This window comes from Meriones unguiculatus, chromosome 2, assembly GCF_030254825.1.
Source record: "Meriones unguiculatus strain TT.TT164.6M chromosome 2, Bangor_MerUng_6.1, whole genome shotgun sequence".
In the NCBI taxonomy this organism is placed as follows: Eukaryota; Metazoa; Chordata; class Mammalia; order Rodentia; family Muridae; genus Meriones; species Meriones unguiculatus.
The window spans coordinates 8,406,369-8,470,000 of NC_083350.1; the positions used below are offsets into that span (position 1 = coordinate 8,406,369).

A 63,632-nucleotide genomic window follows, 5' to 3' on the forward strand; every position below is an offset into this window, starting at 1 on the left:
ACCAAGATAATGTGGGAAAGACCTTTAAGTTGGCAGCCTGCTTGTTATGAAGTGGCAGGAAAGGCCATACTTTGATGTTATCCAATATTCAGCATGCATAGTGAAAGTGATAACCGGAAAAAAAAGTTTCTCCCTTCTTGTGTGTCTGCAAAAGCCCACAGCACATGTGAGTGTGCACTCATGTAGATGCCTGATTATTTATGTGCTTACATGGGAGTGTGCTCTTCTGGAACCTTCAGCCAATGGGTTCCTTCCTTCCCTCTATGTCTCCCTCACCCATGGCAAGTGATCATGTCCTTCTAGCTTCTTTCCTCTATATTACGAGGACTGCCAGAGGGGTCCCCTACACTCTGCCACACTCAGAGAGTTGGCGTTTAGGAAGAGTCTATAGCTAAACCCCTAAGGAAGTAGGCTTCATCATACAGGTGAGCTCCTCCCCTGGAAGGAGCTAAGACACGCAGGCCAATGCTCACCCTGACCTTACACAGATCCAACCAGTACCTCAGCTCCTCTCCCAGGAAGGGCTGTGTGCACCTATCAGGTAAACACATCCCCAGGAACCACCTGTGGACCAGCCCCGCCAGCCAAATCTGCCTTCACAGAACATAATCTCTGAGAATGCCCTAATTTCTCTCATTCCCTAAGCCTGTCATAAAGGCTGAGACGGGCTTATCCCTCTGAACAGATGAGATTAGTCGATCATGTCAGAGTCAAGTGGGGGATTATGATGCTTGTGATACACTGAGTCAAATTAAATGCTTTTTGTTTGTACATCAGAAGATCCCGCTGCCAAGCTCCCCTGTCTTCCGCCGGGTATAATAAATTGCCAATAAAACACAAGAGTGCAGAGGGAAACCCTGCAGCAGACAGTAAGAACAAAGTCAGGACGGCTTAATTTTTTTTCATGTCTGTTCAGCCTTGTGAATGAGAGTCTTAGCTGCACTGGAGCCTTGCAGTTTTTTAATATCAAGTAGGAACTGAACATCAGAGAGTTCTGCTCCAAATGGTTGGTTCTGGCTTCTGTTTAGTGGAATCCTGGACTCAGCATCTGCACTCATTTTAGTGTGAACAGCGTTTGGGGAGTCATCCACCTCCACAACATTGTGTGTGTGTGTGTGTGTGTGTGTGTGTGTGTGTGTACACATACACACGTGCACACGTATGGAGACAGGTAGGGTGGAAACGCTTTTGGTCCCCCCAGAACAGAGTTGACCCCACAGTATTGTAACTCCCCGTCTGCTTTCCCGTGCCCCCACTCCCACACTCTTCTTCCCTCGGGGCTGCCTGAGTGATGTGGGTTAGAGAACATACATGCCTTTCTTTAAAATTTCATTAATAATTGCCCTAGGAAATAGTAAAGCCAAGAGAGACAGCCCTGGAAAGTCTTGACTGTCACTCTAGATACCTATTGATACCAGTAAGGATAGGCAGAGTCTCTCCTAGAGGATTTTATAGCAAATTCCACATCCATGACCCTTCAAATGCAACAGATAGGCTTCTACACAGACATAGGGGCCCTGCTCAGGTGCCTCTTGGCACCATTTATTCCTACATCCTACAAAGCTTGCTATCCCTGTTCTGTCCCTGGCCAGGCTCAGGCAAGCCTTAGTATCAGAGAACTCCTATGTCATTCCTATCCAGAGATGAAATCACACACTGTCTCCTGGGTGGGACACCCATGAGCAAACTCCACAATTGTCTGCTGTAGCGAAGGTGGCTGCTCCAGGGGAAGTTGGGAACCGAAGCTTGAGTTTCCTTTCGGTTGAATCTCTAGGAGTGAATGGTGATGGCTGGGACTCCCAGCTTCTAGACACAATGTGGACATCAGAAAGACCATCACCCCCAGCCCAGCAGAAACAGACATGGAAGACGTGAGCTTTGGCTAAGGCAATGAAACAGCCAAAGCCTGAGAAATAATAAACCCCTTCAGGAAAGAGGGAAAGAGATGTAAGAACACCTGAGATCGCATAGCATTTCACACAGCTATATCTTTTAGAGGGCTGCAGAAGGCCATGGATAGCTGTGAGAGACATGGGGGCCAAAGTGCTGCCCCATGGAGTTTCAACACCTGCGCACAGACTCTTCTCTCTGCCTCTCCCAGGCTCTCATCAGGTAGAGACAGCCTGAGGAGAGAAGTCTCTCAAGTCACGAGTCTGGTGTAGGTTTGGCATAGGAACCAGGATACACGTAAGGAAAGCTTTAACCAGCCTAAACAAAGCACCCAAAGGCCGGGGAGAGTGGCAGGCAATGCCTTTATCTCTTAGAACTGTCAGAAGCCTTGGAGATGTCTACACGGGTGATGCAAAGACAGGAGCACCGCACCAAAGATGGGAAAGTACTGCACCAGTATTTTCCTGTCACTAAGACAAAATGCATGACAAAGGGAGCTTCAGGAAAGGAGGGCTTATTTTGGCTCACAGATCAAGAGTACAGTTCATCCTGTCAGGGAAACAATGGCAGCAGGGACAAGCAGCAGCTCTGCGGTCACAAAGCAGAGAGAGACAAATGCTGGCACTCAGCTTGGTTTCACCTTTGTATTCAATTCAGCCTGTTGCCCAGGGAATGTGACCACTCATGTTCAGGGTGGGTCGGCTCTACTCAGTACCTTTCTGAATGTGCGCGCGCGCACACACACACACACACACACACACACACACACACACACACAGTGTTTCCATGGTAATTCTAAATTCAGTCAATTCAACAGTGAGGATATTCCAGCACCAGTATGCATTTGGAGTATTTACCAAGATAAATCACAGAAAGGCACAGCCTGAGAGCTTTGGGAGGGACCAAATCCAAATATGTGAGTGGGACAGGCCGTGTCCCACCCGTAATGTAGTGATATGCTGATTAACCACAAGCTGTATTGTAACACTAGAGATGGGAAGTGTCACAAAACAAGAAGCTAACAGAATGACAGACTTTACCCAGCCACATGGATAATTAAATGAATGTAGTCTATGATTAATAGACAGAGCTTATCATACAGAATTAAAAACAAGAGCCAAATCCAAGTCACTTTAAATAAAAGACAGGAGCAGGAAGAACCTCACAGTGGCTGGGCTTGTGACCATCGAGCTGTATACTGTCTGCATGGCAGGTATACTGGTTACCTCTCTCGGGGCTGTGACCGAAGCAACCTGTGAGAGGAAGGGTGTGTGTGTGTGTGTGTGTGTGTGTGTGTGTGTGTGTGTGTGTGTATGTGTGTTTATGAAAGAGAGGGGTATCTGTTTGTGCACAGACACATGTGTGTGAGCCCCAGTGTACACAAGTGAAGGCCATTGCACTCTTTTTTTCTGTCTCTCGTCCCTCTCTCTCTCCTTCTGCAATACAGTCTCCCACTGAACCAGGGGCTCATTAATTGACTAGACTGAGTGAACAGGAAGCCACAGGACCCTCCCACCTCTGACTCTGAACACTGGGATTACACGTGCATGGCTCCAAACTAATGGGTTTTGAGGGAAACTCAGGTCCTTATCCTAGCACAGTAATTATGCTACCCACTGAGCCATCTCTCCACCCAAGACAAAACAGTTCTGTTGGTTCCCAATTGAAAGGTGCAGTTCATCATGATGAGAAGAGCAGTGATGCAAACAGTCCCCAGGTCCGGCAGCAGGTGGGTCAGGTTGCTTGCTAAAATCTCAGAAGATTAGGAAATGGAGAAAGGAAAGCTTCCATCTCCCTTTCTCCTTTTGCCCTTTTTATTTCATCCATGACCCCATCGAATAAGCCAGTGCTGCCCACATGAAGAAGAGACTGAACCCCTGAGCCAAACCTGTCTGGAAACAGCCCACAGACATATCCAAAGGCGTGCCTCCTCAACACCCCATTTGTTTATTAATTCAAATAGGTTTGCAATCAAAATTAGCTATCACAGCAAGATACAGCAACCCACCAGTTTTGCTGGTAATTAATTACCTCATCAGTATACTGCACCCAGGATACCAGATCTTATGTTTTGTTTTTTTGTTTTGTTTTGTTTTTTTATAAAAACATCTATTAAGACCATTTGTATACCAAAACTATGCTTTAAAAAAGCAATCTGTCTTCAGAGTAGCAGGGTAAACATAAGCCTTATATATCACTGCCAAGTTGAATAAACACCATCTTGATGTGCTAAGGGTTCATAATGAGCAGAGAGACCATTGGCTAAGCAAGCAGTTGTAAGACATCTTGAAGTCATGGGCAGAGGAAGGCTTTATGTGAGAACAGCAATTTAAGTCATTTTCTCATTCTTAAACAAAATCCAAAGGTACCCAATAAGGTTCGTCGGGTCATCAGCAGCATTCACAGCAGGTGAGACTAGTCTCCACTCTTGAAATCATGTGATATCATGGGTGTGTACCTGGCAGTGTCACATATAATTCGCTGTAGGAAAAAAATCAAATACAGAAGCCTTAGTAGGAAAGGTAAGTAAAGTGGAAATAATCATCAAGTCACTATTTGATTCATACATGCAGAAAACCCCATTGATGGCTGGGCTACACTAAGGAGGTCCACGTGTGTTACAGGATTTCACACCTGCTCAGCCATTGGCAATCTGCCTTACTGGAAAATGTAAGAGAAAATGCTTACTGGAAGGCTGTCCTCAGCTCAAATCAGCCAGAAGCTAACACTACCCAGGGTGTTCAAGGGTGGTCTCTCTCTCTCTCTCTCTCTCTCTCTCTCTCTCTCTCTCTCTCCTCTCTCTCTCATTCTCCTCTCTCTCTCTCTCAGAGAAGGTAGTATGTAGAGAGAGATCATGGTTTTTCACTTGACTCTCAGGATCGGCTCCGTGTCCTGTGTACCAGGAACAAGAAGCAGGTGACATGTAGAGTACTCCCGACTGGGAAACAGTCAATACTTTTTGACAATGTTTGATGGGGTGGTAGATGATGCACTTTTTAAGTCATGTTGATACATTTAGATGATATGGGAAAAATAGAATTGCTTTCAATGGAAATGAACAATTTTGGGCACACAGCTTCCTAAACTGTGTGTCACATCTCATAAGGGCCATGGAAAAGAGGCAACAGAAAAATGTTTCTGAACATACAATGACCACCATTCAGCTAAAATCAAATACCTAATGGATCTGGGCTACATTGGTGGCTGGTGACTCGTGGTCCACCTCACAGTTTCACTGCAGCCTTGATTCTGAACTCCAAGTGCATACCATACAACACCAACAAGCATTGCCTGAAACACCCTGGCTTAGATTTAGGGACTGTTACAAGTTTGATGCACTGTGCACATACAACTTTTCTGGTCATATAGAAGTATAACACTTTGATTACAGTTAACAAAGAATTCTAATATTTTCTTAGTTGATGGTTGGCTTTAATTGTCAGCTTCACATAATGTGGAGTCATTTGGGAAGGGTAAATCAATGAGGAATTGTCTAGATTAGCTTGGTCTGTGGGGATGGCTGTGAAGGATTTTTTTTCTTAATTAGCCCATGTGTGGTCTACTCATGGATGGAAGGAAAAGAGAAAGAGAGCTAAGTACAAATGCACATGCATCAATTCACTGCAGCCTGCTCTTGACTGCGGATGTGACAGAACTATCTGCTTCAAGTTCCAACCACCTTGAGTTCCCTTCAGTGATAAACGGTAGCCTGGGACTCTGAGCTAAAAGAAACCCTTTCTCCCTCAGTGGCTGTTGTCAAGGCATTTTTATCACAATGACAGGAAATGAAATTAGCTTACTTACCATGACCCTCCTGGATACAGGTTATTGTGCCTCTGATGACACTGTTACAATATCTGATTTAAAAAAAAATAATTGCAGTGTGGGTTAATGGTTTGAGTTTCACTTTTAAAAGGATTAAATCTTGTTTTGAGATTTAGGGAGAATTTCTAAGGGTTTCTGAAATGGCTCTAAACATACCCCAACTATTTTGCACTGGTATTTTCACAAGGCAGAGTTCTCAACCTTGATGGTCCTCAAATCAAGGTGTCTGTCGAACATGAAGTCCAAGAAGATGTTCTACCTCCTTCAGTAGTAAATAAGCAGTTAAACTTAAGTCTTTATGTAGAAACAAACAAGTACATCTATCTAACTCATGTGTCAATGACCTCTCATTTTTAGTAAATGACAAAATTATATGTATAAAAAAGTTATAATTAATTATTGTATGATTTCTTCTCAGTAGACATCTGTATAGTTGTTTTAAGTGCCTATGTGCCCTGGAATTCAAAAAAATTCTTGGGCAAGATGGAGGTGTGTGTAGAAGGTTAAGAAACCCTGTTTCAGGAAATACCAGTTCCAGGGCATGGCAAGAATGAGACAGGCAGTGCCATGACTTTGTTAATCCATGGCATGGGCCTGCTCAAGATCGTAGCTTCCCTTTACCTTCCAGAACTTTCCATCAGCTGCTTCAGACTCAATTTAAAGCAACTCCAGGGCCAGGAGCCATCGCTCCCGCCTCAGTGCTGACCAGAAGGCAGACATTCTCTTTCTTCTACGTCCTAGAGGGAAGAACTGCACTGTAAGCACATTGACCTGAGGTGAAAATTAAGAGGGAGAAACATACTTAGCAAGTAAAGCCTTCCAAGATCATTTGAAACTCTCTATATGAATTGGGGTTAGTTTAAAAACATGTTCAAAAGCCTTGCATTTTTTTGTAGCAGGGCAAGTTGAAATAAGGAAAGGGAAGATTTTTCAGACAGAATTCAGAGGTCATTGATTCTTCTAGCATTCAAATTAATAAGCTAAGGTAATTCTTTCAGAAATAATATTTGCATTGCTTCAAATTATTTTAATTTCCAGCATCCTTGGAGTGCAGGTGATCATGGATTAGACCCTTCTCTACAGTGTCCTGGTGTGTAGTGACCCTGGCTAATAACTCCCTTTACAGTATAATCATCTAGATAACTTAGGTGATACTGCTTACAACACAGGCACTGCCTGACTGCTCTGGGTAGAACCTCCCAACCAGCCCCTTCTTGTAAAAGCACACTCTCTGTCTCAGAGACATTAAACTCTTCAAGAAATCCAGAGATCTGTTGCATAGCGCATGCTGGGCATTAAGGACTATGCTTGGTACAATGTCAGTGTCAACCACAAGCAAACACTCACCGAGATCTGCTTGCAAAGGGTGTGGTACTGAGGAACTCTAGCCCAATGTCAGGGTTTCACTAACATTCTAGCTCACTCCGGAATGCCCTCCTGCTTGATCTATTTCAACAGTGGATAAAGGAAAGAGCTATAATTTCCTGAAAGCATCTGGTACATAAAAACAGACATCTAATAAGCCACTCTTGCTATATATATACACTCTGCCACTTTCTGTTGTAGAACTGTATGAAAATGCTTTTGGAGGGGGTTCCTGAGGCTGGCCTACACTCAAGCTTACATGCCGGCAACCATCCGGGAGACACAGAGGCTGATGGCAGCCCTCCTCTCCCTGGGGCCGTCATCTGCAGGCTTAGGGTACTGAGCCAGAACACTGCCCACATCAGCTGCTGGATTAAGAACTGATGATGGGTGAAAGCATCAGAATGAAATAATACAAGCATGCAATACAAAAGGTTTCTCCAAGCCAGAAACAGAAAGCAGGCTTTAAGATATATATTTTGTGCTTTAAAATTTCTAACATGCAAATAAATAATTAGATTTTATTCCAGAAATCAGGCTGTTCATTGATCTGCCCCCATTTATTTGAGTATTTCCATAAAGAAGAGAAGCAGCAAATGACTGCCACCTCGCCAGGTCACAGTGTCCAGCAGTCAGCAGAAGTCTAAGAAGCAGACATCTGGAGCTATTGTCTGGCTGAGTGTATCTGGAGCATGGTGGCACCGATAGCCGACTGGCCTCAAAGGGACACAGCGCTGGCATGAGATGAGGACTGGGGGGTGTTGTTGTGTGTACCTCCTGGTGCCTTCATGCAGCATGACCCAGCGCGGGAGTGGACATGGAATATCTGCACATGGACATGACCACCAACCTTGCCACTAATTCTCTTCTCCATGCCTAGACCTAGAGACATCAAGCCCACAGCTGACTCGGAAGGTGGCAATCAGCTGTAGTGTCAGAACATGGCTTGGACACATCTTTTTGTTACTGAGGTCAGGGATATGGCATGAAAGCCCATGAGTTCCTGGTGATGGCTTTGGAAAGGTGAGCCTGTCCCATTTCCTGGCTCTACCTTAGTCCTGTGTGTTATTTTGAAAAGTCCCTCTTTTGTGTGTTCCTCTTCCAGTTCTGATTATTAGATAAAATTTCTGTCCCAACTTCACCAGGTCAGATGAGCACTGGTGTGTGTGTGTGTGAATTGCTTTCTTAGAGAAACAAGAAAATCAGTGAGCAAACAGAAAATGTAGTACTGTCGATTTATTTTCCCTTCGTTGGCTATGTTAACAAGCATTGCTTCAGTCCGACATAATTACTTAAAAGTGAAAAATTACCTATGACCTTGATAAGTTGTATTTTGACCTTGATGAAGGTATATTCCATAGAGGGGACACCCTGCTGTACAACCTCTGTTTTCAGGTGGGAAGTGCATTTTGTTATGAATGAAACACAGAAAAATCCAATGACTATAAAGTTCTGTGTCTGTAGCTCAGGGTCTCTAGACGGAGCTGTGGCTCTGCGGAGTTTGCTACTCAAATGAGGGACACTAGGAGCTCCTTTACACCGTGCAGCCCTTCACAATGGACAGCCCATTCTTAGCCGGTTTTTTCCCCCTCTCTTTTGCAGACCTGGGGACCACAAATAAAAGCATAGAAGTCAAAAGTGCTTTTCTGTTTTGTTGATGAAATGTCACAAGGGTAAACAAAACAATCTAAAGAGCTCACCTGAATTCTTTGCTTCCTTCCCAATATATGAAGAGGGTAGACAGGAACCTGCCAATGTCACTGTGGCATCGTCCCCCATCTGGAGTCAGCCTGCCCCCAAATTCTACCTTCCAGAAAACATTCCCTTTGCCTCCGTCTCTGCTACAATGGATCTCTTGGATATGTGCAGACAGCAGCTAGGATTCTACGCTGATCGCACAGGCATGGCTATACAAACAGTGATGAGGGGAGGATGCCTGTAACTTCATCCCCTCAGCTTCCTGCTCCTTTATTGCTGCTTCATTAAAAAAAAAATGCCATTAACAAAAGACCCTAAGTTCCCCCCTTGTAAAAGGCTAATAACATGTGTGTGAAACCTCCCTGTTTTCTGAATTTCCATCTACTATTTTGGTCCAGCACGATAGTCTAATCGTTTGCTGCTGGCCGAAAGATCTGCTCCCTATCAGTCAGAACGGCAGACTTCCAGGGACTTCTGAGAGCAAATGTTGCAGAACGCAACAGCAGCAGTGGCAGTGTTGCCACGTCACCTTGTTGATGAATGAGCCTGGGAACCCTGTGAGCCTGCAACGGCCCTGAACGGCAGCAACGCTGAAGGGATTCAATCAGGGTTCATTTCAACTCAAATCTTCAAAATTTGTTTCTAATGCATTTTTCTCTCTTCCCCCAAAACTCACCAAAAAGAAAATGTATTTGTAAAGATAAAGTAGTGCCAAAATCTGGTAACATGAAAATAATTTAATTGTGGGAAAAAGTACAGGATTGTAATCCAGTCCGTTTAGTTTCTTTTTTTTTTCCAGTGAAATATTTGGTTGTGCAGTTCTACTCTACAGCCTGTGTGTGTGTGTGTGTGTGTGTGTGTGTGTGTGTGTGTGTGTGTCTAGTTAAGTTTCTTAATGTTTAATTAGTCTCGATCTGATTTTTAATATCTTAAACCCTTTTCTAAGTAATCATCTGTGCTTCCTTCCTCCATGAGACAAAAAGGCAAATGGCTCCTGGTTTGCTTCAGTGGTTGAAAAGCAGGACTTGTTCTGTGGTTTCCAGTCTGAGCTGTGAGTCCAGTCTGAGCAGTTCTAGCTGGCCTCACTCAGTTTGTCTCTGCCTCTTTTCCCCCACATTTGTAGGTTATTAACTTGGAATTCATGCAGCTCAGAGTCATGGAAATGGTGAGAGTTTGTGCCATTTTGAGGTAGAAATAAATATAGGAAAGCAGATGCAGGGCTGCAGTCCTGGGTAGGGTACCCGGAGAGAGCCACACAGACGGGTGAGCTGCATGTGTGGGCGCAGCCGCTACTTAACAACCTGCCACTGTCTTCATTTTAAATTTTGATGCTTAAATTGATTTTAGAAGGCCAAAGAATGTGTTCTTCCTTTCTCATGCAGAGAACTAGGTCAGCCCTAAAAAATAAAGACAGACAAGAGTGGGGTAAGTTGCCTTTTCAAAGGGGAAGAAAGTTGCCTTCTGTCCCCACAGGACACGATGCAGGGGTATCTTTACAAAAAAGCAGAAGAGGGAAGCACAGAGCTGCCTGAGCACAGAGGCTCCAGCCTGCTGGGTTCTGCTCCAGAGCCTGGCACCTGCCCTGTACCCGCTCCTGACAGCTTGACAAGGCCTTGCTCTCCAGGGCTGCAAAAGCACCCCAGATCTCCACACCACACTGTATGTAAACTGAGGTGCATCTCCCTCGCCTGTCAGAACAATCCTGAAATCCCATTTTCCTTTAATAAAGTATAGTTTGGTCCTCCAGATGTATGCTTGAATAAGATGTCATACTCTGTTTCTGTCCCCAGTTGCACCCTGCTGATGGTGTTAGGCAGAGAGAAAATTACCTTATTGAAACATATTGCTGGGAGTGACTACGGTGCCAAATTTTGCATCGGTATTACACACATGACATATTCAGAGACCTTTGAGTAAGACTATGAATATCAAGTGATTGAAAAGATTATACAGGCTCGGGTCTCTTTCTTGGGGTATAAAAGGCTGTGGTTCTGATGAGTGTCTTTCAGATCAATACAATTATGTCATAAAAACATGTCACAAAATAGTTTACTTGCAGCCTTTACTCGCTCGCCCGCCTCCTCCTAGCTCAGTTTTCTGTATGGAATTATTTCTAGTGGCTGCGGCAGTCCTATGGGCTTGTATGTTTGCATTTTCTGATTTCCCATCACACACTTGAGCATTCTCCACGCTCTATGCATCCAGGAGTGTGCAAACCACACATATGGGATCATGGGAATTAGAGAGTTACGATTTCTAGAGCCTGATGCTCAGCTGAGGTGAAACTTGCCAGCCCTCTGCACCCCATAGGCACACAGAAATATGTCCATGTGCAGCTTGTTTAGGTGAGGAGAAGTGTAGAAATGGGAAAGGGTGGCAATTGGGGTACTGGTGTCTGGGGTAGAATCACTGCATTGTCCCAAGGGCCACCGTGCAGTCCCTCCTGCTGCCCTCTCCAGCTACAGTGCGGGCTCAGAGGCTTCCAAACAGAATAAAGTCAAGCTCAGGGAACATGTGGAAACGGAAGAGCAGAGATCGCACAATGGTTTTCTGACGAGCACTGGCTGAAATGCTTTTTCAAATGGTCCATATCAGACTGCAGCTGATTGTGTCCTGTGTCACTCAGTCCTGTGGGACAGTTCTTCATGGAAAGAGACACCTCAGCTAAAAAGTAAATACCTATACAGATCCTAGAGAAATTAGGGGACTGATTTTTTTTTTTAATTAAACAGAAACAAACTGACATTCTCTAACAGTTGCCCAGTTTCTTCCATGGTATTTGCATAGCCCACCCATGCAGTATTCATCCTGCTAACTGCCTGGGTGAGAACGGCCTCAGCAGACTGACCTCACAGCAACACCATTTTTCTAACTCCCCATTCTCTGAAAGTAGAAAGAGAGAAAACCTCTGGGACCAGAGGTCTCCTTGCTTTGAAAGCAGAATAAAGTTTCCTCTGATTGATGCCACTACCTCTTTCCTGAGCCTCTGTCTTCCCCATTGAACTTGGGCTTATTTCCGTCCTTGTTCTTGTATAGTCACAGGGCCCTACAGCTCTCTCAGAACCCCTTGCAGAAAGCAGAAGGAGGAGCCTGGTTCCCAAGACTAGGAACAGATGAGTGGAGCCTGATGCCAGCATCTCAGAACGCACAGCACTTCCTCAACTTCATACAGGCATAGTCTCAGGGGCAAAGCAGAACAGTGGTCCCTTGAGGAAAAGAGTCACAAAACAGCTTTGGACAACAGAGAAGTGTCTTATAAACACCACGTAACCATCCTCTTAGCATCCTTTGGAGGTTACTCCTGTTGCCTTTACAGCTTCTCCGGTCACTAAGCCCACCCCTACAGGGCTGAGTGAGCTGGAGGAGTCCTCCAACACTAGGCTGTTTTACACTTTCTCAAGCTGCCTTGCACCATCCCTAGGAGGCCTGACCCCAGGGGTTCCCTGCATGCAGCAAGTCACAACCTCTCCTTTGTCAATACAAGGTTTTGTGTGTCGTGGAGGAAGTTACAGAGGAGGCCAGCAGAGCACTACAACCCTGTTCACTCACCAGCAGAGTCTTCACACTTCATGGTGTGGAAAGCCACCCCACGGCAAACACAGGCCTTCTTAGTGTCTGCCCCACAGGACACAGCACTGTGTCCTTCCCACAGATTTGCTATTTCACTATGTTTGCTTTATGGGAGGGGCAGGCCTCTCCCTTGCTTCAATATTCAGGAGGAATGAATGCATTCTGTGGAGATTTTATGACATTAGTGCCTGCAAATACAATTCATCCTAGCATGTCCCCTCCCCCAAGCGAGTTTTTCTACCAGCCACACATTATATGGGGTCCAGCCAGAGATGGTATCTTGTTGCTGCTTCCTCCTCAGAGGGTGTTGGACAGGCTCCAGTGCCACATATCCAGGGTGGCAGTGTCTGTTCCCAGTGGAAACGGAGTTGGTCTAGGATGCAGCAGCCCCCATGACTTTCTAGGTACTCAATGTTCTTGTCTTCTTTACTTTTTCCCTGGTTTCAGCCAAATCCTGTGTTTATCACCATGTCATTAAACATTGCAGTGCAGTGTTTATCCAGCCATCTCCAGTATGTGATTCGCAATGGCCCCTCCCAGGGCCCAGCCATCTCTGCTAATGCCCACCTGTGCCTCTGCTTTTAAGTGGTGCCCACACTCATCTGGCCTCTCTACCAGGTCATAAATCATAGCTTTTGATGAGCCCCTCCCCTTAACCCCTCACTCATCCTGTAATGTGATTATAAAGATCCTAAGGCAGGCACCACCCCAACCTGAACAGCTCCAGCAACGCAGAAACACCACAGCATGCAGCAAGCGAGCTCCTGAGTTCTCTCCTTCTGCACTGTACTCTGAGCTAAGAGAGCAGTTCCCAGGCTCAGAAGGCAGGGGAACGGTGACCCGGGTGCCATGGGGGGGTGCACTGACCGTCAGCCTTGCTGGGTTGGGACTCCCATCTCATCAGAACTGCTGGGAAGGAAGCGGGAGGAGAGGAACCCAGGAGGGTGAGGATAGAAAGCTCCCCAGAGAACAACTCTGCCAGCATTCGAGATTGGCGACACAGAAATCCAGCCACCTTCAGGGGTAAATGTAATGTAAAGACAGAAACAGGCACAGTGCGCTGAAGGGTGCAGCAATTCTCCCAGTGAAAACAGTCCTGGAATCTAGTAGTCCTCCTCCCGTCCTCCCGCAAGCAGCTCTCTCCCTGAAAGAGAAAGGAAAGTTCAAGCGCCAGGGCCCTCACAGTGGGAGCCCGTCACATGGGCTCATCATGAAATTTTACTGCAAAATATCCTTTTTTTCTTATTTGAAAAGACAAATTATTAGCATTTTTAAACAATTTCAATATGTTTAATGGCTGAAAGTTAAGCTCCGAGTGTTCCGCTCCCTGAGTAAAGTAGCAGGTCTGTAAACAGGAATCTTAAGTTACCCCAAGAGTACACTCATTTTAAATTTTACTTGAAAGCGGGATGTACGTTTATTACAATTTCAAACAAAATGCTAATGCCATTAAACAAATGAGGTTTAGGCAAATTAACTGCATTTTAATATTCTGAAAGCCTATGATATAGGACATTGTGTTACGAAACATTGGCTAGAAGCATCGGCTGCAAGTGGGATTTTCATTGCAGTGAATCTCAGGAGAATATTTGTAATTAGTATCATTTGCCTAATACTTCAGGTTAATTAGAATATTTAATTGAATAGCTGTAATCTTCAGAGATGACTATATTATGATCAAATTAGCACCATCCCGACTCAGCCTGATCGCGGGGCGGCAGCCTGCCTTACTTCTGCTAGCTATTCAGCCCTCTGGAGCGTTCAGCAACATAAGAAAAAATCTGTTTCTTACACTTTTGAATTTTAATGATCCATTTGAACTCTGCCATCAACATTTAATTATTCCAGGAAAAAAAGAGCCCCAGCCCTGACTCCCATATGGCACGTTGGCAAACGTGCTTGCCCAGGGTGGCGCCTGCACCTCCCCAGCAGCTCAGAGGAGGATTTAGCGCAGCCTTGCCTCTGAATGCAAGGCCTATCCCTCACAGCGTTTGCAAATACAGACCAGACAAGGCTTCGAGGCTTCGGAGAAGGGGTTACTAGGATACTATTGAAGCGCCATTAGGAACAGATGAATTGAGTTTCAGAATGCTACAATGAGCTTAATCCTGTCCTTTCGACACTGGACACTGTATTGTGTTCAGAAGGCTCTGTGGAATCAGGTGGCCATGTGGTTAAGCCTCAGGAGCTAGAAACACATTTTTTTAGGACACGGGGCAGGGGTGAGGGCAATGTCTATACAAAAATCATCCTGGAACAGAGGGAGGGTCCTGACACTTAAGCAATGGGATTCGGTGTGCAGCTACCAGTAAAGGAATGTAAAAGAAGCTTACCCATGGATCATGGGGCCAAAATTCTGAGAGTTAAATGATCATTACCAAATAACCCAGAGCTGTGGAAAGACATTTAAGGACAACATGCCTGTAGATGGAAAGAGACCGTCTTAGTGTAGGAATTTCCTGGTGCTCAGGATGGAAGCATGGGAGGAAACAGCTATGTGCATCTAGGCAGTGGATTCCCAAGGCTGGAGCACGGAAGACCATTCCACACAGAGGCACACAGGCTCAGAAAGAAAGCACCTCCCATGTTGCCACGGCATCAGACATCAGTCATCCTTACATTCCATGCCTTGCTTATAGCATAAACACTAACTCTATTAATTCAGGGAGAATATATATTGTGGGAGGGAAGAAAGAAAGAAAGAAAGAAAGAAAGAAAGAAAGAAAGAAAGAAAGAAAGGAGTAGAATAAATTGCCATTTAACAAAGTATTTTTTTTTCCTAGACAATCATTTTCATCTCTGCAAGGACTGTGTATCTTTAGAAAACTCTGGAGGACCAGGCACCCACATAGGTACACACCTAAAATGTGTTTAAGTAAGTTTTTAAATCAGGAAACTATATTTCGCTTTGAAGTTAATTGACGAGCAGAAATAGATAATTGATGTTAGCCTCGCCAGTAAATAACAGGAGGCGAGCTCACCGTGATCAAATGCCACATCGAGACGTGTGTTTTGACTTTCAGCACAAGGGTTAAAATGGTATGCCGATAATTCAGAACACTGGCAAAACCAAGCCGGACTGTTTCAGGAGTGGCTGGCACTGGACTGGATCTGAGCAGCCTTGTTCACAAACACTGAATGACGTGTTTAGCCAAATTGTTCAGGATGTATTTCATGGATAATTGATATTATGAAAAGCAGCAATGGCTGTAAAACCTGGAATGTCTTCAGCCAAACAGGAAGAAGAGTGGCATATGGTGGTGGAGATCACCCGAGAATTAAATACTCTCAGTTTGCACTAAGGTGATGTGCCTCCTCCCGAGGGAGGAGATGAGAGAGAAAGCATTGCCGGGGAAGCAGACCTGCTTCTGGGGTCACTGCCTGTGTGGGTGTCTGCTGATGCAGACCGTTCACAGTGCAGAATTAAAGCAGTAGCTTCACCCACAATATTCTATTATCACCAATTTTATTTTCAAACCTCTTCCAAATAATGATTTAAAATACACTCTCCAGCAGCAGTTAAGAGCACCTTGAGAATTCATTTTACTGGGGAGCACGCTGCATAATTGAAGCTTTCGCACATGAAATCTTGAAAAATTGCTGAGCACAGAAATCCGTATATGTTGTGAGCTGGAATCTTGCCTTATCTATAAATCTGAGCCTAAAATTGTTTTGTGCAAAATCAGTTCTGCTTTCCGGGAGCTAGTATTCTATCTGTGATGATATATCAACTATCCATAGGTAGCTCTTTTCAAAAACATGCCTCCGCTCCCGGATTCACGAGCATCTGCCGGGGTGCATTTCATGCTCCGCTCCTCCCGGGTAGCAGGGCTGTGATGTACTGTCTTCTCAGTGGAGGTGCTCCCCACACATGCAAAATCCATCCAGAATTAAAAATCTGCTCCACTAATTGTGGAACAAATTTTCAGCAGCCCTCTTTGAGAATCCAGCCCTAAGTATTCTCCCATCTATTAAACAGATGGCAGATAAGATTGTAAACATATTTGCTTCATATTGAATAGATAGTTTCTGGCATAATACTAATTAACAAATTAAATGACTGACTTTCTGCATCACATTAGAGTTAAAACCACTTTGTAAGTTTGTCTTGGGTAGTTATTTACTTTGACAATAGCACACAGTGAAAAACTGTTAAATGTTTTCCCAGCAACATTATGCGTGGAATAGTTTTCTTTTTTTTTTAACTCCATATTTTATTATAATTCATTTGGCTTTCATTACAGTCACTCATTACAAAATGTATGTGCATTTAATCCATTTCCAAAGGCTGTGTATTTCCACACCCCGTTCGCTGCCATTGTCTCTGTTCTATGAGAGAATGCATGGAGCTAATCAGGCCTCTTTTCCTCTGGTTTCTCATATTTTAGGTGGGACCATTCAGGAAAGGGGAGTTGTGATGAAGAGTGTGACAGCCGAGCTGTGGAGAGCATTTCCACTGCGATCATTTAAAGAAGGGTGTGCTGTTCACTGTCTCTTCACTGCTCTTCACTGCCTAATGTGCTCTAACACCCTCCACCGTGCTGCTTAGAGCCTGGAGACCTCAGTTAGCCACAATTCATCCTGGGCTCCCTGAGCTTCCCTGTGAAATGGGAGCAAAATTCTCCCACCTTCTTACGAGGGGTATCTTCGCTACCTGATGTGAAACACATGGGAGGGAGCCCTGGGCAGTTCTCCTGAGAGGTCAGCAACTTTCTATTCCAGTGTCTCCAAACCCCAATTTTCCACACAAAGGAGCATTTGTTTAAGTGAAGAAATGACAAATCTGTGCATCTTCACAGACTTAGTCTATGTACCTCTATAGCAATGTATTTTGTGGAAAATGAATTTAGCCTCAATTTCACAAGCCTCCAGGCTCTTTACTGGAAGCATAGACTCCTTGTCTTTTCTCACTTGGTCTCCTTGTTTCTGTTCTCTATCCTTTTATAGTGAAAAACGAAAGCAGCCCTTTTCAGAAAGTCACTTGAATGATAGACGCTACAGTACTACCCAAACAGGTGGACAATGTGGGATGGTAATATTCAGATAGGATTTAGGTGAAGCAGTCTCACCCTTACCAAAAATCTTATGATTTCTGTTGGGTTGCGTATAGAACGCAGAGCCAGTTCAGTCCCTGTGTGGCTGCTTGGCCATGAGCTCCCCCCAGCAATGAAGTGTGTGTATCACCTATCAAAAGTAATTCCACCTGTGATGAGCACATGTTCCGAGGTCAGGAGCATGCTGGTCTCACATGCCAGCATTGTAAATACACAGACACAGATCCTGAAGAGTTAAATGGCTCAACTGGAAAAGCAAGCCCCAAATTAACTCAGTGCCCTAAATGTGTTCACATGTCTGAGTGGCTGCATTGCACGGGAGACTTCCTCATAAGCGCTCATATACATGTGCAGGTTTATGCTTTCATGCCTGTTATCTGTATGCTTCTGATAGCTCACATTTATGGGCATTTGAGTGCATCTAAAAGTAATTTCAGTGACATCTGAGTTTCCTTTTGTTTTTGTCGTTTTCCAGTTATGTTCAAAGCTGAAGCAGTTATTCAAAACAATATACATTTGGACATTATGAATACTTGGAATCTGATGGAAAAATATGATGGATGGAAAAAAAAACATAGTCTCCCATTTCTTATAGCTCTCCATGAAGTAGGACATGCTACATTGATTAGACAGTGAAGGATGGGAAGGTCAAATTAAGAAACCGGAACCTATGTACATGGTGAGGACAATCTTTGAAAGCAGCGGGTGGTGTTCTGAAAGTCAGTCTGTGGCCTAGACAGTGTCGGTTCCTCCTCAGCCCACTAACACTCTTGTGGTAATAGTACCTACCCTGTGGTGGAAAGCCAGCTCACTCTGCAACACCCAGGGTGCCGTATTCATCGGGTTCCTGTGGTGTTGAACTTGATGGAGACAATAACAGCTGCCTATTGCATGGTCAGCTGTGGTCTCATATGAAGTCACGCCTTTGAGAGTTACCAGGGTCTGTTTGTGTACGTCACAACACTCAAGTTCTCTGGTAAGACATGGACAGAATTTTGCTTTTCAAAGGTTTACTGCCAGCTGAAGTCACTCTAGCAGCTCCGAAGGATATTGAACGTACATATTGAAACGTACATTGCTACGTACATACAGAGCTTCATGTTAGTGAATGTGCTTATGGGACTAAATTAACTCACTGTTAAATCCAGCTTTTAATACATGGTGATGGAGTAACCTGTGAAGAGCTGTTGTTAGTTTCCCCTAGAGGGTAGAGAGCGAGGACAGACCAGCTTTCTGAAGATGTGCTCCAGCTCAGGCTCTGCCCCAGAGCAAAAGGATCTCCAGAGTCTTGGGCTTTCTTTTCAGAACCATTCAACCCATTCAATAAAGGGCCCAGTCACAGGGCTTCTGAGGCCCATTGCAAAGGCACCTTCTTTGTTTAAGCAAGTGGAAAAAGCTGTTTCCACACAGAGGGAACAAGAGGTTTGAGCGACAGGCACCAGTGTTTGCTGACACTGTGGACTTTTTGAATTTCTCCTGAGCATGACAGAAACAATTGTTTTAGGAAGCATATAAGTGCCTTAGGGTGAGAATCCACTTTCCATTTGTGTATAATACAGGAGAAAAGACGATTTCTACCAGTTAGCAGAGTCATTCTGTGTTAATCCATCACCCCTCCCTCAAAAAAAAATCTGCTAGATAGAGCCTCAATCCCTTTCCCATAATCAGGCAAAACTGCCACCTTGTTACATGTTCAGAGCAAATGCACACCAAAAAAGAAATCATTTTTACAAACAAGGAATTTTTTACATATAAACCATTCTTGATTAACTAGGCCAAACATCTATCTAAATTATCCATCTATCTATCTACCTATTCTGGTTAGTTTTTTGCCAACAGGAGCCAAAACAGGATCCTCTGGGAGAAGGGAACTTGAGAGGAGAAGACTGTTCTGTAGGCTAGTCTATGGGGGCATTGCCTTGATGCATGGGCAGGTCCAGCCCGCTGGCAGGTGGTGCTTGCTGTATAAGAATGCAGGCTGAGCAAGCCAGGAGGATCCAGCCAGTGAGCAGCGCCCCTTCACCGTCTCTGTTTCAGTTCCTGCCTCTAGGTTCTTTCCCTGAGCTGCTGCCCTGACTTGCCTTCATGATTAATACAGCTGTAAGTGAGAATAAATTTTCCCACCAGAGTTTGCTTTATGTCATGGTGCTTTGTCACAGCAATGGAAGCCAAACTAAGGCATGATTTATTTTTCTATTATCCATCTCTCTACCCATAACCTACTGGTCTATCATCCATCTACTCTTCCTTCCATCCTATCTATTTTATAGTTCATATTCCACATAATGGTGATGTCTGAATCTACATTATTTTGAATAACTGCTTCAGCTTTAAGTACCATGTGAAATAATAGGAAAAATCTTATGCTTTGAAAGATAAAAAATGTTTCAAAACTAAAGAAATAGTTTTGTATCCAACAAAATGTATAGATGCCTATAGCTATCTGGAGGCAGGCTGGGGCCAAGCTTCCCCTGGGGCTTCTGAGGGCACTGTCTGCAATAGGTTAATGAAGAAATCCCAGATACAACAGAGCTTTTAATAACAGGAAACCTAACACAAGTAATATTTTCAAATGATTCTGTGATGATTTGTGAAGAAAGCAATAAAAGCAAGATTGATAAATGAAATGAGAATTTCATTCTTTAACCAATATCCCTGTTTTTGTGAATGTGGTTTCTGGTTTCTTTGCTCCTCCCATGGTATGGCAGGTGTTTATAAGCTTATTAGATTTAAAAAAAATGATAACGAGGCAGATGACATACTACCTTTGGGGAAATAATTGACAGGTAATCAAAACTCCAAGGGAAAAAGCCAAGAAGGAAACGTCTGTCAAGTTAATAAGTCACTGTCTATTCTCAACACATCGCGCTTTCTTCCTGGCGTCAGGACGAGAACACCCACATCTTGGTTGGGGATGCAATTGATGGTGGCACCTGGGGTCAGAGGCACAGGCACAGGGCTCCTGATGCTTGAAGACACAGATTTTTCTCCACAGTCAGATCTCAAACGGGTGTCAAAAAAAAATGAGAATGAATATTTATAGGAAGACATGGAAAGACATAGTAGTTTTCTAACATTTCCCATCTTAGAGGAAATGACTGACTCTTATGAAAGCCAGAGAAAAACAAATCAAACATTTCATTTAATATGCTGGAAACTTTAAATAAGCTAAATACAAGTAAAATAAAAATTAAAAGCACAATTCACTGAAAGTTTAACAAATGAATATCTATAAAATGAGGTGTTTGCGTGGTGGCTGTCACAGCATAAAATACTATTTTTCTGAGTAGACTCATCCAGTGAACTAGACTCATTTTACTTTACTCCAAACTGGCTTTCAGCTTCAAGTGTGGACTCAGTACACTTCATCTTTAAGTTTCCTCTGGAACTTACTGAGTTCATAACACTTACATTCTGAAATAAACTCCATGAAACCCAAAGAGTGGAAGTGTGACTTTGTTTGTAGGAAGCAATGCGTGACTATCCACTCAACATAAACACAACTAAATCAATAAGGACCTCAGTCCCCTGCTGGAGCCAGGCTGGAGCCAAGGTTCCCAGGTGACCCTGGGGCTGCTGAAGACACAGTCTGCAATACACAGCAATTTGAAGAGGGACGTCAGACATGATGGCCTGGAAGCACGGCAGACAAGTGGGTGTTTGTGAGTGCAGGCAGGAGGGAAGGACTGTTAGAAACCTATGGCATCCATAGGTGTCTTTGGCCTCCCACTGCTATACTTCCATCTGAGAAGTCTGCCCTAAGCTGTCTGCCCTAAGCAAATGTCTCCACTCCATATCATCATGGCTCCCAAATGCCTTTTTCATCCTTTTTCTAACCCTGTCACCATTGCTAGGAAGGTGCTAGAGAAAGGTCTGGGCTTGGAACTGAGGGAGTTGAGGGCCACATCCTGAGTGTATATGGCCTTTTGCCCCTGTGTCTGCCATATAAGGGTTCTTTCCAGGCAGAGGTACTGGCATATATTTTCTTTATATCTTCTACCTCTGTATTCCATGTGTAAGTTATATAACTGTAACTATGGCAACATGCCCTCCATCGTCCATTTTCTTGAACTTATATTATCCAAATGAAGCTGGGGTCACTTTTTTAAAATGTAGGGGCCTAATATCATGTGGGACAGTTGGAATACAAATCCAGACCAGTCTGGCGATCTGACTGCAGCCACCACAGTTCCACACACCACCCTTGTGAGAGTATTTGGGTATTCAAGTGGAGATGTTTTGAAGTTCATTAAGGTGTTCAAAGCACTACTTTTATTTGGGATGGACACAAGTAAGATGCTCTTTGCTTTTCAGTGATGTAAGCAATGAGCATCTGAGCAAGGAAGGGGAAAAGACCGGAGAGTAAATGGGAGACGGTGGAACAGCAATTCCGGGGAATTCTCTCAGGACAGAGGACTAATATGTCCCTTTTCTTATGACTCTTTCCAGCTAAGCACTAGCTTCAGATTCCAATTCTCTTTATAGGATACCCTACAGTGAAATTCTAGCTAAAAGAGACATGCACTTCTCTACCATAAAACTCTGACTATATCTTTATAGAGAGCTAACTGCTGTTTTCTTCCCAGATGAAGATGTCAAAGAAAGGAAAAATAATAATTTGTTTCAAGTTATCAAACGTTGCTTCATGAGCAATAGTCTACTTTGAACACACTGAAATTTTGAAGGAAAAACACACAAATCATAGAACAAAAGGATCAAAGATACCAATGGAAGTAATGTCTCCTTGTGTGGGCTTGGGCTCCTCTGTATAAAAGGTGATAAAAGGCATCTTGGGGGAGGGGTGAAAGTTGAACTTGAAACTTTTGACTATGTGTGACTTGAAGTTTTTATAATGACTCCGTCACTTTATTCCCCCTGAATTCGTCCTGATTTAAAACAGCTGAAGAAATTCCCTGTTACATTAAATGCTCAGAAGCCAGTGGTCTATCTCTCGAACTGTCCATCAACAGTGGACATGTTGATGCTGGAAGGAGGGTCGGTGCATCTAGTTTAAGCATTTTGTTTGTAAAACTTTGAAGAATAGATTTTTTTTCTAAGTGTAAGTCATAGAGGAGTTGTTTATTTAATGACTAAATACATTTGAATTTGATGCTGTGACTTTTGATCATTTCAAATGTATTCAATTAGATCAAATCTCATGATTATCTGCTCTCCTATCTATGGATTCCTGATTGATCTTTCTATCATCCCATCTAGCTGGATAGACTTGAATTCACCTTTAATTTCAAGATTGAGTTTTAGTGTTTCTTTAAACTAGGTTATTGACACTGAAGTTAATATAGGGGTGTGTACCAATGTTGTCACAGGGTGAATTTGGCTTATAACCACTAGCTTCTAGATTTTGCCTATGGCTTCTTTTAAGGTTCATTTTATTTTATGTAGATATGTGTCTGTATCTGTGGGGGTTACATCATGTACATGTGTGCTGGTTATCAAGAAGGTCAAAGAAGGGCCTTGGATTCACTAGAGCTTGAGTTACAGGCAGTTGTGAGAGGCACCAAGTGAGCTCAGGGAGCTGAACTCTGGTACCTTGCAAAAGCAGCACGTGTTCCTAACTGCTGAGCCATCCAGACCCCCTGCCTGTGTGTTATCTACTATTCTGTAAGCAGAAAAAGAAAAAGAAAGCAGAATTCTGACTTCAATAAAAAGAAAAAGCAATTTACTAAAAAGGAAAGTCTTTTTCACCATCCCTTTCCTTACAGCCAAGTCTGTGGTCATCATGAATTTTATAATAACAGACAAAATGTGAACATCGATGACAGAGTCCTTTGCTTGCTGTTGACAATGAAAACACAAATCTCATGATAATGATGATGACCTTTCTAAGATACGAAGTATTCTAAGCAATGGCACACCCCAGACAGGTTGCAGCCACGGGACGCTTGCCTGTCACCAAGCCGCGTGTGGCACTCTGCTGCTGAAGTTGGAAGCTGGAAGCGCCACAGCGTATTTTGTGGGGAGAAGAGTATTGGATTTGGCTGTCAAAGGCATCTCAGTTTAAGAGTTGGACTTTCTGTGCAGTGGCTCACTGTCAGTCACACACAATCATTTGTCATGAAGCTTCTTTAGCAATGCAACTAACATGGTCAGTGACAAAATCTAGTATTTATAAGCAACTATTCTCCATTTGTATTATAATTTGTACAGAATGTTCAGAAATATTGAAGTTAAATATTGAATTAACTCTTTGCTTTAAAAGGTCAACTCAATGCAGTCTGCATTGTCTCTCAAGTCCTACCGCATCCCTGTGTGGACAAAGAACTCCAAAGGTTACCACTATAAAGCAACACAAAAGCCAGTCAAATTTTGAGACCTTAAATAATATACAAGCTTTATTTCTGGAACATCTTGACTTATGAATTCATTTTATAAGGCCTCTATTGCAATGACTTTTATAGTCTACATTCTGAACATTTTTTTTCTTTTAGTGCTGATGATCAAGCTCACGTCTTGTGCACTTTATGCAAGTACTCAGTCACTGAGCTCTACCTTTGCTTCCCAATGTGGTTTATTCTAAATGCATAAAAAAATGTGAAATTGGGGAAAGATGATTTCATATCATCTAAATTTGATGAATTTACAAGGAAACCAAATACAGATAATTTCATTTCAGGACTTACTCTATTTTATTCTCCTATTTTTTTTTTTTACTTCATCCTTGAATTGAAGAACACTTATAGAACTGAGAAATGGCAGAGGTCCAGATAAATGTACACTTAACCATAAAATAGACTCCAGGCCATTTACTATACAAAAGAGTCTATGAACCCAAATATTTTAGTTATTAAAGAAATACTTTACTACAATAAGAAAAACACATTTCTAGAAATAATTTCTTCAAACTTCAATCATGTCCACTTTGGTATTCGTGACATTCAACTTCTGAAGAATGATTGATTATGTTAAATGTTCAAAATTATAAAAAAAAGTTTTACAAACATGTCCACAGTCAGATGAGGAGTTGGATAGACAGACAGGTTCTTACTAGAAACTCACTCTATCCTGGGATCATATCACCATGTTGCTTACACCTAGTTATTGTAAAAATAATGCAGACAGAAAGCCTTAGCGTTTGTACATATATGCAGAATATGCTTCAAGATGTTTCATTTTTAGAGTAGCTTCTGAATAGAACTACATTATAGGTGGTTATTATAGATATATCTATAAAATTAAACTCAATTATAATTCAATAATCATTTTATTAATAATAATAATAATAAATTACCTTTTCTTTCACTCTGCTTAGATATCAAATTTCATAGTGATTCCACAGAGCTCAAATCCACCTTGAGGTCTCTGCAGAGTGGATGTATACATACATCTTAACTGTTGCTGCTTGGAGAAGCCATACCTCCATAGTTCTGATGCTCACTAGAACACTGAAGATGCAGAGACCAGATGACATGAGTCAAGAAAGTAATGTATTATTTCTAAGAATACCATAAACTTCAACTTTTCGTATTTTTTATGAAGCAATGAGGTATATAAAACAAACAAACAAACAAATAAATAAAAAAAAACAACCCACATTTTACATTTAAGAGCAAAGGATGAATAAGTAAAATTTTAAAGGACTTAATTGGCCACATGCAACTAACATGAAAGTTGAAAATCCTGAGTAATCCCAATTGCCCATTATTGTGGCTAATAATTTTAAAATACTGTAAATGAACTTTTGTGAGTGTCATACTTGTGTAAAGAATACTTCGATTGCACCTAAACCCCACTCCACCCCACCCCCACCAGACTCCCAGCCATGTCCTTCCCCAAATTTCATGTAACTCCCTCTCCCTTCCCTACCCCTATCTCTCTCTCTCTCACTATGGAACTCTGATGGACTATGAAATAACTGTGTAGATCAGACTGTCTTAGAACTTATTAGAGATCCACCTGCCACAGCCTCCTGAATGCTGTGATTTTCAGGCATGTGCCAGCATGTCCAGCATCTCCACCCAGTGAGTCTGTATGCACATGGGTATTAGAGCATCCACTGGAGCGTGGACTAACTTCTAGGGGCCACTTTCCTGAAGAAGACCACCTCTGTGTCTTCCAGCAGCCACTGACTGCTAAGTATCTCCTCAGTCAGAGATGATGAGACTTAATTCCCAACTTTGCTGAACTTGCAACCACTTAGGAGACATACATGTGTGTGTATGTGCATGTAAGGCTACTTCCAAGGAGGTGGAACAGGAAGACATGCCCACCCTGTGTGGTGGTTGTGCTATCTCTTTTTAGTTCCCAACAAAAGAAAAGGAAAAAGAGGAAGAAGCCAGGGTGGTGTCAGGAATCCTCCGTTTCCGGATCTTCCCAGATATGAGCAGGTAACCACTTATTCCAGAATCCATAGCCAAGTGAGCTGCTTCTTTCCCAGTACAACCCATTCCAGCCATGAGCCAAATAAGCCTGTCTTCCCTTAATTTGTCTTTTCCCTTAATTCGGTCACAGCAAGAAGAAAAGTAGCTAATGTTTCTGCTTGTAAAAAGTCAGAAGTGATGACTGCAGGTGAGGAATCTTGGAGGAGATGGAATGACAGGGTTAGAACCTCAGTGAAAGGGAAGTCCTGCCACAAACTGTACAGCAGACAGAGGGTACCTGAGCTGCAGAGAGCAACATTGTGTTCAGCTCTGCAGTGCTCAGCTCTTAGGTCCAACAGAAACTCAACTCCTGAGTTGTACTCTAAAATATCTGAAGCTAGTGTTGAGCAAAATCCAGCCAAAGCAGCAAAGAAGGCAAGAACCCAGTTCCAATGGGAAACAGTGCTGTCACCAGCAGCCTACCATGTTCTGAGTAAGTGCTGTTATTTATTTTCTGCAAAGCTGAGAACATGGTAAGAAATGAAAATACAAATGGGACAGTAAAAAAAAAAATTATCATGGGGATAAACAAAGAAATTACTAAACAGAGGAGTGCAATGCTCAGATACAACACTTCAGACCCTAGGCTTTATACAGCAGGAAAGTTGATCAACATATTGAAAAGACAGGAAAATGCAGAGCAGTCAATGTTCTCACAGCAAACTTTACTAAGAACAAGTTAAAGTTAGCTTGAAGAAAGAGCAATACAAACTGTCCAAATGAACACACAAGAAGACGAAGAAGGACAGAAAGCATCATGAAAAGCAGGATTGACAGCTTGAGGTCATATGACATCGCTCTAGGAGGAGGGAGTGGAGATGGTAGAAGAGACATTAGAAACCATTATTCTTGATGGATTTTTTTATACATCAGCGAAAGGAATCAGCTGCTGACTTAGATAGCCAGTAAAAAATAAAGTTAGTGTGAAGTACATCTGGGCATCTCATACTGAATCTACTTAAAAGTATTAATTTTTATAGTTTTAAAAAACCTATTTTAGCTGCTTTTTGAACTTTTGGCTAAGATAAGTTAATACATTTTATTATGCTTTATTTATTTAATTACTATACATATGGAGGAGGGTTGCAACAGCGAGACAGCAAGCATATCAGGTCAAAAGGTGACTCAGGTAACTCGTGGGAGTCAGTTCTTGCCTTCCATCAAGCGGCTTCCAAAGACTGAACGCAGTCTCCAGGCTTGGGAGCATCTACGCACTGAGCCACCTCACTGGCCCATACATTTAAACTCTCAAAAGCCAAACACACAAGAATGCAGAGAGGAAACTGTTTTACTGCGAGGGGAAAACATGGAAAAGAGGTCTCACTTGGCTTGACGAGTGACTAAAGGCAAAGAGCGACTTCCCAAAGCAGAGCTCCACATACAGTAACATGTACTTCAAAACTTCACCTTCTCTAGAAGTAAAATGAAAAGGGCTCATCTCCTGCAGGTCTGTGTTGGGCAAAGAAGTAACACAAAGCCTTCAGGCCAATAGGGAATTTACATGATCTGTAAGAAGCCTCAAACAGCATGAGAATTGTCACCATGCCAATTTTCCTTTTAGTTTCTTACTTTCTTAAAATTCATACCACTCTTCAAAACAAATTTATACTTCTATACTATGATTAAGGTCTGTATCAGTCTGAGGATAAAGGTCATCTGTGGAATTTCTTTTTAAAAAATTTTAGAACATCTGAATTTTTAAATCCTTCTTTGCAGGTTACCTAGATCATGTTTGAAAACTGTAGAAAGTTAGTAACTGCCACAGGGTGACGCCAAGTGTGGCACATGTCAATTTTCCACAGAGTCCTGCTTTGCGGGCTATCTGAATGCTCTGCTCTGGCTCCCTGCTCAAACTTGCTGGAATCATTCATGGCAGATTTTAATCCACAGGTTACTTTCTCCCCTATTTCTTCATAAACTCTTCAGCATTCTTACAGAATTTTTTATGGTCCTTAGAGCATTCTTCAGCTAGGGCAGCCTGGAGTGGGTGCTTGGGCTGGGGGTCATTCACCGGTGCTATGAGGAACTGGATTACTTGGTCAGTCCTGGTGGCTGGCTTCCAGTTTTCACCACTAATTACTGGCAAACAGACCTGCTCCTTCTCATTAATGTTAGGATGTGGATCTTTGTTTTAAATGTGATCTTGGGTGTTTTGAATGGATACTCTGCTGAAAAGTTTACTTCAATTCTGAGGGTCGAATACGGAGGATTGAAAGGAACAATGAGCCCTTGCCAAGTCAATAAATTAGCTTCATCAACTTAGATGTTACGGAAGTTTTTCATTCCACATTTGCAGATCTCAAGCTCCTTCATCAGCCTCCTTCTGGCTGCCATCTTGAATCTGGTGCTGCTGCTTTCCCAAAATGCATTGCTGCACCTGTGAAATTTTATGCTCTATAGCACAATCACAAGTTGATCGGGCAACAAAGAATAAAAGGTTCACCTTGCAATGTCCAGAAAAAGACAAAATTATATAAAGATGCTCAACTGAAAATTCAAAGTAAGAATTAAAATCAATTACCAATAGTACTAAGAAAACAGGAAACACAAAACAAACACAGAGATATACGGCACTGGGGGACGGCTTTAGGGTAGCCTACTCTTAATCTTAGCACCCTGGAGGTGGAGACAGAGGAGTGTAGGCTTGCTGGCAACCTAACCTACCCAGAATCTGTAAGGTTTTGGCTCAGGTGACAGCCTCTGCCTCTGTACACAGGTGAAGGTAAATTGAGGAAGATACCCAATATCAACCTCTGTGCTGACTAGTTTTAAGTCATCATGACACAGGCTAATGTCATTGGAGAGGGGAGAGCCTTAATTGAGAAAAATGCCTCCATAATATCAGGCTGTAGGCAAGCCTGTGGGCACTTTCTTAATTAGTGATTGATGGGGGAGGGTCTATACCATTGTGGGTGGTGCTGTCCTTGGGCTGGTGGTCCTGGGTTCTGTAAGAAATTAGGCTGAGCAAAGCAATGGGAAGCAAGCCAGCAAGAAACACCCTTCCATGGCCTCTGCATCAGCTCCTGCCTCCAGGTTCCTGCCCTGCTTGAGTTCCTGTTCTGACTTCCTTTGATAACGAACTGGGATGTGCAAGTATAACCCAAATAAACCCTTTCCTCCCCAACTTGCTTTGGTCATGGTGTTTCACAGCATAATGACTCTAACTAACACAACCTCTGTCCTGTGCACACATCAACACACACACATGCATATGTATGTATACTAATATACATACAAATATGCATGCATACTCCATATATATGCACATACAAAAATTTTATAGAAAATAGATGACACTAGTTGAAAACAAATATTAGTATGGCAAACTTAAACCAAGCTGCAAAATATTAAATGGGCAAACAAGCAAAAAAACCCACAATGAAAAGACAGGGAGACAGGTTGCTATCCACAAATGATCGTGAGTTTGGCTTGAGGGGAGAAGTAAAGAAGGTTCTGGGTTCCACAGAGGATGGCTGCCCAGCGGCCAGCCTTCCTGCCTGACTCTTGTACTCAAGTCAGGGAATGCGTCATGATCATTCAGTGTCTCTAACATATGTTATTAAAACTCCATAGTTAGCTCCGGCAATTATTTAGAATTTGAAGCTATGTATACTTATTTTCCTGGGAGGAAATCATGTAAACCTATAGGGTCATAGAGACAGCACAAAGTAAGCATACTAAAAATGAGCGACCTGCCTGACTCCAGAGTCTTGTCAGATCATGCACTCCTTAAGGCCTGCAGCTGCATAGACAGTTGTCTGGGCCTTGCCTATATGAAGAAGTTCCCCTCCTGGTGAGGGCACAGTCCTGTGGCTGTCATAGCAGTGAGCTGTATGAATGAGTAATTGCCAGATCTCATTTTAATATGTAGGAACTCAATCCAAGGAACAACATGGGAAAGGGGAGCTTTAATTTCACTGATCAATGGGGAATGTGGAAGAGGGAAAAACTGAGAGTCCCACACTGGTTGAAAATGACTGATGAGTGTTCAGGAATAAGTTCAGGCATGCACTGGTATTTTATGATCCGTTGGACAGAACGCTCCCTTCCTCCCCCATCATTATGTTCATATTTACCAGAAATGCAAAGAAGTCTAGAAATGCTTGGGCTGTGAAGATGGTGGTGGGTCAGGGGACATGCAGAAATGACTGTGAACCCAGCCCTGTTTTCTGTAGGATCCCAGTAATCAGAGCGCGAGAGTGCTTAGCAGATCTGGTTCAGGGCTGAGCTGGCTCTCTCATTGGTGATGAGAGAGGGATGAAGGAAAACACACAGGTCTCATTCTCACCTGCACTCCACCAGAGGCTGCTGGCACCACTGCAGGGCAATCACAATCTCTCTGGTCCAGCCTCAGACGCTTGGAGGGGAAACTTGCCTTTTGATATGGTTGAGGAAGAAGCCAATTGGGCAAGGTGACTGTGCTTGTTGGGACAGACAGGGACACCTGCCAGTGATTACCCCTGAGGCAGATGGGAAATCACACCTCAGATTTGCTAGAACACCCAACACCTTGCAGAGTGCTCCTGGGTTTTCAGATAGAAAATCACAGGGGCAGCAGATTTAGAGGTCATGCCACTCTCTCTAAGGCTTCTAAATCTAGTGCTTGTGGTCTTCAGAGGCAAAAAGGTGCCACCAGGAGCTTCTTGGCCTACCTCAGAGCAGCTGAATGCTCACACAGCACTGGAGTCAGGTCTCAAGATCATACACAAGTCTCCTCGGCTGTATTATTCTCTCCTGGACCGAGAGAGGAAGGAGCCCTTCCCCCAAGGCGCTGGTGCCATATTGATCCTCTTCCTGTTTCCCTGGACACCAGGTGGCTCTGCATGGTGGATAGCCCTAGCTGTTCCCCAGGAAGGGACAGCAGAGCAGCAGGGGCCCAGCTGCCTCAGTGAGAGCGTGTGCAGCCTGGGCGTCTCTGGCCCCAGACTGTGCGAGGATCAATGCAGCAGCAGCAGGACTTTATCTGTGTTACTTTTGAACATTATTAATGGTGGGGAGGAGGGAAAGCAAATGCTTGGATGCACAGGAGAGAAGCCAGGCCCACAAGAATGGCTGCTGGCTCCCAACCATCATTTCCTTGCTGTGGGTGTGTGTGTGTGTGTGTGTGTGTGTGTGTGTGTGTGTCTGTGTCTGTGTCTGTGTCTGTGTGTCTGTGTGTGTGTAGGTGCACATATGTGTGAGAGGGTATGCATGCATGTTATTCAGAGGATAACCTTCCTGTTGTTTTGCAGATACTAATTTGTTTCTGGGTGTATTTATTTATTTGTTCATTTTTGGTTTGGATTGGATGGTCTCTAACTGGCTTGGAACTTGCTGAATAGGCTGTTTAGCTGGTCAGAAAGGCCCAGAGATCTACCTCTCTCTGCCTCTCCAGTGCTGGCATTAGAAATCCATGTAACTGCACCCAGGGTTTTGTTTTTGTTTTGTTTTGTTTTAATTTCCAGGAGTTCTGGAGTTTCAGCTCTGATTCTCACTTATACTGGCAAGGCACGAATTTTACTGACTGAGGCATCTCCCCAGCCCTGTAGGCTTTCTTCACCCTGGCTCTGCTGGCACCAAGAGCCATAGGGCTGGAAGCCAGGCCATGGGCCTCGTCTTGCTGGCTAGCAAGAGGTGTGGGCTATTTGTGGGGTCCTGGATGAGCCATCAGCGGTGGATCTTCGGGATGCCCTGGCTTTTGTGGCTCAGTGTGATGTGAACCCAGCCTGGCGCCTCCCAGTAGATAGCGGCTGCAAGAGGAGGGTGTGTGCCGTTTAATCAGCTCTGGCACATCTGTCTTCACACAGTTGGACTCCTTCACGAGTCACCCTAACTACCTTAACATATGTAGAGCCAAATTAAAATTACTTTATCAATCTTACATCTTCAGCGTCCCCATCTTTGGATTATTTCCTACACATGTGTTCATGATTTCAGCAAAGTCGTCGCAGCCAGGAGCTGCTCCTCGCAGGGAGGGGTGGCAGGGCAGAGCAGAGGGAAGGGGCTGTGTGATTTTTAGCTGGGTTTCAGCTGTCTGTACTCTCAACCTGATGCTTTACAATAATGAAACAGTCAGCCATTTTTATTTCTGTCTGGTGGAACAAGATGTCTTTCCCTTGATTGTTTTAAAGTAAGTTAACTTTTTGAGTTAAAGTGGGACTAGAGGATGTATAGAAAAGAATAATCTTTGAAGCATCACATTTGGAAGCCTGCAATACATCTCCCAAATTCTGTTAAGAGCCACCTCCTTGAAATTTTCAAGTGGAGTTGAGTTCTATTTTTAAGAAGTCACAGGTAACTGAAGTGAGTGGGGAAGACTAAAGAATCAACTGTAGAGGCAAGGTGAGTCCTGAAAACAAACCTACACACAGCACAGGGCCCAGAAGAGGTGTGGCTGTCACACACACCAGCCACAACACGTCTCTCTGGTTTCCTCTACTCACTTAAGCATGAATCAGAGCAGGTCATCCTCAGAGAAGCAGAAGCCTGCCTTGTTTCAAATTTGCCGTGCAAATGCAAGGTGCCTCCTATATCCCTGTCCACTCATTGTTCAAGACGCTTCTCAGATGACAACAAAAGCATAAATAACTCAGATACAAAGGCCGTCGATATATTGACATGTTCAACCCTGACACCCAGAACACGTGACTTTGATTCCTTTGACATTGGAGCATTGTAACCTCGCATAGCATCTGTTAAGATACTTAGAAGATGTGCTAGCTGGTTGGGAAGAATTAACCCTTCCAGAGACAAGCAAAAAGTTTCAAATCCTCCAGATTAAAACAATCAAAATGAAACAGAAACGAAGTTGAACTTATCTCCTGCTCACTGGAACGTATTTTAATTGGCCACAGTGACTTCTCAAATGCATTTTGCCTAGTGGCCTCATTTTAACTTGACTTTAAAGGTCCAGACCGAAGTCCAAGCAGCTGTTCATCCCCTGTATGTCCACTGTCACCATGGTGTTGTGCTCAGAACAGGAAAAGCTCCTGGTTTACCTGATCTCCCTCGCAAGAACAGTTCAACATCGTCATTCCGTTGCGATGTGCCCTGCCCAGCATGACTTCTGCTGAACCTTCATAAGTGTTTCTCCAGAATGTGTGGCCACAGCAAGTGTCCCCAGGCATGAGACAAAAACATTTCCAAAGTCACGGCAGTGCCAGCTTCTGCTGCCAAGCCGAGGGCTTCTCGGGGATCCGTCCTCACCAACAAGTAGAACTGTCAGACTTCGGAACTTTTGCCAATCTGGTGGGTGCAAATGGCATCTCATTATTGTTTTAATTTGCATTTCTCAGATTACTAATGAGAATAAGCAGCTGTTCCTGTGTTTGTCTGCCATATTTTCCCTCTGCAGTGAACCTATTAGGTTGCTTGCCTTTTTATTACTGAAGTTTTATTTGAGAAGTTTTTTTGAAATATATATTTCCTGATTAATCCTTTGTTAGATAAATGTATTGTAAATCTGGACCCCAGCAACGGTTTGTCTATTTTGTTTTCTTTGTGTGCATTGGGACAAGAGAACTTTCATTTAATGGAGTAGAGGTTTCTCACCCATGTCCTTCCTGTTTCTTCAAGGCTTCTGCATCTGGTGCAGAATTCTCTTGCACAGAATTTTCCCTAACTTAACTGTTGTGACATTATTAAGCTACATTTCCTTGCAACCATTTTTAATTTTCTGGTATTTTAATATTCCCATTACAAGTGAGGAGAACAATGTTTCCATAGAGTGAAGACTGGGTGAAGTTTTACTCCAGGCATAAGCGAGTCCCTGTCTCCGTCCCCTGTTCCTAAAGACCTTGTTCACCTCTGAATCCAGTCATCTCCCTTCCTTTCTGCATCAAAAATAACTTTCCAAAAAGTCAAAGGCACTCTTAATACAATTCTATTGCCAGCATTTCTCAAAGATGAAATACCTTGAAGTTAAAAAAAAAAAAGAATCGTGAGTGTATTTTGTTTTGTTCTGTTTTGTTCTGTTTTGTTTTGTTTTGTTTTTTACATGAATAAAGAAATCATGGCTGAACATTTGATACTGCAGGACACAGCACATTTCACATTTTCAATATTTTATTTTAGAATCAATTAATATTTTGATGATTATACCATCAATGCTGAAAATGCCTCTTCTGGTAAATACACAGTAAAAAATGGTAAAGTATGTTTTTGTTTTTTTCAAAAGTGGTTGAAAATTCTCTCCTAATTTCAAGCCTAAATTTAATTAATACTTTTTCTTAATGGGAAAAAAAATCCTATGTCAGCAACTCCATAGCAATTTATAAGACCAAACATTTCAACAAAATTTTATATTTGCTGAGAAATGATGCTAAGGAAAAAAATCTTTGTTTTCTGTAATTAAACAATAGTGTTACTATGGAAACAGAACATTTTATATATCTAGTAAAAACCCTGCAACTCATAATATACAATAGTCTCAAATTTGTTACCTGATGTTTCAGGCTATATTACTGCTCACTGAATGGTGTGACACAATGCTTGTACATTTTGTTTTCATAACCAGGGGAATACCTCAAATTCATGATGCGTTTGAATTACGTTTGAGTGTTAGATATTCTGAAACCTTTGACAGATGTTTCATTACTCCCTCCAGCCACAGGACCTCACGTGCAGCCCGCAATTTAAGAAACTCTGGGACACAGAGCAAGAAAATGTGGGCTTCCAGGTGGTCTTCTCCATTGGACAGAAGTCATCTCCACTATGACACAGAGTCATGTGTGCTTTCATGATGCATTTGGAGCAGTTGGGTCCTTACGAGATAGTAAGTAAAAAGGGTTGCACTCTTAGACACCTTCAGAGCTGGTCCAGTTAGAATATTTTCTAGTCCGGAAGCTCTTAAAGAAGCAAGCACTGGAATGGCTCACTGGGACAGTAGAAGCAGGGGTGAGACTCACCTTAATTTGTGATGCAGACTTGAGGCCTGGTCTTCTGTATTCTTAGCAAGTCTCCAGGTGCTGCTCTCCTAAAGTTTGCTTAGCAGTCCAGGTGACTGAAAAGATGGATAATAATTGTCTATGTCTGGCCTTCAGATGGGTCTTTCTAAGAGGCATAGCATGGTTCCAAATATTTGTTAACTCTGTCTTCCATCCCATTAAGCCATCTCTGCATTGGTATCTTGAAGCCTGGTAAGTATGGGATATCCTTTAATGTCTTTGTCTCTTTGTGCTAAGAGTGGCTTAATTGTCTTTAAGATTTTTGTTATGGACTGATTTGAGATCTAACTTGTTGATGCTTGTGAGGAAAAAAAAATAATTGCATTGTAAAATGATCCTACCAAAAATGTAAATAAATCTGGCATGAATTAATGTCTATTTTTCTTATGAATACCCTTGAAGGATGCTATCCACTCATTCAGCGCCTGGTTCATATTTTTCAGTAAAGTTATTTTCTTCACTCGTTTTGTGCTTCAGAAGACTCACTCCTCAGCATTTTCTAGGGTTATTTTAAAAACACCTTTCTTTTTTATTTTATTTTTTGTTTTTGTTCTGTTTTGTCTTGTTTTTAAGATAGGTCTCTTTGTAACAGTCCTAGCTCTCTTGGAACTTACTATGTAGACCAGCTGTCCTCAATCTTACAGAGATCTGCCTGCCTCTGCCTCCCAAGTGCTGGGATTAAAGCTGTGTGCCACCATGTCCAGCCTGACATTTTTCAAAACTTCTTAGTGTTCCCCAGTAATAGGAACAGGGACTGTCTCTGACAGGAACTCAGTGGTGGACTCTTTGATCACCTCCACCTGAGGGGGGAGCAGCCTTACCAGGCCACAGAGGAAGACAATGAAGCCAGTCCTGATGAGACCTGATAGGCTAGCATCAGATGGAAGGTGAGGAGGACCTCTCCTATCAGTGGACTGGGGGAAGGGCATAGGAGAAGAAGAAGGGAGGGTGGGATTGGGAGGGAGTGGGGGAGGGGCTACAGCTGGGATACAAAGTGAATAAACTGTAATTAATAAAAATAAAATTAAAATTAAAAACCAAATAACGTCTTACCCTTTATATACTTTGTATATAATTTTCATTGATTGATTTTTTTGTACATTTATCTTTAGCAATTTGGAAGTTATATTTTTTATTCTTTTAAAAGTAGTTTGGGGGAGGGGGAGGAAGGATTGAAGGAGCCAGAGAGGTCAAGAACACCACAAAACCTTCCCGAATCAGCTAACCTGGCCCCAGAGGGGCTCACGGAGGCTGAACTGTCGACTAGACTGGAGTGCATGACCGGAACTGAGCCAGGCCCTTCACCCATTCACACAGCTGTGCAGCTGGGTCTTCATGTGGGGCTCCTAAAGCAGGAGCAGCAACTGTCTCTACTACACTGTCTGCCTTTGGACCCCTTGACCCTAGCGGAGCGCCTTGTCTAACTTCAACAGAGATGCACCTAATCCTACTGCAACTTGATATCAAGGCTGGCTATGTGTGGGAGGCCTCCCCTTTTCTGAGGAGAAGGGGACTAGGAGTGGATAGGGAGGGAGGGAAAGGCAGAAGGAGGAACTGGAAGGAGAGGGCAGAAAGGAAACTGTGATCAAGATGCAGAGTAAATAAATAATTAATAGAAAAAGAGTTTTAAGTAATTATAATGAATATTCAGTGTTACAAAGCCTGAAAGTGCTTTACTTTGCTTTCAAACAACACAAGAATAAGAGAATTTATTTGCTACTGTTGTGAGATATTGTTTCAGCCTTGAAAACCACCCAGATTAAGCACTTACTATTATATATCAACAAAGTATGCTGACCACGTCACACAAGGCATCTCCCTCAGGCCTCTTGCTTCCAACATGCTTTCCTTCAAAACACCATCTTCACAAGTATCCTCTGTGAGATGTAGTTAGTAGTAAACACTTAAGTCTGTTTTTGGTTGGGAATGTCTCAGTATTTTCATTGTATCAAACTTTATTTTTACTGGTTAGAAAATTCTAAGTAGCTATTTGTTTTTCCTCTGTGCTTAAAGATAACAACCTCCTCTCTGCCTTCCAACAAGTGTTCCTACAATGCTGATATCTCTACTGTGGGAGTTTCTCTTATCCTTTCAGAGGTGGATTGTGCCTGCTGGAACTGAAGATTTTGAATATTTATCAGTTCCAAATAACTCCTAGATCTGATTACTTGATGCAGTGTTTAGCACCTATCAGAACACTGATTTGACATGAACAACTTTTCTTATCCTCTGTACCAGATTTTCCCAGTTTGTGTTTTTGCTATTGATATGGTGATTTCTTCACTCTGTATTTTAGCTCTCTAATTCTTTTTCCAGTTGAGTCTAACATACACTGTAAGCCATTAACCAAGGCTGAACTCTCAAGTATTACATATGTAAATTATTTTGCTATTTTGTTAAATGTATTATTTTAGCATATTGATTTTCTCAGTGTATGCTTTGACAATACCTTTAGCACTTTCCATCGAGAGACTTTACTTATAGAGCAGTTTTAAGTTTACAGAGATACTAAACAAAAACTCCAGAGTCCCCTACATCCTCTTCCCCTACTTGGGCCCTGACCTGAGCACCTCCTGACATGACAAGGTGATGTGCAGGTGGTAAGCCAATGCTCTCCCACATCACATCAACGGTTTTGATTAAGGTTCAGTGTTCGTGGTATACAGTCTATGGGCTTTGGTAGATGCTTAATGATATCTGTCCTTCACCACAATATCAGACAGAATGACTGTACCCCTCTAGAAGCTCTCTGTGCCAGTCTATCTTCCCCTGCCTTGGCAAGCATTAATCTTTTTACTGTCTTCGGTGCTGCTGTTTCCCAGCATGTCACAGAATCAGAAACGCATAATGTTTAGGTTTTTCACAATGGTTTCTCCATTTTAGAATGGTCTCTCTTTCATCAAACACACATTTCCATCTTCGATGTGTTTTTGTGGCTTAGTAGCTCATTCTTATCCTCAAATGTAATTTCTTTATGGTCTGAATGAACCACAGTTCATCTACTCAGTCACTGACTGAAGGATATGTTTCTTGCTCAAAGTTTGAGGTATTGGGAACATAATGTTTTCCAGGCAGGTGTGGTGCAGACACAACTTTTTGAGTTGTAGGGGAAATGACAAAAAGAAGGGTTATTGGACTGTATGGCAAGGGTGATTTTGGTTTTATAGGAGCCTAAAAAGTCTTTCGTCTTAGATGTATAATTGGCAATCAATGAGTTTCTGTTTCTCCACATCTTTGCAAACACTTGTGATTGGTGGCAAGATTTTGGCCATTTCCACTGGTGAACTCTAATGTCTAATTTGCATTTATGAGTTATGGTAACTGATTTATCTCCTGTAGGTCCTCTTGGGGAGACAAGTATTCAAGTCTGTGATCATCTTGTAATTGGGTTGTTTGTTATGTGAAGGAAGAGTTTTAAGTGTTCTTTATACGCTGTGAATTTCATTCCTCTATTGTGTATATGTTTTGCAAAGATCTTGAAGGACACGGCTTCTAGTTTCATTTTCATTGAACACAAGTTCATTTTGATGAACTCAGCCTATATGAATGCTTCCTCATGGACAACGCTCTTTGTGTTAAATCTAAAACCCCATGAGACCTGAGGCCACCTAGGTTTTTACCTAGTACCTTCTTCTGGGTTTGTGTTTTTGAATATTGTATTTAGATCCAATACCCATACTGTTCATGCCCCATACAGCCTTGAGACTGATTCCTCTGAAAGGTTTAAAATCTGTGTTTAGATTCTTTTATAATGTTTAATCCCAACATCTTGAGAATGTGACCTTTGTCATGCTCTGCAGCTTCTGCTTCTTTGTCAAAGAGCAATAGGCTATGTTTACGCAGATCATTCCCAGAATCTCTGTTCTGCTCAGCTCTTCTATTTGCAATACTGCAGTGTCATGGTTTCTAGTAACTGAAGTCATTTACCATCACTCCTTCAACTTTTCTATTAGGTTCATGAAGCACAATAATTAATACACATCTTAAAATGTCTCACATGAGAATTTCCAAATCTACAGGCATTGTATTCTGATTCTGTGATTGTTGCTTTGTAGGTTTTTTCTCTCACTTTTTAATTATTTAAGATAGTCTTCATGTTTCTGGAATGGTTTGTTCAGAAAGTCTTGGAGGATTAGCATAGAGGTGTTCTTCCTCACTGAAGATATGTGCTTCATTATTCTCACACTGCTCTGTTTGTGAAGAAAGTCTTGGGTTGCTGGGATCACTGCTCCCTGAAGAACAGCTCATTGAGAGATGTAAAACTTCAGGAGAGTTCTGGGGTGTTATTTTCTCATAAAATAAGGACATGTACTTTATCATAGTCTGTGAGTTAGGAATGATTTTTTTTATAAAATCAAGATGTTTATTTATTTACTTATTTTTATTACAGTTCTATTTTGAGGCAGGTCTTATGTAGCTTCCCTCAAACTCTATGTCACCGAAGACAACCTTGAATTCCTGATTTTTCTACCTGTACTACCATCCAAATGCTGGGATTACAGATGTGTACCACCAGACCCAGCCTAGGAAACCCATTTAAAACCTGAGTTCTGAATATGCAATGGATGAAATATTTCTATATGAATTTCTCATACATATATTGAAGAAATCATTTAATATATTTGAAATTTGAACTCACCACTAACCCAGCAGCCCTAGCTAAAGCAGTTCTAAAAGGAATTCATCCTTTCCCTGTTCCAAACAGTGGAGCTGTGGAGGGGGTGTCAGCCTCTTCAGAAAGAACCCAGCACTGGTGACAGCAGGAATCAGCTTCCTCTGTGCTTGAATGTCCACGAAGATCCCCCGTTTCTTTGCCAGTTCAGGTTGGCACAAAGATTTTGAAAATCTTCTATCCAGCATACAGAAGTATTTGATCCCAAAAAGATTCTCCTTACATTTAAATCAAAACTGGAGTGTGTGTGTGTATGTGTGTACACGCTCGCGTGCTCACCCAAGCATGAGCACTGGAGACATGACTGAGTCCAGAGAGCTCTGCAGGGTCCTCTGCACGAGGCCCACCCTGACACCCTCAGTGAGTCTGGCAGTAGTCTACTGGCAACATCTCAGTTAGTTAGGATTCTTTAGATGCCTCAATAGAGATGGAGGATCCCGGAGGAACATTTGAGGGCCCAATGTCCAACCTCCAAAGCAGCATAGACAGACCTGGTATCTCAAAGCCCAGAGGAACAGAAAGTTGCATTTATATGCAGATCTCATGTATGCATAGCTTCTGAGCTCAGATGCTGGGACAGTTGAGTAGACCTGACATATGGTCCACTGAAAATTGCCGAGACAGTGAGAGTGGCAAGGCATACCCATGGCTTACGTACTTGCATTGCAGTTTCCATTTTAAAAGATATTTAAGTAATCTCTTTCTACCTCCTCCAACCGCAAATTCTTGCAGATCATTAGTGTTTGACCAATAGTTCTCCTGCTTTGGTTCTTTGTATATGCATTCTTTCCAGAAGCATGACACAAACAAACCACTTGGTACCAGACACAAAGCTAGAAGAACTGCACATCCACTTGGAGGAGGCTAGAAAAAGAAAGATAAAACAATTACAAAATAAACTAGGAAATGGAGTTAATAAAGATGAAAAACTGTCATCAATCAAAATAAAAGATGAAGTTTTAAAACACACAGAAGACAAGTGCATTAAAGATGAGGTTTTACAAGTATTCATTTCATAACATCAGTAGGATAATTAAAATGCATGTGAACCAAAGTCAGGAACAAAGCGAACAATCCTAGGAGAGTAGAGGCAAAGACACACATACAAAGGAGTTAAAATAATTGGAATCAAATGGCAAGTGAGCCCCTGGAGACATAATTGAAATAGAAATGGTAAAATTCACAGTCAAAGAATGATCCTGGAAAAGTGGAGTGCACAGACAACTAAAAATATTAAAGATTTTCACAGTCACACCTTTAACAAAAGACAAAGTTGCTCTATTTAAAAATCAGGCAGAGGACCAGCGAGATAATTCAGCAAGTAAAAGTGCATGCCACCAAGCCTGGCAACCTAAGTTCAATTCACATGTGATGAAAAGACAGAACCGACTCCCACAAACTCTCCTCTAACCTCTAGATGGATGCCACGACACGTGTGCCAATACACAGACATACACACATGTAACTAAAAGGCTGTAAGACATTAGAAATAAATGTCTACTGAAAATAATTAATGTGAACATTCACACCATTTATTTTCATAAATGTTGATCATGTCAAGTCTTGATACTGGCTACAGATTTTGGAACACTCCTTGAGACATTTAAAACAAAGAACCAAAAAACCTGGGAAGAGAGTGAATGCTTTTCATTGGAGAAAATGTTAAGTAAACATAGGAGAGTCATCCTCCGGGATATTATGCAGATGTTTGGAGAGGCAATGCCGACTTCCACCAGCTGCTGGGAGGGTAGTTAGACAGGTTAAAAACATGTACATTCGTGCACAGTGTTTGCCTCTTAGCTTTTACAAAGAACGTTGTAGCCATTAGTGTGTTCTCACTGAAACATAGAGAAGGGCCAGATACTAAGCATTCTCAGTGGTTCGATCCAGCTTGTGGGAAGAGAATGGCAGAAAACAAGGGAGAGGACAATCAGTAAAAGCAAAAATCAGGAAAAGGCATCATCAGTCCTACAGATTGAGTTTAGGGGCAATGTTAACTACCACACCTTAAGTGTGGGGACCTTGCGGTTCCTATCCTTCTGCCTTCACTGACTTTCTCACAATCCGTTACAGAAGCATACACTTTAAAAAATGTGCTTCTATCCACAAAAGTTCCAGATTTACCCCCAAACTGTCAAAACGCCCTGTAGATGCTCAATGAGCCCACACCCAGCATCCTCAGTTGCCAACATTATTATATGAATATAATAAATCTGCCATTAATAAAGGGACATCTATGCATGGTCAGTAAGGACTTCCTACTTCATCTCAATCTAGTGGTCATCTCTCCAGGGCCCTCTGCAGGATGACATCTTGTTGTGCTGTTGTTTGAATACTCCTTTGTTGTTGCTGCTGCTGTTTTAGTAAAAGTGACAGTTTTGTGAATTCTGGATTGGGGTATTTTGTAGAAAGGCTCCCAGTTGGAGTTTCCGTAGTTTTTCTCAGAAATAAACAGGGATCGAGAGTGTGGAAGAAGAGTTCCCTCACATCACAGTATATCAAGGTCTAAACAACCAATATGGCTGATGCTGGCCTTGCTCCCCTGGCCTGGGGCCATCTTCCAGGTGTCTTCACAGGAAGCTGCCCTGCTTACATCTCCATTTAACCCTGCATTCTTAGGAATTTGCTGCTCACAGCCTATTTAAAAGCCTATTGTGGTTCTCTCCTCAAGGAATAAGAACATGCACTAAGTTTCCTCATCATGGAGTTTTAGTGTGATCATTTCTGTATGGACTGACTTGTTTATCTCAATGTGGGCTCATGTATATGTGTTTAAACTCTTGGCTATTATTCAATTTGACTATCTGGGCCATGACTGGGCACTGAGAGATTCTTCATTTGTCCCACATATCCATTGGCCAGTCCCTGCTTCATGTTTGGTTTAGTTTGCTTTATCTCTAAGTAGATACTTGTTTTGTGGTGCTTTAACACTCCCAGGCCTCATCCTGTGTTTCCTGTCCTGGTCTTATAACAGAGTCATACAAGGAGCTCCACTCCAACTATGTTTACTTGAGAATGGTCATAGAAACCAAGGTCTCTTTGCCTGGTGTGATAGTGGACCCTGATTGTCAGCTTGACAGAAAATAGGAGACAAATCGTGGACATGCTGGCAAAGGAGTTTCTCAAGTAGGTTACATAGGTCAATTAAGGTATTAGACCCACGGTGGCTGTGTACGGTGGCATTCCATGGGCTAGGGTCCTGGATGGAAAAAAGAAAGACAGAATGATGAGCAGAGGGATTCAGCTGTCTCTGCATCCTGACTGGGGACTCAGTGTGACGCATCCCCTTAAGCTCCTGCTGCTACCATTTCCCTGTCATGATGGAATGTACCATCGAAGTGTGAGACAAATTAAAACAGTAATGAGACACGTAACTAATACAATTGAGCTATTACTTCTAGACCCTCTCTGCAACAAAGCCATGAAACAAACAGGCATGTGCTCACAGATTAGTTGATATGCATCTGCCACTTCTCTATGTGTACATCAGTGCACAAGTTCAGCAGGCTTGTGCTCATACTGGCCTCTCCTTTTCCATAGGGCGATTTCTCACAGGCAATCGTGGACTTGACTGTCTGTGGCCTCTTACGCCAAACACCAAGATTCTGCTCTCTGCTTTCCGCTACCCAGTACTGAATGATTCAGTCCCATGGGCACGCCTATCTGTGTCAAAATTGTCAAGAAATACATTTCTGGATACATCCACACACACAAGAGACCACATTTCATGCAAATTTTTTGCCTTGAAAGGTTAGGTAGACCAGAGACTTTTCTTCCTACCTTTGTGACTAGGTGGGTCCAGACATCCTAACGCAAGTCAATTATGTTTGGTGTGTTGTCCTTCACTTCTGGGATCCTAAGATGGGATGGCGATTTCTGTTGTCAACTTGACTACAGCTGGAATTAATTAAAAACCAAAATGTCTAGGCATGCCTGCAAGGGATGTTTGCTTAATTAAATTGTTTGAAATGGGATTTCTAGTCCAAGTCTTCGAGGAGGCAAGACACACCTTTAATTCAGATCTTTTAGGTAGGAAGACCTACCTCTAATCTGGGCCATACCTTTTACTGAAAGCCTATATAAAAGACTTGGAAGAACTAATACTCTTCCTTTGTCTGCTTGCTCTTGCCTTGCTCTGAAGTCTATTCCTTCATTGGCGTTAAAAAATCCTTCTTCAGGGTTTCTGAAAACCAGCTGAGATACTCAGCCTGTGGACTGAGAAACTACTGGATTCTTAGACCTTCTGTTCAGAACATCCGCCTTTATATATACATGGAGAGAGAGAGAGAGAGAGAGAGAGAGAGAGAGAGAGAGAGAGAGATTTATTCTGTAGTTGTTACTCTACAGAACTCTGACTAGTGCACAGGTGAAGTTTTTCTAAGTTTGCTTACTGTAGACAATTTGTTCTTGTGCTCTAATCTGTGTTGGCTCACAAATCTGTACTGCCAGGTTGTCACCACTGCAGGATCGCAGGCAATAATCTTATTGACCTGAACTTGACCCTGGGTTTGACTTCTTATTACCTTCCCCTCTGCACCCCTCTTCCTCAGAAACCACTGACCTGTTTATTGTTTCTACACTGTGTCTTTATATGTTATATGTGTCCATAACATCATATAATTTTTACATAACATTATTTCTGCATGGCTTTTAAGCATGGGTTCTGGGGGGTACAAACTCAGCCTTCATGCTTGTGTGACAAGCATGTTAGCCATCAGGCCACCTCCTGAGCCCTATCTCTCAGTGTGTTTCATGTTGGTTTACTGAACTTCCTGGTAGAAATTTACACTCTGTGTTTAGGCACAACTTGATTGCTGACTTCTCAGTATCAGGGGGCACTTAGCATTGAACAAAAATAGCATTGTTCTTTTTGTTTCTTATTTATTTACCCACTGAAGGACATCTTGGTAGACACTGGTTTAGGGGAATTCTGAATGAATCCTTTATGATATAGCCTTCATTCAAAATTATGAAATGTTGGAAGCTGGGTAAATCTGCTCCTGGATCCTTTGCTGAGATGATAGTTAGCTTTGCAAAGAGCCACATGCTTAGCTGCTTTGACTTTTCACTGGCAGTGATTGGTACTTCCTCATTCTTTCTAAACCCTGTTTAAAAAAATATTTCCTTCCATCTCTAGATACTTAACATTACAATTCTTAAATATTAATTTTATAAAAGCCAATAGAGAATAACTCTTGTGAAACATTTTTCTTCTTATAAAGCAAAGGCCCATGCTCAGATTGTTACATGGGTGCTTGGGATCTGAAAAGCAAGAGAAGGAGGAGGCAGCAGCACAGAAGGATTGCATAAGAAGTCACTTGTTAGAGAATCCCCTTATGCCATCCTATGCTTTAGTTCCTGGGTCAAAGGTCAGCCTTTGTGTGGCGAGGACCCACCGCTGGTTCTCAGTTCTGTATCATTAACATGTGGTCTCTTTTCACCCCCAGCAGGAAAGCATCGCTATGGAACTGGGTGTCAAGTCCTGAAGCCAGGAAAGTTTCCTACTCTGCTGCCCTCGGTGTCTGACAGATGCACACTTCCGGCATCACTGGGTGACCCAGGTTGTAGCCAACAAGCCTGGAGCTTCTTTTCCTTGTGGCATTCGCTCTTTTTTCTTTTCTTTTTTTCCTTATGTTTTGCTTTCTGTTAGTTGAGTAATTGATATGATTTCATCTTATTTTCTCTTTTGATGTGTCATTTTGTTTATTTTAAAATAACCTGCTATAAATAGCTCTAAACTCCCCAATATTTTTTTTCTTTTTCCTGACAAGGCCTTCCTGGGTAGCCCTCATTGACTGCCAATTCACAATCTTCCTGCCTTAGCTTCCCAGATATTGGGGTTATAGGTGTGGGCCACAAAGCCAATTAAAAAAATCACTTTAAGTTTATGTAAGACGGATAGTGTAGCACTCCTTCATATGCCACATACAAATTTTGCAATCATGCTCAGGTCCCCTCTGTCCCATGAGTCACCACTGCACTCATGTGCTGTACTTACTCAGAATGCTACCATGACAATGGCATTAGAACACAGCTAAAACAGGAGAGGGGTGGCTGTGACTATGATGACTGAGTGAAGACTAGAACCCGGGGTCCCTCTGGAGGGATAATATGGAAGTCAGAAGGAAATAACATTTCCAAAACTCTCTGTGAGATAGGGCGAGCCCTGGCTTTGTAGCTGTAGCTGAAGAACACTTAGGTGCCTTGCTCAGGTGGAGAAAGGCTTTGTTTAGAGACTTTGGGAGCTGCCTTCCTGGTTCACCTGTCGGACCCTGACAGCTCCTGGTGCAGAAATAAAAAACATTCCTCATGGTGCAGCTGTGTGCTGAAGAATTCACCTTTCCTAAAAATGAATTTGGATAAGTTCCCAGATTATACATCTGGATCTCTAATTTACAGCTCCAAAGATCAGAACGGTGGGTAAACTTCTGTGCCATGCTGCCTGCTCAGAAACATCAGTGGGTGAATCTGGCCCCAGCCACCTGCTAATTGATCATCACTCGGATTGCACGGTGGGCCTGGTTTTTAGTCCTGGCCCATATGACAGTCTTAGGCTTCTTCTGTTGATAGGATCCACCAGATATAAGGGCTTCATTCAGAAGCTCCTGATGCATCACAGTAGCTCAACATCTGTGATGACTGGAAATAAAAGCTCAGCCTCATGTGCCCTATTAGTGCTTCTGTGGGTGCAGCTCTGCACGGGGTAGATGTGTGCATGTGCATGTGTGTGTTGTGTGTGTAGAATATAGTGTACATATACATGCGTGGTATATGCCATGTATGCATCCCTGTGGGGACACCTAGAAACCAGAGGAAGACATTAGGTGTCCTCCTCTGTCATTCTCTGCCTTACACCCATGAGACAGGTTCTCTCGCTGAGTCGAATCTGGAGCTAAGCTGACAGCCTGCAAGTCCCAGCAATTCTCCTGTATCCATTGCCCACAGAACTAAGGTTAGAGGTAAGCAGAGGCCCACACTCAGCTTGTTACATGGGTGCTAGGGATCCGAACTCAGGTCCACAGGCTTGCACAGCCACCACTCTTCACTGAACTCCAGCCTGGTTGCAGCTTGCTAAGACAGCTTGGTTCAACCGTTTACAAGCCAGTCACAGCAGGAGGTAATTCTTGGAGTGCTCTGCTGAGCTCAGAGATCTGAAGAAGCCTGTGGGTTAACAGCCGTGAGTCTTGATTATAACATATTTGATCTTTGAGACGTTTATAAGGTCTCATTGCTGGTAGCACATGAGGATCACCTTTGGAGCTATGAAAACAGGGGTTTCTGTACCTGGACACACAGCAATTGAATTCCAGTCCCTGGGGGCAGGCCAGGGCTTCTGCACTTTATTAAGGTGTTCTCTGGGATTGAAGTGTGCAGTTAGGGTTGAAGGCTGCAGCAGAGAGCATAGGCATGGTTAGGAAAACAGACTCCATGCCAAGGTGGATCAGAGCCCAAAAGCCCATGGGCTAATTTGGGATTGTGGATCACTTGGAAAATGGGATCTTTGTGCAGCTGGGATGGAGAATGTTCGATTAGGGCCATTTCAGAGCAAAGATCTCACCTGGCTAACAATGCTGCCGGATTGTAATGGGTTAGCAATTACAGTTCCACCAGAACAGCTCATGCACTGATTAAACTTCTCCCTGCTTCAGACAGCAGAGCTCCCAAAAGGGTGAGCTAGCCGCATTTGGGGTTATCATTGGAGTTTAAAATGCTAAAATGACACTATTTAAAAAATATTTACCTTGTGCTAATGACTGTCAAAACAAATGCTGTATACTTCTCACTGTTTGCCTGTTGAGTTCCTCAGTGGTATAACCCAGATCTGCCTCCCCCACCTCACAGTGCTGTTTTGCATTCTTAATACACGTTCTGACTGCTGCATTTCTCATCAGCATTTTGGAAGGCCCACAGCATTTTAAAGTCACCCCAGGTGACTACCCTGGGAAAACACAATGGTAGGATAGGCAAAAGAGCTTCATTTTTGTACTGTGGAAAGGCTCACCGAGACAGAAGAGTGCCCATTGCTAGTGCACCGCTCTCATTGTACCTAGCCTGCAAGTGACCCTGAATAACTCCGCCACCATCTCCGCAGGACTCCCAGGTCATGACATGGACAGCAGAGACTTGGATTTCTTCTCAGCATCTGATATCTGCCTCCATCTAACTTCGCCTCCTCTCCTCTTATAAGAGGTTGGCTAGTTGCTGTGAGAAGCGTCCCCTGGAGGCTCATGTGTTTGAACACTTGGTTCTCAGCTGCTGGCTCTGTTAGGGAAAACTATGGACATTCAGGAGGTGGAGACTTGCTAGCTGAAGTAGGTTGCTGGCAGGAGGGAGGGGTGTGTAGAGTGAGAAAGCGTGAGCTTTTATAGGCTGGACTCACTTCATCTTCGCTCTCTGTTTCTGGACTAGGAACGCATGTGACCAGCAGCTTCGTCCCTGCACCACACTTCTCCCGCCATGACAGTTTGTATCGCCTGGAACAATGTAAGCCAGACAGAATGCTTCCTTACGCTGCTTCTTGTCATGTGTGTGATCACAGCAATGGAGAAAACGACTAACACACTGCGCTAAAACATAGTGTAAACTAATCATGCAATGCAGTGCTGTGCTGACTCCACCGACCTCTGAGAAGTTACTGCTCCCTGTACTCTCAGCAGCTCCTCACAGCCACACCCCACCTTCCCTTCCTGCAACTGACCATCCTCCGTGCTATGCGACACAGGCCCACCCCTTGTGACTGCTCTTCTCACTCAGCATCAAGGCCTTGGTGGAGAGATAAGAGCAGCATGCAGCTGTATGGAGAGATCGCATTCTGCTTGTCCACCTTTGGCTTCTGTGTGTGACTCTGATGTGAAAATTTAGTGTCACAATGCTTGCAGCTGGATGCATGTGGGACCTGAAGCAGCAGTGGGGTTTCTGGTCACACCATTGAAAGCAGCTCACACAGGGCTCCTCTGCCTCACCGTACAGGCTCCCACACTAAGCACAAGGTTCCAGTTTCTCTGTACTCCCTTCACTTGTTATATTCTTCTTTACTTTCGAAATGATAGTTACCCTAATAACCGTGACAATGAATCCCATGGGCTTTGAATTTCTATGCCCCTTATTACTAGTGATGGGGGATAGCTTTCCATGGATCTGTTGGCCACCTAGGTATCTCCACTGAAGAAATGTCTCTCCGTCTCCTTCATTCTCTGTAAGAAAAGACTTCTTGCTCTTAGTGTGAGCTCCTTATCTGTTCTGAATATTAATCGTTCATCAAGGACATTACCTATAAGTATTCTTTCTCATTCTATTGACCACCTTTCCCCTCACTTCATAGTGTCCTTTGGTCCACAGAACTTTTAAATTTTGGTATGTTCCAATTATAATTTTCTTTATTGCCTATGATTTTTGTGCCATGCCTAAGAAATTGTTACCAAAGACAACAATACAAGTTTTCCCAACTACGTTTTCTACTAAGGATTTTATAGTCTGGGTTTTTCTATTGGTGACTGATCTAGGCTTTTCATATTATAAAAATGCATTTATTCACCTATTTTTTCCGGGGGATATTTTATTTATAAAATCAGTGTCCATGCTATATAAATAGCTGGTGGAACAGGGTTGGCCAAGTTTCAGGCTGTCTAAATGTGCTGGCCTAACAAAAAGCATAAAGACCCCTTTGGAAGAAATTATACCTCCCCCTGCTTTTATTCAGATCAAGGAAAACAATGCTTTCAGGTTTACCTTCTTTATCCCATAACATTTTTGAAATGTGAAATTACTTACTTTTCTGAACCTCTTGGGAAAGCTGATGAAATCAGTTCACAGTGGTACATGGTAAAATTTCCAGCCAAGGCATACGTGGTGGTACCCATTGTACTCTGGTTCCAGCACTCTGACATACTGAATACTTGAAAGCTTTTTCTGCACACCAGAGGCAGAGTTGCGGGTACAGTGAGGCTGTGTTCTGGTGACTGGGGATGCTGCCACACGCCTGCCCTGCTGGTGCTGTTTGTCTTAAGCATCCTTGTTCCAACCCCACACACAGAAAACTGGCTGCTTTTTGGGAAAGAAAAAAAAAACGGCATTGTAATAATGCTTAATTTGGGAAGAATTGCATTATGAACCAGGCATTTAGCAGTATGTGGGCCATTCGGTTTTGAGCTGTGAGCTTTCCTTCACAATCCAGAGTAATGCTCAGATATCATCACACACTTACCAATTTATCACACTGAAATTTTGCTGGGTCAGAGCAGGAGCTGTTTTGTTGTTTGTTTGTTTGTTTGTTTGTTTTGTGCAGCCCCATTAGACTCCTCTTGAGTGACTAATCGTTTGGTATATTGTGGTCACTTTACGTAGTTCCTCAAGCCAGTGCTCCATCAGGTAAGCTTTGCTTAGAGGAAAAGGCAGGTAGCATACTCATTCGTTCTGCGGTGGAACAAGATCAGTACATGAGAAGCTGTATGCCAGGCTAAATGTGATGCCATGCAGGGTCCTAACAGAGCCAGTTGAGAAGCTCTGCCTCTCTTCTGAAAATGCACACATAACCAGGAAATGGGAATTGAGGTTCGAGGCGGCCCTACATTTTAGATCCATCCTTTGAGACTTTGAGTTTCCCTTTGTCTGGCACTTGACGCACCTGAGTCTTTCCGGCATAGTACTCCTTCCAAGCAGTGGACTCTCAGGCTGGACCCCAGAACCACAAAGCCACAGTGATGCCTCTACATGGTCCCCAATGCCCAATACAGTCAGAGAATCCCTGCACTAAGTCACCATGGATTCGGAGTTATTTTTCTAGCAAAATGATAATGGCTATCGTTCCCCCATGGAATCAAAAGCTTGGGCATATGCTTTCTCTCCTTGCTCAGAAATACCGTCAGCCTTATGTAGGCAGCAAGATCTGGGGCTGGGGGAGGGGGCTTACAGTAGGAACAGAATGCATGGAGGAAGAAGGGCACTTGACCTTACTTTGAGTTTTAGAATCCTGGCAGGCAGGCTTGAGGCTTCTCGCTGTCCACATCAGGCGTGTGACGGTAGACGCAGGGCGCAAAGCACCAACCTTTGGATGGCTCTGCCACTTTGCTGCCAGGGCTTGTAGCAGTTTGTCGTCTGCAACTTCCCTGATTAGCATGCATTAGACAAGTTAAGGGACCTGCGAGGAACCTGGCTCTCCACTGCCGCTGTCAACTTCCTGGCCTTCGATAAATGATCCGGAGCTACTGCTGCTGCTCCGCGTGGGGATGGAAATGTGTTTCGGCACTAAAACCACTGTTTGCATGACATCATTCCATATCAGAGTACACTGTAGTGTCAGGAATGTAATCATTAGCATTTAAACATGCATAAAATTTAATTAACCTACTTACCAGTTTGCTTAGAACTTTTGAAGGGCTACCTAGAGTCCTCTCTAAGCGTTTTATTACAGAGTTTTGGAAAGCTCACAAAAGAGAGAAGTTCGCTGGGATTTTTCTCCCTAAAGCTGATGGGCCGTGACAGATGAGCAGATGACCCGAGTTAATTATTATTGAATTCGTTATTACTGCTTTGTTGTCACCCGGCTCAGCCAGGGTAAAATGATGACAGTAGGTATCTCATTAAAACAGCTGTTTCAATTATGTAGCGGCAAATATTTAAAAAGCGAGCCTTCCAAGTTTAAAGCTGTTAACAAAGTTTGTTTGTGCTTCTTGTGCCAAGATGATCTGGCCGGAAACGGAGGGTGGGGGCTGGGAGAGGCAAGCCTGATAACTTCCCTTCTCAAGGAGGCACAGAAGCCAAGCCACCCCTTCTGGTCTGGCTCCAGGAGGATGAAGAAGGTAAATGACCAAGAGCCAGGGTAAGAAAAAACAGGGCATGGGGCATGGATTTCCAGCCCTTCCACACCTCATCAGTTCTTATATAACCTTGTCTCCTTTGCTTGTACCTAAGGAGTTTTTGATAGACTCTCTTCTAGAGATGGATGGGGTCTCACTGAGGAGGTTGTCCATGACTCAGAATGTACCTAGCTGAGACCCTGGGTTTGGGATTCATGGAAATCAGAGAGCGCTTCTCCAGGGTCCTCATCATTCTAGGATGACTTGGAATAAATGTCATCTTCCTTTTTAATGCACAGGTACTGGAGCACTGCTGTGTCCACAAAGCTGTGATCATGTGTCAGTTCACCTGATGTTCCTCTGCTGTCAGTATGTATGTTGCTGGCTTGGAATGGATAAAATTGAACTAAATGGTCAAAAGCTGAGGTTTTCTGCCCCTTGTTAGAAAAGCCTACTGGGGTTTGGCATAAATCGAATGGCCTTTCAGTGCTGTTTGGAGAAGAGGAATAGCCTGGTGCCATCCCTTCTCACCTATGGTTTACCCCCCACTCCGTGATGGTCACTCTGCTCAGAGGCTGCCACTGTTCAATGACACCTGACGACTGCAGAATGGCGTTTGGAGACACGGACCCCTGTGCTGGCTGGGTGGGGCTTCAGACCTTCAGGTTTACAAGTCGTAAAGAGGCACCTCCTTAGCACACCCCCATCCCTCAAGACAGGGGCACTGTGGTGAGAGACAGACAGGGCAGGTGTGTGAGGGGCTCGGTCACAAGTCTTGCTTTCCTGGTGACACTCCAAGGGCCACAGAGTGACAGAGCCCCCTCCCAACCTCCCCTCACTGCACAGAGAAGGCCTCACATGGATCGGGAATCTGGGTCAGCGACACTGCAGCCAAGGACAAATGGTGAACCATTAAGGAAAAAGCTTCAGGGAGATTACAGTGCTGTTTGCATTTGGAGTTTGAAAGTCAACTGTCCAGGCAGATCCAACCAGGAGAACTAGATGCAACCTTTCCTATGGATTTCTTCCCTGACCCTCCTAATGCATCATCTTTGACTCAATTTTCAAGAACACTGCCCACTGTGTGATGCTATCGGCAAATTCAAATATGAAAAATAACTAGATTAATATATGGGTAACACTTCAGTCAATCTATCTGGTCAATTGAAAACTGAAATCTGAGAGCATCCTGAAGAATGTCTCTACCAGGGGAGGAGGGGTATCATTTTGTGTTCACCAAAAAAGGAAATTCTTGTTGTTCAATCCTCAAATTAAGAAGGGAGAAAATCTCACAAGTGCAGCTCCTAAAGTTAAAATTCCAATAGTGAACTTTCAGTTAGAGAGGCCACACTGAAATTTACAGCCTTGTGGCGTCACTTTGTGGAAACACAAAGTTCACGGCAATGCTGGAAGGGTTTTAGAGTGGCGGTTCTTGGCCCTCCCGGTGCTATGACCCTTTAGTACAGTTCCTCATGTCGTGGTGATCCCCAACCATCAATTTAATTTTGTTGCTACTTCATAACTGTAATTTTGCTACTGTTAGAACTTGTAATGCAAACTTCTGTCTTTTCAGATGGTTTTAACCCCTACAAAAGGGTCGTTCAACCCCCAGGGGGTTCACGACCACAGATTGCGAACAACATGTTATAGAACATAAAGGTCTCACCCTCCTTGTCACACTGTATGTCACGCTGTCTACACACAGAGTTCTTCACTTCCTGTCGTGGCCTGTGGGAACATCTTCATGGAAAGAGAGGAGACAGGTGCAGGAGCCTGGGAAGGGCACGGTAAACTACCCTAGTGTGCTGAGCAACTGGACCCATATAATCATGCAATGATCAGCTGACCCTGTGCAGTAATATGCAGTGATCAACTGTACACAGGTAATACTGATCCAGTTTACCCACGTGACACAGTGCAGTGATCAGCTGTACCCAGTAACAACCTGCAACGATCAGCTAGAATCAACATACAGAGGGTAAAGGGCTGTTTGTTGAAATGTCACTATTCAAGATCTTCCTGACCACAGTCTCCTAAAAAAACAAACAAAATAAAACAAAAACATGGGCATGGAGTTTTGTAGGGTTCTTCCCCTCTCTGCCAGCAATTCACATCCTCTGGAAAGACTCGGGGGCATACAGTGTGTCCGAGGCATGGAAACAAGGGTATTTCTGGACTGCCTCTGTGGTGAATGTATGTGTCTGAGTCTGTCTTAGTGTTGCTCAAATTCCTCTCACATCTGCCAATAAGAAAGAAATGCCTGCAGGAGAAAGCTTCAAGGTTTCCAGAAAGACACGCATAAGTTATATAGTATTAGAAATTTAGATGCATAGCATAAAGTCTAAAACTGTCTAACTTCTTCAGTGCTGGCTCCTTAGTTGCAGCTGACCTCACAAAACTCCAAAGCATTAATTCTAGCCATTATCATCTGGTGGTGACTTGTCCTGTGCCTTGTTTACCCTCATTTTCCACAATGACCTCTTGAAAGAGGAGAGGGAGCAAGGAGAGCCCACATGACATCAGGAGCTCAAATCTAGTGTAACCTGAACCCCAGCAGGGAGCGGGGCAATCACTCCATGAAGCACGGTGGAGGGATGCGCGTTACAGGCTGTGTGCCCGCTGAGGCCGCCCAGTGACGGGTCAACTGGAGCAGAGGTTCTCAACCTTCCTAGTGCTGCAGCTCTTCAATACAGTTCCTCGCATTGTGGTGATGCCCAATCGTAACATTATTTTGTTGCTACTTTCATAACTGTGACTTTGCTGCTGTTATAAATCACAATGTAAATGTCTGATAGGCAGCCCCAGAGGGGTTGTGACTCGCAAGTTGAGAACTGCTGCCCTGGAGCCTGCTTCCCCTTTCTTACCTGAATCGACTGTGTGCGTGGCTCAGTGATGCTCAGAGTCAGCTCTGCATCCACCAGCCTCCCGCCCCACTCAGGCCTCTCATGGACTGTCCTAGGCTGTCTCTCTTCACGCCCATCCTGGCCACCCAGACCAGTGACTCCTCACCTTCCCCCAGCCTTTCTTGGCATGGGACTTAAGACTATTTCTGGGAAGCTTTTCCTTATGACACACAAGAGCACAGCAAGAAAAAGACATAGCTCTGTTTCTTCTGAATATTCTTTTTCAGTCTCCTCTTTACATGAGCCTCCTCCAGGTCTAATGTGTGACAATGTGACTACAGATGAGTAAGTTTAGGTTGAAATAGTCCAAATTCAGCAAACTTAGAGTACATCTGAGAGAGAAGCATGGGGACAAGACAGAAATAGGAATGGGAGGTGTGATCAATGATCGCTCTGATTCTCTGGTGGAGAGCCATACGAGTGACCTCCTCCTAGAAGCCCCATTTGCCTCAGGGGCTTCCCAGAGTGGCAGAATGTACTGTACATGCACTGATGTATAAACCAGGGCATCTGGGGCACCTAGCAGGAGAATCCTGTGTGGTGGAGCTGGTCTGCAGGCAGGGGAGCAGCAGCCTTTCCTCATTAACTGAGAGCAGCGGGGGCTGGACCCTGGGTCATCACTGACAGGCCCTTCCCAAGCTTGGATATTGGTCAGGAGACATCTCTCAGAGGCTGCACACTGTGCAGAGACCTTGCCTGAAGACAGGTGATGAGGTCAGGAACCCCGGGGTCCCAGCACACAACTGCAGAGCTGGCAGCATCAGACCTAGCGTGTGGCTCTCAACTCACATCTCCCACCTTCTGCTCTAACCCTTCTATTGTTCATGATCAATGGCAGAAAAAAAAAATCTCGAAATTTTTCTATAAATTCATTTTTTAAAAGATTCAGTTCTAAAGCATAGAGTCTCACCCAAAATTCTCTGGTCTCTGGTCTCTCAGCAAGTGTCTGTCCTGTCTGTCCTGTGGAGAGCAACTTCTGGAGCATCACCTCAGGCCAGCAGGCCTACCTCTTGCATGAGACTGGAAACTATTTTCTACTTCCTGAGCAAGGCTGTGGTTCCTAGGCACTTCCCACTCACTGTGTGGGGAGCCGCTTGTGCCACCCTGGAGCAGAAACAGCAACGTGCTGAAACAGACAAGCATGTGGGGGTTCATCTCTGTGGCAGCCTAACACCCATTAGTAGAGAGCAAACATCCTGAAGCTGCACTGAGAATTTCACAGAGTTCAGACAGAGCACAGACAGACGCTCTGTCTTGCCTCATCTCATCTTCCTGGTTTCCGCAAAATGTGGAGCCTCTTTAGAGGCACCTAGTTAGGAGGAATGTTCACGTATTTCATCTGGTTTTGTACACACAACAAACTTAAGTCATTCAGAAACACAGATGCTGAAGTCCCTAAGGCATGGGGATGAGTTATGAGAGTGGGGCTGCACTCAAAGTAAACCCAAAGCTTAAGAAACTGCTCTTGAAGGCGGGCACTGTGGTACACCTGTTATCCCAGCACTCGGGAGGCAGAGGCAGGCAGAGCTCTGTGAATTCGAGACCAGCCTGGTCTACAGAGTAAGTTCCAGGGCAGCCAGGGCTGTTACACAGAGAGACCCTGTCTGAAAAAAACAACAACAAGCAAATAAACAGACAAACAGAAGTTGCTCTCAAAATGGTACGGAAAATACTCATGTGTGTGCTTATGTGAAAAAAAAAGTCTTTCTAATAGTTGGTAAGTGGTTATGAATCATCACTAAATGGTTTTGGCAACTGACGAATGGGTGATTATTTAGCACATATGTATGTCTCATGGGAACACCCTTTTTAAGCTCACACGAAAGAGTTGGGAGACCCCGGGGATGAGGTGGCAGGATGTTCTGCCATGTTTTGCTCACTCCTGTAACAGCGAAAACTTCTCAGAGCCCAGGATGGAGCTTCCCAGCACAGCTGTGGCGGTTCTCTTCTCCTGTGGGGCAGCTTACAAGATGGCTGCTCTCTGGAGCAAGTTTTACGGCTCTGCTGCTCCACAGCATGTTTTGGGGGGATGGCCAGGCATCAGGAAGAAGGTCTCACAGCATACTCCCCTGCAGATAGCCTCCCTTCTGGAACCCTGTGTGCAGACCACACTTCTCAGGCTCCCAAACACCTCGCGGCATTGTTTAAGGCATACAGATTCCCAACTCCTTAATTTCAACAACAGCAATGAAGAAGTACACAGAGACAGTGAAATCTATTGTCTCAAGCCATATTTCCTGGGATGCTACACAGTGACTATAGTGCTGAAATATTTATAGAGCTGAGAAAGTTTATACAATTATATAATGCATCTGATCAAGGACAAATAACGGACAAAGGAATCCTTAAATGTTTTATTTCATATTTTCCTAATCCGCCATGTGTTTCTTAGATGCCTAGAAGCTGCCTTCAATGCTCTATCTTCAGTGGCTTTCTCTGTGTCGGGTGCATATGTGTGTGTGTGTTCCTCTCTCTCTTTCTCTTTCTCTCTCTCTCTCCCTCTGTGTGTGTGTGTGTTCCTGTGTATGTATTCATGAGAGTGCATGCATGTGGAGTCAAGATATGAAACTTGGATGTGGTTCCCCATACTTAGAGGACATGTTTTTCCTGTTTTGTTTATTCTTTGGGGGAGTTTTTTTGGGGGGGGCTGTTTGTTTGTTTTTGTTTTTGTTTTTAGCAGAGTTTCTCACAGAGCCAGGGACTCACTGATTTGACTAGACTGGCTAGCCTGGGAAACCTAGGCATCCTGCTGTCTTTACCTCTCCAACACTAGGATTAAAAATATCTGCACTTGACTATGCCTGGCTGTCCCCTGGGTTTGGAAATTGAACTCAGCTCCTCAAGCTTGTATGACAAGCACCTTCCTGACTGAACTATTACACCAGGCCTGTACTGGTTTGTTTGTTTTGTTTTGTTTTTCTTAAGGAAAAATGGGAGTGGCTACTTTTATTCTATTTTGTAAATCAGGGAACCCCAGCATCTCCCCTCCACACACTGCTGTCATACCTTTACCTGCCTGTCTATGCATACCCTTGCTTAGGTAAGATCACCTTACCTCATTGTTGAAAATATGCTCCCAAAGTGTCAAATTATAGATAATAATGACTTCACCTGCTATTTGGGTAACTCTCAGGCTTCCCTTTCTGCCACCAATCATTTATCCAGAGCCATTTCAGGAGAACTTGGGCCCCGTTCCTGCTTCAGAAGAAAGTTGCTGTATGTACATGCTCACAGTGCCTTGGAGGGAGCTTTATTCAATGGGGCTGGAGAAATCCGAAAAATTCCTCCCCAGAATTGAGTTTGTTTCTGCTTTGGTTGTTGTGTTAGTGTTAGTTCTGTTGCTAGTTGTTTGGTTGTTTCCATAATCAGGCATTACTCAATAAGGAGCGACCATTTACAATAATGGCGCTGTGCTTGTTTTGTGCCAGAAATAGAGGAAAAGACTAATGGCATTAGGGAAAATATGTTTAATTAAGTTGTTAGTAACAGAAGCAAAGAGCCCATGAGAACTCAAAGACCTTCTCTTGGAGCACTGAGCACCGTGGTACAGAAACTGCCTGTGGCCCTGGAAGTCCTGTAGGCTCCTCTTTTCTTTTCCCCTTACCCCCTACCCTAAAAAGCCCAGGCAAGAGCAGGGAACCCTCTTCCAGCAGCTGGATGCCCAGCCTGTACTGCTTGCCTCCTGCTCAGGCAGGTCCTTAATTATTATGCTAATGTGTTCCAGTTTTCAAGGGACACTGCAGTCCACATTTCAAACTATACCCAGCAGTCCCCCAGGAACAGTGGGGAAGGAAGAGAGCAGCACACCTGACCTTTGAAGGCTGGCATCAGGGCAAGATCTTGTTTTTAACTGAATATGAACCTGATTCCTGGAGTTGTTTTCTGGGTGTAGAGGTTCCAGTTATTCAAACATAGTCTATCCAGCCACCATCTCCTCTCCATCACACAGTATTTGCTATACAGCTTTTCATTCAGGACACTTAGAAAATATTGTGCTTAATTTCCTATTTCCTAAATGCAGGCATAGCTAGCCATTTAAAAGAAATCAAATGATAACCCTCCATTGTGAAGACAGAATCCAAACGTTACTGGAGTATCACAGACATATGTGTGAGGAGCTGCTACATTTGTGACACCTTGAACCTATAGAGAAACTAATTAGGCAGCTGGCCAATGGGGCCGGTAGATGGCAAAGATGTATCCACTCAGCCTGCATAGCTTGCCTTGTTTCCGGTGACCCTGGCATCAAAGCTACTTTTTACCCTTGCTATTATTTACCATGCAGATGCAGGCAGTCAGTTGAAAAGAAAAGAGTTCTGGACACTCACCTCCATGGCCTCCTTATAAGTCAGTGCTGCCACGCATAACTTTGATGAAATCTTCATTGGGCTGTGTCTGCGCTGCTTTTCTTTTCTTCTGATGGGTGGTGGCATCAATCACATGGATGCCATAGTTCAGCAGCAGCTGGAACCTCCAGCAAGTCACCTGCATGGAATGTTCTAGTTCTAATTCTCAAGACACAGAGATTGGAAACAGAAACCTTCTATTTTATTTCCTGGAGCACTTGGGAAAAGGAAACTGCCCTTTGCCTATCCTGAGTCCTTTATACAATCCATGCTGATCTGGCCATTTCTAATAAACTCATGTGAGAATACCGAGCTCCCACCTGACTTACCTGTACAGCCCTGGAAAGTTGGCCATTTGGCTCCGTTTAGACTTCAGCACTGTTAGATTCATTCCAGTCCCTGTATCTTCAACCCTTCCTCATTCTGTGAACAAAGAGAGTTACACAGTAGGCCAACCTTCCAGGGCTGTACTGTGAAGTCAGGGGGGAGCTAGGTATTCTCACATGCAGTTATTAGGAATGCGGAATGGCCGGACATCAGGATGGGACCTATAAAGAACTCAGGGATAGGCAAAGGACAATTCTCTTTTTTCCAAACTCAGGAATCCAGAAATATGAATTAAATGACTGATACCTTTATTCCCAGGGTGGTGCCAAGACCAGAGTACATGGCCAGTCACAGCCCAGGCTCTGAAGATGCTCACCACATGCTCCAGATGGTGCCTAGCTTCCAAGATGCACCTCTATGCCCAGGATGCTCTTGGCTTCAGTCCTAGACACTTCCCTTCTTTCTACCATGGCGCAGCAATAAGCCAGGCTGCCTCTTGAACACTCCCGGTCAGTCACGGCTTCTTTTTTTTTTTTTTCCAATGCAGTTTATTCAGGAACATTGAACAATCCTCGGACCCCGGGGAAAGCCAGCCCACAGCTTAAATAGCCTCTGGGTAGCCAACCCAGGCGTGCCACGGGGGCAATGCAGATAGGTCCACATACATGGAAGCAAGCCAGATCCTCGGCCTTAGCCAAATGTGGAGTTGTTCGTGACAGAGAGCACTCACCATCGGGAAGGTGGAAGGCGGAAACCAGCTCCATCTTTAAGGCATAGCAGTCACGGCTTCTTGACCGGTCCACCAGGCTGCCATGTGATTAGCAAGGCAGCCTCTGAAACTAACTGGCCCATACAGGGCTCAAACCCACGGCTGCCTTATCAGCCTGCTCCAGCTGAGCTAATAAGCCACTGAGAAGCAATTGATTGCTCCATTTCAGCCAGTTCTGAAGGTTGGGGTCCACTTCCTTCTCTGGCTTCCCTTCCGTGTCTGGGGGGGGAGGGTCTTCCTCTATAACGCTCTAGGTCTGACTCTTGAGAGAGAATTTTCCTTACATCTGCTCCGTGATTGTAAAGTTCATGTTCCCACAGCTATGTGTGAAACACGCTGGATATGCATGCCTGCATGAATATCACAGTCCCAGAGGGGAGGATGTGCTGAAGGTGATTTGGGTGATACATTATAACATCAGCAAGACTGGCATGGAGAAAGAGCCCACTTGCAGCATCGCCCTGTGATCTTTGTATCTCATTTAAGACTCATCAGCATAAGGAAGGTGGAGGGGATGCTTTGGCCCCTGAAGGTTTGTGAGCTTTGGTGCCCTGCATTTCAGCATCCTATTAATAATTAAATTATCTGTCAGTTACCAACAACATACATTCTGAATTAAATTTAAGCAAAGAAGGGAAAGAGACCATTTGGGACTGAATTAGAGGGCTTCAGAGAGAAATAAATAATAATCAAACATCTGTGTTCTAAATAGTACGTGCTTTATCAGACAAACAACTGTTACCACCTCATTGTATAAAATTGCTTGGGGAAAACACGGTACCTGGAAACTAACGTCTGGGTCAGGAGGGGGAGGTGAGGAAAAGTTCATTACTGAGTCAGAAAGCCCTGGAAGTTACCATGTTGTTGGATGAGTTCTTACTCAGTTGGTACCCATGCAGGCTTCCAGGAGGGTGTGCTTCCTTAAAAGTGAGGTCTGTGGCCAGGTCAGGAGCCCTAGAAATGGAAACTACTCCATCTTCCGAGGGGCAGAGTGTACCAGCATCATCCTCACCTCCATGATTTCCGAGTCGCCTGGAAGCCTTTCAGTTGTGAAGGTTATAGAAGAGATTTTATTTGTTTCTATTTTACAAGGAAAGAAAAGAGAAAAGACCCTGAAGTTTATAAAGAAATGAGTAAAGAGAGAGGGGCCTATACCAGCTTACTCTGTTAGAGGTGTGGCCGTCCAATGCAGAGCCAGGAAGTTTGCGTGTCAGCTGGCGTAAAACGCGATGAAAAGGTGGTCACCATCGTTGCTGTTGTTAGGTTATCTGTCTTATTTGGTGATATTTAGCTCTAGGTGGCTCCTATGTTTTAGCAGGCCATTGCTGAACTTGCTATAGCAATTAAAGCGATTGGCCTCCATGACCAGAAACCTCTTGCTGTCTGAGTACCACTGTCTGAGTACCATCTCTCTCCACAGAGAACCCTTGTACACTTTTAGCCCAGGGTTGGAGACCTCAAGGGAAGAAAGCAAACCTGGACCTGGGATCCCAGGGAAACAGGAGACTCCCTGCAGCCCCTCGCTGTTCACTGCCAGCCTTCCTCAGCTGTGCCTCACCTGACTTCCTGGGTGCTCTGGAAGGGCAGCCTCGCGCTGCTGCTCTGTGACCCGGTAACTGTCCATTGGTCTTCTCCTTAGGTAACTGTGTTAAAATCTCCCACTCCAGCTGCAACACTTGTTTTACAAGAGCCCCGGTTTTGTCTGACACAATATGGAACAGCATTTGTCATCCGTTATCAGGGGTGATATATCTGTTAGCCCGCAGAGAAACATCTGCTGTGCGTTAATCTCCAGTGTGGAGGCCAATATTCATAGGATACGGCTGCATACAATCACAGCGCTAGACGGCTGTCCAGTCTGACATGAAGGCTCACTGGCAGGCAGGCAGAAACCGATTTTATTATCTGTCTTTTACATATTTATTCATGTCAAATATTTCTGAGGATCCATATGTTACCTCTCCTTTTATGCATTGTTGTTCAGAGCTGACAAGCCATCGACATCCAAATGAGAAATTTATGTTACATATTAAATATGGACATCTGAATGATTATCAAATCTATAGAAGCCAAGCCTGGCCAATCACCCCTAAATAATGGATGAGAACGGGATGTGACTCAATTTGTTCAGTGCAGAACCTTGGCGACCCCGCCTCGTGCTTCATCACCGCAGCCCTGTCATTATTTGCGTCTATTCATCTCACTTGGCATCACTCAATAAAATCCACACATGATAAAGAGAATAACCTTGGTCCACAGTAGGAATAAAGGAAAAAAGATCATTTCCCCCCTGTGCAGGTAGGGACCCAGTGGTCCCTCTGTGTATCAGGATATATATCAATATATCAGGGGACAGAGTCATGCGTGTGTGTGTGAGTGGTGTGTGTGTGTGTGTGTGTGTGTGTGTGTGTGTGTGTGCTGGAGTATAGAAATCTAGACCTGAGGTGAAGGCAAGCCTTCCTTAGGGCTTTCAGGGTGAGCATATGACGGAGATGCCCCAAACTAAGTCAGGATAGGGTGGGGCCAGCAGCACAGTGATGGGATGGGCATGTTCTTCAGGGGCAAAGCACAGTTAGTATGGAATAAATGTGACTGGCACGTTGTGGTTATCCAAGGGAGCAGCTTTTGTCTCACACGAGGAGTCTGAGGAGATGACAGGACCCTTGACTGGGTCTGGGGCTACCACAACTTAAAATATTACTCCAGATGTGAGTAAGATGGATTTAAGAGAAGTGAGGCTGGAAACATGTGGATGGTAAAAGAATTTTCACTAATTCAGGAATTGGTGCAAACAAAACAAGGCAGAGTACCTTACCGACACTAGTGAAAGCAACCAAAACAAAAGCCACAGTGGTGGTTTACAGTCCATGTGTGTGTAACGCGTGGCAGAGCAGGTCTGGGGCAAAAGACCAACACAGATCCGTCCCTTCCCTCTTCCTCCACCACGGATTCTCTCCTCATCTAAAGCAGGAAAAGCCGAGTCTTCCCTCTCATTATGGGATGACCTTCATCCTGACCTGGGGTCACTCAGATGACCTGCTGGTCAGAAACTTGAAGGCACCTGCAGCCTTGACCTCACTAGTGTATAATGTGTTTCATGGCAAGGTCCTGAGATACCCCTAGACACCTCTTATTTTGCCTATGGAAGAGAGGGCAAAAACGGAAAAAAAAAATGCAAATAGAACAGACAGGGAAAAGAATGTTTGCCATGAAAGAGGTAATTTTGTAAAGCAATGAACGAAACAAAACCTTTGTGGCATGTTAAACTACAAAAACAGAACAGAACAAGGTATGGTGGAGTGAGGAACTTATTTCACAGCAGCCATCATCCAACACAGCATTAACTGCTCTCTGTGTGTCAGCTGCTGGGTGATATGTTAGCTTACGGAACCTAACTTTGCTCCATAATTCTATATTGCTGGTTTAAAAAAAAATTAAGGCTTAAACTACAGTGTTCTGTACTTGGAAATGAATAGGTAGAATATGTTCAATAATACCTTTAAAAAAAACCTACACATCTATTGATTTTCAATCGCCTTGACCTATCCAGAACGCTGTCTTGGGCAGTGTGCCCTGGCCTTAGTCTCCTTGGGTGATGCCCTGGAGCACTGCTGTCTTCCCGTTATAAGTGTTTGGAAATCATGTTCATGGATTGTGCCTCTTTAAAGGAGTTTTGATTAATTAAAGCTCTTCTGCAGTCCATTGTTCCTCTACTCTATTCATTGCATTGGCTGTGGTCTCCTCAGCTAGAGACTCTCGGAGCTTTGCACCCTCCTCCCTGCAGCTTCTGTAAGTCTCCTATACCATCTTCTGTGAGGGAATAAAAACGCAAGCTTTGCAAGGGGCTAACAGGCTTTGTTTCAGGATTCCATGGCCATCCCCATGGTGGCTTCATTAGGGATACAGTGCAAAGAGCCTCACCCAGTGACCAGGTCTCACTTCCAAGACAATATCACACTTTCAGAATCTGAAGCGAGAAGGAGGAATTGATTTGCCCTGTTACTCTGAGCATCTTTATCACATGAGAGAAATACTACTTTTCTAAATGTCAGGGCTGTTCTAGGAATCACTTACCTAGGAAAGGCCTGTCAGGGTTCCATTTCTGCTTGCACATGG

General features: G+C 43.6%; 1 long non-coding RNA gene and 1 pseudogene across 2 annotated transcripts; both read right to left on the minus strand.

The window, feature by feature from the left end:
• Positions 1 to 27,783: 27,783 nt before the first annotated feature.
• Positions 27,784 to 28,114, minus strand: LOC110555953 (ubiquitin-conjugating enzyme E2 L3-like; annotated as a pseudogene).
• An 8,867-nt stretch (positions 28,115 to 36,981) lies between these two features.
• On the minus strand, positions 36,982 to 59,273 carry LOC132652265 (uncharacterized). 2 transcript variants are annotated; one of them, XR_009589734.1, is made up of 6 exons: positions 59,054 to 59,273; positions 58,403 to 58,559; positions 49,581 to 49,789; positions 49,148 to 49,420; positions 43,157 to 43,273; positions 36,982 to 40,240 (listed from the first exon to the last, which is right to left on the minus strand). It is a non-coding gene; the product is annotated as an uncharacterized LOC132652265 (long non-coding RNA). The 2 variants fall into 2 exon arrangements; XR_009589733.1 differs by lacking the exon at positions 36,982 to 40,240 and adding an exon at positions 40,757 to 42,575.
• Between the last annotated feature and the right edge of the window lie 4,359 nt (positions 59,274 to 63,632).